Source organism: Cydia pomonella, chromosome 28 (assembly GCF_033807575.1).
Source record: "Cydia pomonella isolate Wapato2018A chromosome 28, ilCydPomo1, whole genome shotgun sequence".
In the NCBI taxonomy this organism is placed as follows: domain Eukaryota; kingdom Metazoa; phylum Arthropoda; class Insecta; order Lepidoptera; family Tortricidae; genus Cydia; species Cydia pomonella.
The window spans coordinates 32018-102385 of NC_084730.1; the positions used below are offsets into that span (position 1 = coordinate 32018).

Below are 70368 nucleotides of genomic sequence, written 5' to 3' on the forward strand. Positions count from 1 at the left end.
GAGTGACACTTAGTGCTCGTAAGGCCCGTCCTTAGATATTATTTAACTTATGTGCCTAATTTTCTGTAAAGATATTGTTTTAGGTATGTACATACCAACCTAATTTTGACATGTAAATTGTAAAATACTATGTTTTATGAATAAAAATCTGAATCTGAATCTGAAATATGTCAATTAAAAAACGATGAGTTTTTTCAGTGTCAGACAAGTCGTCACGGAGAGCCCTCTGCATATCCTTCCTGGTGATAACGCTGCTGGCCGTGGGCGGCGACTACGGCATCATGGCGTACGCGTCGGTGATCCTCCAGCATTCCGGCGTGACTTTCGCGCCGGAGGTGCAGGCGCTGTCCTTCCCCGCGCTCCTGACCTTAGGGTCCCTGCTGTCGGCTGTTACTATTGAGAAGCTCGGGAGGAAGGTAGATTTCAATAGAAGTGTAAAGAAACACGCGTCGGTGATCTTCCAGCATTCTGGTATGACCTTCGCGATGTCAATAATTAAAATGTATATAAAAAAATATTCAGATCAAAGATTTGAATCTTTTTTAAATTAATTTGTCAAATTCTCAACATGGGTTCTCACGGTTCCAAAGCGACCAATCCTTACATGTATTTTTATTTCCAGCCCCTCATAATGCTAGGCGCAGTGTTTACTGGTGTACCACTCGCCATAATGGGCACAGTGCTGGTGGTCCTGCAGAGCGGCGGGCACGTGCCCCCGTGGCTCCCCGTCGTCAGCATCGGCGTGTGTCTGTTCGCCAGCGGCCAGATGATGTCGCTGCCCTTCATCGTCGTCTCCGAGATCTTTAGCGTGCAAGTATGTTACTCTACATATGGCTACATTGCTCTATTTTATTCCTTCCCGTTGTTTATTGTCGGTCGTTCTGCCTGTACCTATATCTGTCTGTCTATCTGCCAATCTGATTGTCTGTCTGTCTGTGTCGTGACATCATGTGCTTCTGTTGAAGACTAGGTTCCTCCAAAAGCTTCTGTTCCTCGCCAAGCGCATTGCCTCAGTCAGTGAGGGAGGTTTCGTACCTTCAACTTTGTCTGTCAACGTTTTTGGTAATTTTAAATGGCTTTTTAGGAAACCGCCTCCCATCTGACCTTCCAATTCAGAGTCGAAACTTTGTCTTAAATATTCCGATCAGTCAAGTTATTTCACAACGAAAAAATTTTAAACATTAAAATTTCTTCTTAACTTCATAGAAACTTTTAGAGGAACGAGGTTGGGCGAGTAAAAGGTACCGTTGTCGGGTAGACTTAGACAGATTTATTCCTTATTGACTAAGTGTTAAATAAATAAATAACAAAAATAAAAATAAAATGCTGCCCGCCATAAAACTCAATGATACGACGTTGGTTTCTAATATATTGCTTGATTTGCCTATTTAAAAAATATTTCAAATTGTCTCTCAAAAAAAAAAAACGCCGCGCCGTTAAAAAAATCTGATTTGCACAGCAGAGCGCTGTTTTTTCTGTGCAATTAGTTTTTGTTGTGAAATTAGCTGTAGATTAGATGATTATTTTTAGCTGATCATTTAAATAGTACTCTTTCAAAAATATTTCAATAAAATACTTGTTTTCAGATGAGATCGAAAGTTCTCGGCTTAATCTCGACATACGGATGGTCGCTGGCCGGCTCGCAGACTCTCCTGTTCGCAATAATAACAGAACACTTGGGCATGCAAACTATATTCTTCGCATTTGCCGCTATCAATCTATTGGGCACCATCGTGTGCGCTATCATCATGCCAGAAACGAAAGGGAAGACACTTGAGCAGATCAACAAGGAATTAATAACCAGAAGAATATGCTAGAACTTAGAAAAATAGTGTCCGGCCGACACCGGAGTTTTGGCCGAAACCGAAGGTTCAGTTTTGCTCTAGTTTCGGCTGAAACCGAACCGTCGGCTGATACATGATTTTTATGGTTAAACCTGCAAGAACAGAAACTTTCGACTTGAAACTCCAGAAAATAGGTACAGAAAACACCGAAAATACATATCGCTCAAATAGGCAAGAGCGGTAGGGAAGCAGATAATTAAATTTAGATTATCGTTTTCCGCGGTAGTGTCGGCATGGCCGAAAAGTTAAGGCAGTTTTTGGCCGAAACCAAACCTTCATTCGAAAACATGATTTTTATGTCGAAACCTGCCGAAACTGAAACTTCGGTCGGACACTAGAAATAAATACATACATACGTATAATCACGCCTGTTTCCCGGAGGGGAAGGCAGAGACCACGGATTTCCACTTGCTACGATCCTGACATACATACAAAAAAGACTTATATATTCTTCACATTCGCCGTGGAAACCTGGCAGGAACCCACTGTCTGAGCTTTCATTATGCCACAAACTAATGGAAAGATACTTGAGCAGATAAATAAATAATTTGAGGGCAGAACAATGTGAAAGAAAATAAATTAAGGGTAAAGATGTCACACTTTTAAATAAATAATAATAATTAATAACTTTAGTTATTTACTTTAAATGATGTTTCATTAAATCAGTACACCTTATAAAACAAAGTCCCCGCCGCGTCTGTCTGCCTGTTTATCTGTATATTCACGATAAACTCAAAAACCGGTTCTGAGCCTTGCTTTACCGTTTTTTATTATAGTTAAGTTCTTTTTCTACTTCATGTATATTCGACAGTAATTTTGAAATCTTAATGATCGTAGTACGTTTTTTCTGCATACTTTTTATTTTGTTTTTTAAAGCCAAATTTCGTTTGATAGCATCTTCTGTATGTGCACAGGCTTCACACGAAGCCGCCTCAGGGGAGACAGTTGCCGGCGTGTGGGGCGCCGCGTTACACGCGCACGGCGCTCTGGGCTCGGTGCGAACGTGTATAGACCGAGGGTCTGACCACAACCTGTCGTCTACCGAGTCCCTATGTCTTGTGTAAACGCGCACCTCGTACTCGGTATCCGGGTACGGGAGGGCTAATCTAAAATGGCATTGAAAAGGAACCAAATGATTAATGCCCATTATGCAGCGCACAGACGACGTGTCCGCCTGTCGCCATACATCTGTGGTAGAATTCAGACGAAATTTTACTCTATATACACAAGTATCGCAAAAAATTCTAGTCCTTACAGACTTTGAATACGGATACCGAGCGCTATACAAATTGAGAACAGCATCGTATGAACTTGTGTTTATCACTCCTGGGGCCCAATTCCATTCTGGCTTTATAAGCGAATTAGTATTGTAATTAAATGTTTCATTATAACAATATGTTTCATAGCAAGTCGTAAGTAATAGTGTAATATTTTGATTCAAAGTAAACATTTTATGGCCTTTTGCATGAATATTTTTCCTACACGTCATATTTAGCTCACCTGGCAACCTTTCACAGAGCAGTGTCGCTCCTTTCGTGTCATCGTTATGATCTGTATAAAACAGGCTAAATGAGAACCTGTCAGTCGGATATCGCCACGTACATTCCAGTATATGCCACACATGTACAGGCCAGTCATCTATAACGCACCGGAAATGTTCAGACTGCGGGTAAAAGTCCATCGTAACCGTTAACTCATTCAACACGTCTTCTTCACCATCTACCGTATTTCCTTTACCCCGGCACCGATAAACTACCAGCTCTTCTACGTAGTCCGCCCGTGCCTCGTAAATCAACGTTGTACTATTGATGAAGCCAGTTTTGTAGCTCGTTATCTTCATCGTCAATCAGAGAGAAAGCAGTACTATCAGGGCCACTGCAGAGTACCTGATACTCCTCGTCGTGAGGCACGAAGTAGTAATGCAGCCCGCCGTAATGTAGTTGATGCTGAGCCCTTGGCGAGTAGACTGACATCGTGGGCAGGACCACAACAGTCGAGGAGTCTTTGCAGCCTGTTCCACTGTCAGTGCAGATGTATTTATATCTACCGAAGTCTGATTTGTATATCTTCAATTGGATGGTGGTCTTATTAATAGTGACTGCGTGTATTGTTCGGCCGTTTACTTTCATACTGATGTTGCTAATATCATCGCTGGAACAATGTATCACAAGTTTTTCTCCATATGTTGCCAAGTATTCTCCATATTGGTTTCGTGTATGGATGTTAGTGGTCATCTTCGGCGGTGGTTGGTCCCCCGCGCACGGGCGGGCTCGGGCCCCGCCGGCAGCCCCGGCAGGCGCCGCGCCCAGCACCAGCACTGAGAGCGCCACAATCGCGGCACCAGTAGCAGTCTTCATCGCGGACACATGGACACACGACCGAGCAGCTCAGAGTTGCAAGTAACCCAGCGGAACGAGGCCGAGTACAATGCAGTTATTGCATTTGTCGTTTTATATACTGGATATTTTTCAAGTTTCCTTATTATTTTCAACTCTGTCTGAGGCATTGGAGCAACTCGGAAGTTACTATAGGGCTAACTGCCTCCGGCCAAACCCAAGCAAAACTCAGACCTGTGCGTTTCACCTGCGCAACCATCACGCAAATAGACCCCTTCGCGTAGAGTGGGATGGAGCGACGCTTGAACATTGCCCCCACCCGCGATATCTGGGAATAACGCTGGATAGAGCGCTAACCTACAGGGCGCACTGTTCTAACACACGCATGAAAGTTAGTGCGCGAAACAACTTGCTGCGTAGGCTAACTTCAACAAGCTGGGGCGCCACCGCACACACCTTGCGTGCCACCGGACTAGCTCTGTGCTTTTCTGCTGGAGAGTTTGCCTGCCCAGTCTGGCATCGGTCCCCGCACGCCGGCCTCGTAACCGCCGCGCTCAATGACACCTGCCGCGCCATCTCAGGCTGCCTCAAGCCGACCCCGCTCAACAAGCTTTACCCATTAGCTGGAGTGGCTCCCCCTGATATACGCAGAGAGGTAGCCTGCGCTATTGAAAAGCACAAACAGGAGAACGACCAGCGGCACCCCCTGCATGGACACATCCCGCCACCTGCTCGGCTTAAAAGCCGCAGGAGTTTTATGCGGAGCACCAGCCCCCTGCAGGGTGAGCCGGCCGATGTGCGCCGCTTGCTGTGGCAGACCCGGTGCCCTCCACCAGACGTGTACGTGCAGGCTTTGGAGCAACTACCGCCTGGCTATAAAGAACCTTGGCCAATTTGGAAGTCCTTAAACAGGCTCAGGTCCCAAGTTGGTCGCTGCAAGCAAAATATGGCCAAATGGGGATTGCTCCGTAGCTCCTCGACTCAATGTACCTGCGACACAGCAACGCAAACCATGGCACATCTACTGGCGTGCCCCACATGCCCGCATCACTGCTCGGAGCTGGATCTGAGGGACGCGACAGCCAGGGCTGTCAACACCGCTGCCTATTGGGCTTCCATCGTATAAAAAAAAAAAAAAAAAAAAAAGGGAACCTCGACACGAAAAGAAAAGAAAGATTATTTTCAAGTTTACTTATCGTTTAGCCATTTGATTACCCGCTGTATAGCGCTCCCTGTCTCGCTCACATAAGCAACTATGTGCGATAATACACAGTAGTGCGGAGGATTCATAGATGGTAGGATCGCATAGATGTGCCATACCGCGTGGCGCGTGCGCCCGTGCGGTACAGGACATATGCAATGCGAAAAAATTAAAACCACGTTTTAACACGTTTTAACATTCCTAACAACATACCAAAAACAACCTACGTTATTTAGAAACGGTGGGCAACAAAAAACTTCTATGTCACTTAGGACTTTTTTATAAGTAGGCAGAAAGGAAAAGGGAGACTATGACAAGGACAAACAATAATATGTAGTGCTTTCTCTGCTACTCCTACTGAAAGATACGTAAGAGTATACCGTTCTGTCAGTTCCCCCCACCACTCATGCCTAATCCATACTAAAAAATACTTATAGGGACCGTGCGCGTTGGAGGGTCTGCCATCTTGAGGCCTGAATCGGGACCATAAATATGCACATGTACACGTCACGTGTTTTCTTGTGCATACTTGCATAGTAGGTTCTGCCATCTTGTGGGCTACATCGGAACAATAAACATCACATTTACGGCTCGCGCCAAAAATCTGACGGCTCCTGTGCTGCCTCCTACAGTTCACGCACGCTCCCTATTAGTTTCATGGGAGGTTTAGTTTATCTTACAACTCGATTATCAGCAGTATTGTACAAGTAAATTGCACATGCATCATATTTATTTTCACCTCAGCAGCTCGAACAAGCCTACTTTCGTCACTCCGGTGAGTGACGAAAGTACGACTTTCCTCACTCCAGGGAGTGAGACAAGCTTTCGTTATAATGATGATGACTTTCATTCATAAATGTAAACCGTTGGACCAAAAGATTCCTATAAAGTTCTTCTATCATAACTTGTTTTCCGATTTTTGATATCCTTTTTAATTAAGGCTGTAGAAAACTGTCAAAACCCTGCAACTACAGCATAAGCACACCAAAACATTACAACTCCAATTACTATGTTTTTTTTAGAGTCACGCTGATCTTCAGGTTCAGGCAAGATGCAGTTGCAGCGTTTTGCTTGCACTAAAACAGTTTTAAGCTACGCCGCAAGTACTAATTTAGTACCCAACGACACTTTCGAGAGGCCCACTATTTACCAGTTCGCCGGACGATATCGGCCTGTCAGCATTTGCGAATAACTGACAGGCCGATATCGTCCGGCGAACTGGTAATGAGTGGGCGCCTTTACAGACATACTCGTAACTGACCAACTTGGTTGTTTTAGATATCTCGTCGGTATTTGGTTCAAAATTCAAAAAAATATTCTGCAGGTAGGCCTCAAGGGTTCTTTTACAAGTCAATACAACATTAATAGTAACGTCATATAGTGACATGAAACATACATAACAACATTTATAAATACAACAGCCAATACCTGGGTAAACAATACATTATAATAATCTTAAAATAAATAATTACTACAATACAATATATATGGTTAAAAATATATTCAATCTGGAGATGCAAAGGGTCCCCAATGTCAGAGTACTAATACTAATAAGATTTGGAGGTGTAAAATATCCAAATGAAAATACTAAATAAATAAATCGCGTCTAGAGTGTTAAGCTAGCTAGGTTACATAAGATACAACTGTATTTCTAACTCAAAAATTCAAAATTCAAAATTCAAAAATTTATTCTGCAAGTAGGCCTCAAGGGCTCTTTTACAAGTCAATACAACATTTATAGTAACATCATATAGTGACATGAAAAATACATAACAACATTTATAAATACAACAGCCAATACCTGGGTAAACATTACATAATAATAATCTTAAAATAAATAATTAATACAATACAATAGAGATGTATAGTCTCTATAGTTAAAAACACATTAAATCTGGAGATGTAACTAGCTGTTTCCCGCGACTTCGTACGCGTGGATTTGTATTTTGGTGGTTATATATTCTACGTGAGCATAATATGTATGTTAGTTTTAAGGTACTTATTTATTTATGGGCCACTGAGTTGCCTGAAATAAAGATTTTCATTTCATTTTCACATTATGCAGCAAAAGACAGCAGTAGGGACGGTTAATCATTTGTTAATAATTATACAACGCATGAGATCTGCCTGTCACAACCTACGAAGTTTCAAGCCCCTAACTGCAAAAAATGTTGTCGATATATTCCCTCTCAACCCCCTTTCAAGTCCACTGTTTAAAAAACACTTCGCTCCCGATGCAATCTTTAAACCCTTTTTTCACCAATTTAGGAGATTAATAGATTAAACAATCTTGTAATGAAAGCCATTTTACCGTTAGGTAATAAATTTCTAAAAACGCTGAAATCACTTGTTTTCTATTATTGTGCCTTTTTACGACATTTCAAGTTCACTATTTTCCAATAATTTGGTTCCCGATGCAAACTTTCAACCATTTTTGCACCAACTTAGGGAATTAATATTAAAAACGGTGAAATCAGTTTTCGTCTATTTGAATATAATGCCCTTTTACCATGTTTCAAGTTCCTAGATTAAAAGAAAACTCGTACCACATATAAACTTCTATCCCCTATTTAACCCCTAAGGGTTGAATTCTTCAGTTGGTTCAGTCTTCAGTCTTAGACTCTTGGTTCAGTTTTACGAGGCCGTGCCCTACAGTTGCGATCATGGCCCACAAATACTCCCATCGGAAGATCAGCGCTGACCTTCGGGTCAGCATTTATTTATTTATTTAATCTTTATTGCACAAAAGAAAATCTTGTAGTACAAAAGGCGGACTTAATGCTATGAGGCATTCTCAACCAGTCAACCTTTAGGCAAAGCAGAGAGATTGTGGGCGGTGCTACTTTAACAACAACAACCAAATATAATACAATAACATACCATACATACATAATACATATACATACATACATACTTATAATCGGATCACTTTGTTTGGTATAATTATTGAAAGTCATAATGTAAATTATCATTAGTCATAACTCTGAAACCGTTATCTTTTCAGGAATTCCCTTAGGTTATCCTATAGATAGGTTAATAGGTTTGTTTTATAGCAATCCTGAAAAGTTACGCATTTCCGAGAAAAACAAAATTATGCAAAGAAAGCACGTAAAGATTTTTTAAATGCAAACTTATTTTGAGCATTTTTGATGCCATACGGAAATCCGTTAAAACAAAGAGAATTGTAAAAGTAAACTCTATAAATGTTAACTTTACAAGCTCTAACTCTATAAAGCTATCATCTTGGTTAAACAGTACAGCTTGGCCGTTTCTTTGCGGTGACATAGACATTGCTCGTGGTCAAGTTTTGTAACAGCAGTTAAGAGCCCTTAATCCTTGGAGCGTTCTCCGATTTCACGAAATAACGCTCGATAGATGGCGTTGGCGCTCGGTACGCGAGCGCCGGCAACGCGACGCGCGTTTCAATGCAGACTAGAATAATCTTGATAGTTTTCAATATAATTTCAAGCAACATTAATTTTAGTGTCATATGATATCATATGGGCACTCTTTATTTTATTGTATATGCACAGTAGTTTTTTTTTTATGTACACTACTAAGTGTACAGACTACAGAGTGTACTATAAGTACTATAACCCTTGCTCTTTATTCTGTCTCTTACACACCAATGGAAAATGAAGAAGTTAGTAAATGACTGCAGGTATAAATAAAGTATATTAGTGCGATAGAGAGACAGATAGTGTTTCGTTGTCGTATCGTAAACGATTGGCATGTTGGCCACACACTTGCTTGGTGCCTAGCCAAAATACCAATCGTTTGCGTATATTAGTGCGATAGAGAGAGAGTAGTGTTTCGTTGTCGTATCGTAAACGATTGGCATGTTGGCTACGCACCCAAGATACCTAGCCAAGAAGCCAATCGATTGCGCATATTAGTGCGATAGAGAGACGGATAGTGTTTCCTTGTCGTATCGTAAACGTTTGGCATGTTGGCTACGCACCCAGATGCCAATCGTTTGCGCACATTAGTGCTATAGAGTTTCAGTGTCATTTGAAATCACGTTAGGGTTTGTATTATTATTTTTGACCCAAATGAAGTCCATCCAGGTTCTTATGATGGAGTCAGGAGTTGGTCACCAGAACTCCTAATCTACTCATTATAATTCCATCGTGTTTGGGCTCAAAAGATTTGCCCTGACGAACACCATCGATCTAGATGAGGCCCAGGGTCTCATGACGGAGTCAGGAGTTGGTCACCAGAACTCCTAATCTACTCATCATAACTCCATCGAGTTTGGGCTCAATAGATTTACCCTGATGAGCATCATCAATCTAGATGAAGTCCAGGGTCTCATGATGGAGTCAGGAGTAGGTCACTAGAACTCCTAATCTACTCATTATAATTCCATCGTATATGGGCTCAATAGATTTGCCCTGACGAGTACCATCGATCTAGATGAAGTCCAGGGTCTCATGATGGAGTCAGGAGTTGGTCACCATAATTCCTAATCTACTCATCATAACTCCATCGTGTTTGGGCTCAATAGATTTGCCCTCACGAGCACCATCAATCTAGATGATGTTCAGGGTCTCATGATGGAGTCAGGAGTTGGTCACTAGAACTCCTAATCTACTCATTATAATTCCATCGTGTTTGGGCTCAAAAGATTTGCCCTGACGAGTACCATCGATCTAGATGAAGTCCAGGGTCTCATGATGGAGTCAGGAGTTGGTCACCATAATTCCTAATCTACTCATCATAACTCCATCGTGTTTGGGCTCAATAGATTTGCCCTCACGAGCACCATCAATCTAGATGATGTTCAGGGTCTCATGATGGAGTCAGGAGTTGGTCACTAGAACTCCTAATCTACTCATTATAATGCCATCGTGTTTCGGCTCAATAGATTTGCCCTCACGAGCACCATCAATCTAGATGATGTTCAGGGTCTCATGATGGAGTCAGGAGTTGGTCACTAGAACTCCTAATCAACTCATTATAATTCCATCGTGTTTGGGCTCAAAAGATTTGCCCTGACGAGTACCATCGATCTAGATGAAGTCCAGGGTCTCATGATGGAGTCAGGAGTTGATCACCAGAACTCGTAATCTATTTATCATAACTCCATCGTGTTTGGGCTCAATAGATTTACCCCGACAAGCACCATCAAATTACCATTATGATGAATAGATTAGGAGTTCTGGTGACCAACTCCTGAGTCCATCATGAGACCCTCGACTTAATCTAGATCGATGGTACTCGTCAGGGCAAATCTTTTGAGCCCAAACACGATGGAGTTATGATGAATAGACTAGGAGTTCTGGTGACCAACTCCTGAGTCCATCATGAGACCCTGGACCTGATCTAGATTGATGGTGCTCGTCAGGGAAACTCTATTGAGCCCAAACACGATTGAGTTATGATGAGTAGATTAGGAGTTCTGGTGACCAACTCCTGACTCCATCATGAGACCCTGGACCTCATCTAGATCGATGGTGCTCGTCAGGGCAAATCTTTTGAGCCCAAACACGTTGGAATTATAATGAGTAGATTAGGAGTTCTAGTGACCAACTCCTGACTCCATCATGAGACCCTGGACTTTATCTAGATTGATGATGCTCGTCAGGGCAAATCTATTGAGCCCAAACACGATGAGGTTATGATGAGTAGTTTAGGAGTTCTGGTGACCAACTCCTGACTCCATCATGAGACCCTGGACCTCATCTAGATCGATGGTGTTCATCAGGGAAAATCTATTGAGCCCAAACACGATGGAGTTATGATGAGTAGATTAGGAGTTCTGGTGACCAGCTCCTGACTCCATCATGAGACCCTGGACCTCATCTAGATTGATGGTGCTCGTCAGGGCAACTCTATTGAGCCCAAACACGATGGAGTTATGATGAGTAGATTAGGAGTTCTGGTGACCAGCTCCTGACTCCATCATGAGACCCTGGACCTCATCTAGATTGAAGGTGCTCGTCAGGGCAACTCTATTGAGCCCAAACACGATGGAGTTATGATGAGTAGAGTAAGAGTTCTGGTGACCAACTCCTGACTCCATCATGAGACCCTGGACCTCATCTAGATCGATGGTGTTCGTCAGGGCAAATCTTTTGAGCCCAAACACGATGGGATTATAAAAGATTAGGAGTTCTGGTGACCAACTCCTGACTCCATCATGAGAACTTGGACTTCATCCGGGTCAAAAATAATAATGCAAACCCTAACGTAATTTCAAGTGAAAATGCGTTTTTCAGAAAATCGCAGCCAAATAACACTAGACCTTACTCATAGTGTTGTGTTCCTGCCGGTGAGTAAGGTTGCCAGAGCTCAACGAGGGGTGGGAGGGGGTTAGGGTCGGCAACGCGCATGTAACTCCTCTGGAGTTGCAGGCGTACATATGCGGGCCATATGCTTGTTTGCCACCGACGTAGTATAAAAAAAAAGTAACACTGAAAATCCATCAATAAGCGAGTCTGTTGTTAGGCATACTGTAAAAAATGAACTTTTATTAAGATTTTCTAATCGCAGTATATAGCACTTCTCGGAACTCCGTAGCTGATTACGAACACAACGAATGCCTGACAATCGAGCACAGGTCCGTCCTAGCGCGCTCCGCGCGGACTGAGAGCGGGGCGTCGCTGCTGCGTGATTTATACGTGTTTTAAAAAAATATAAATTTACGGCAATGTAGGTCCCATAGATACGATTTTTTTTTTATAGGTTAACATAAAGTTACAGTTTGCTATAATATTATTTTTAAAGCAAAATATGCGTACAATTTGCGGAAATAAAATATAATAAAACCCTGTTTTCGCCAAAAAAATGAAGAAAACTCGGAAGGTGTTTTATCACTTTTTTCAAATGAATCTTCGATTGTTAATCATTCCAGCCCCTCGTACGAGATATGTTGAATCAAATTGTAGTCATTCATGTACCAAATGATTCTTGTTTATAGCAAAATTGAGAACCGAAACGCCACATCTCACTGCAAAATATGGAAAAGACTCCCAAAAAACCTCATTAAAAAAGAGGTTTATAAGAGAAAATGAAAATTTGAACTGTTGGAGCCCCTAGTTTAGGAAAGGATTATTTAAGTACGTTGTCAGTTTTTGAATAAATACTAATAGTTACGTCGTAATCTTGAATGAAAAAGGAAGCATTTTACAAAATACGCTCGTCTGTAGGAATAAGGCCTCTTAAACAGCCAAGCTGTACTGTTTAACCCAGAAGATAGCTTTATAGTGTTAGAGCTTTGTAAAGTTAGGATTTATAGAGTTAAAGGGTTAGGATTAACAGAGTAAAAGTCTGGATATTAAGAGATCTGATGACTTTTTAGTGTGAAAACTATATTAGGCGCATATTAGTCTTGGCAACACTTTACATGAAATGTTTTTGGTGGGATTTGTTATTTTCCTCAAGTGCCCACAAATATAATTAACGCAGAAACAAGTCGATAACTAACGAATATTTTGCCGATTAAATTAATTAAGTATAGTCGTTGTTTTGTTTCGAATTCAAATTTTCCTTCAGCAGCAGGAAAATAACAGCTGTATGATTATTTGACGAAAAGAGCGTACTCCCATCTTAAAGGCCGGCAACGCACTTACAACCCCTCTGGTGTTGCAGGTGTCCATGGGCGGTAATCGCTTACCATCAGGTGATCCATCTGCTCGATTGCCTCTTCTATCCTAAAAAATGATTTATATTGTTTTAGTAGGTATGTGTAAAACTAAGAATACAAGGGACGAATTAAAAATATAAAGAACTTACTGGCTGGTAAATAGTATTTATCGAGGTAATCCAATGGCTAGATATTTGTCAAGGTCGCTTACAGTATTAGTGAAACTTTAACTAATTAGGTACTATAATTTTACATCTAGCCCCTTCACCCATCGGGCTGCGTTTTCATCAGGGAGGAGCAAGTCCAGAGTATCTCCAGGGTATTTTCTCTTTGGACAGTCGTAGATGATATGGTGCATGGATTGCACTGGCTCTCCGCAATCACACATCCAATCCAATCCAATTTATGTCGATGCGTTAGAGTTGTCTTAACGTGTCAACCACAAAGGCTGTCACTCGGACGCCTATTATGTGAAAACAAGGTTCCGCGGAACACACACACACAGCGACACAGCGGATGTCATTCCAGATCTAGAGCAGAGCCCAAGTGGAAGTACCTCCACCTTACAGAAAATCGCAGCCAAATAACACTAGTGAGTAAGGTTGCCAGAGCTCCACGAGGGGCGGGAGGGGGTTAGGGTCGGCAACGCCCATGTAACTCATCTGGAGTTGCAGGCGTACATAGGCTACGGATACTGCTTACCATCAGGCGGGCTGTATGCTTGTTTGCCACCGACGTAGTATAAAAATAAAATAAAACCTCGGGGCGGTGGAAATAAAATAGTCACAGCTTGAACACTCAGTAACTTATTTATTATTTTTTATTACTTACATGGAAAACCAACAGCTTTAAACATTTCTATAACATACAATAGAAATACAGAGCCAATTACAGGTTCTCACTTATAATTATTGTTTGAGTTATGACGCAGTACTTACATATAACGAAGTGTAGGGTTTAAAAAGAGAGAGCGTACACCAGTGTTGGCCAAACTTAATTAGAATTGAAAATATTTTTATTTTTAAACGGTTTTATTTAGCTCACCCCGTTTGTTTTATTCTTGGGTCAAATTTAGTAATTCAAATTTCACCCTCTTCCTGTCAACCGATTAATCTGAAATTTTGTATACACTTTGGATTTAGGTGACAATACAATTATGTTTATTCATTATCATTATAAATTCAAGATGGCTGCCGCTTTAAAATGGCGGATAATTTATGTTTTATTAATCCCATTAATATGGGTATCTAATGAAAGGGCTCAACAAGCAGAATACAATATACTATAAAAAATTGAAATCCAAGATGGCGGCCGCTACAAAATGGCGGATAACGTAGGTTTTATCAATCCCATCAATATGGGTATCAAATGAAAGGGCTCAACAAGCAGAATACAATATACTATAAAAAATTGAAATCCAAGATGGCGGCCGCTACAAAATAGCGGATAACTTAGGTTTTATCAATCCCATCAATATGGGTATCAAATGAAAGTGCTCAACCAGTAGAATACAATGTACTATATAAAATTAAAATCCAAGATGGCGGCCTCTACAAAATGGCGGATAACTTAGGTTTTATCAATCCCATCAACATGGGTATCAAATGAAAGGTCTCAACAAGTAGAATACAATTTACTATGCAAAATTGAAATCTTAATTGCTATGCAAAATTGAAAAGATAACAATTTTTTATCAATCCCACCAATATGGGTATCAAATAAAAGGGCTTGACAAGAAGAATACAGTGAACTATACAACCTCAATATTTAAGATGGGCGCAGCCACTAAATGGCGTATAATAATAAGATTTAAATTTAGAAATTGAATCTGTAATTTAGGTATCTGATTAATCCAGCCTGAATCCACCACCCAAGTCAAGATTTTGTATCGTGTTGAGGACTGTGTGGCGTTAGGGTGGCTAAAAATGATACGACGTTAGCGGTACACCACCCAAGTTAAGGTGAAAGGTTAAAACGCGCCGAGAACTGTATGGCATTAGGGTGGATAAAAATGATATGTCGTTAGCGTTTTCCCCTCAAGACTCAGGCGCATCTTGTTGTACATAGCCTTGCCCCTTTATTGGACCTCTGGGGGGGTCGACCGTTTAAATGTCCATTACTCGTGGGAACAAACTGGTAAAAAAATATATAAAAAATACAAACACAAATAAAACAGAAACTGCAACACAACGTAAACGAAGGCTTCAAAAAGCGAAAGAAAAGTATAAAGCAAAACGAGCTAAAGAAAGTGAAGGTGATAGAAATAGTCGATTACAGAAACGACGGGAACAACTAGCGTCAAAAACACCTGAGCAATATGAGGCCAGGTTAAAAAAGCAACGTCAGCGATATACACAAATGACGGCGTCAGAAACGCCTGAAGAATATGAAGCCAGGTTAACAAAGCAACGGAAGCGATATACACAGATGGTAGCGTCAGAAACGCCTGAAGAATATGAAGTTAGATTAATACAAAGCCGTGAAAGACAAAGACAGCAGTTGGGTTCAGAAACGCCTGAACATCGCGATACGAGGTTAAATAAACAACGAGAGCGTACCCAGCAATGCAGAGCTAATAATCTGCAGGCATTCGAGAATGCTATTAACACAATTTGTATACATGTTTGTGATATTTGTACCAAACGTTGTTATCCTAATCAAGTTCGTACAGTTCGGTACAACGCTGCTGCATTAACATACTTACCTGTGGAGTTAACTTCGAAAATATCATTGTTATTATGTTCCCGCTGTCAAACACATGTTACTAGTAATAAAACAACAGCACCACCAAAAGCTTACTGGAATAATCTGGATCCAGGTTCTATACCAGACGTTATTCAAACATTGACACAGGCGGAACAACTGTGCAGAACTATTCCCTTTGTTAAAATCGTGAAATTTTGTGGCCTCTATGTCTATGGGCAGTACGGTTTTCGCGGACAGGCAGTTTTATTTGCCCAAGATATCTTTGAAGTCAGTGAAAGACTGCCTAGTATGCTACCAAGATCTGCAAGCCAGGTAGGCATTATTGTAGTAACCGAACGATTAGAAAATTTGAACATCACCAAGGAATTTTTTTTTTTTCATTTATTTAGAACACAAACAGTCACATATACAAATGGACACATATATTTCGAATTCACAATATGTCGTGAAAAAGTCAATAGTGCTTTAAGATGGTTAATCAGAAATAACCCGCTTTACAAAGATGTACGTATTGACGACAATGCCCAAATTAGTGACCAGGAGTTAGTACGACTTAGTGTGCCCAAATTGTCTGAAGATGAAGCGTCCGAAAGGAATGAAAATGAAATTCGAAATGCATTCATTCCAATTAATAATGTTGCAAGAATTATTCGAGCTTCATGGCATCAAGGTGACTACAACGTCTTTACTTCGCGAGTGCTATGTCGTTGGCGAACATTGTCCGAGCTGCAATCCTAAGCCCTAATCAATGGGACGTCAATATTCTGAATGCTAATATGTTAGCGGGTGACTCCTTATATTGCTGGATTCGTACCCAGCTTGATCCTACTGAACTGGATGAAACAGGATATTTAGAGATACGAAACTTTCATATCGTCAGGCAAAGTTTACAAATGTGTGAATGCCGATTTTCTATAGAATATGATGAAGACACTCTTTTATTCGGGAGTCTCCAAGATTCTGTAAATACCAATAATATCGGCATTACATTACATACAGCTTTAAATAGATTATTTGATAGTCATTCTTCAGGAATATTGACAGCGTCAAATAAATCTGTTAGCGTATTTCGCGGTGAAGACAAATACTATTTTGCTGACTCCCATTCTTGTGGCCCAAAAGGAAAACCAACACCAGAAAATGGCAAAGCCTGTGTTATAGAATGCGACAACTTACAAGAACTGTGCCGCATCTGTAAAAGATGCCTCGGATCCCGTAATATCGCGTACACCCTTACACGCGTAGACGTACATTTGAGGGAAAATATTATCACTCGTCAGAGTGTTCAAGTACAGCAACAGGAAGATGCCATCACTCATCAGGATGTACAAGTACAACAACCGCTTTCGAATCTGAGATCTGAAACTATACCTATACAAACATCTGTATTGTTGCCTATTGATAGCGTCCAACCTGATGTTGAAGATGAGCTAGAGGTATCTGAAAATGTAAACGAAATCAGAAGAAAGACGAATAATAATATTGTGAATGAAGCTTATGAGTTAAAAGCAGAAGAGTTCGCATGGTATCAGCTTTTCCCGTATGGTAAAAATGGTTTGAAAGAGTAAGATCTTTGCAGGGACTACGTATAGAGGAGTTGGACTGCAATAAACTAACGGGCAAGAAACCTTGCAATAATGAAGCACTAAATGAATTAAACAGAATGCGAAATAAAAACTAAAAACTAGAAAATAAAAATAGGTAAAAAACTTTTTAAGTTAAACGGTTTTATGTTAAACATACATTGCAATGTTTAAGATAAATGTACTAAAAACCAAAAAAATAATAAAATAGATACAGTCGTGGGAATTATAAACATATGCATAGACTAGACTAAAATAAAACCGTGGGGCACGTCAATTGTCTACAATCGTTGATTAAAATGTTTGTTTTGTAATGTTACACTATATTTTTTTATATTGTAATGTTAAAGGTATAACATATATATTATATTATAGGTATAATGTTAAAGGTATAACATCTAATCTGCAAAGATCTTACTCTACTAAGAGCCACGTAGGCTTGACCTTCTTCAAACAGTTTCGCACCTAAGTATACGATATAGTGTAACATTACAATATAAAAAAATATAGTGTAACATTACAAAACAAACATTTTAATCAACGATTGTAGACAATTGACGTGCCCCACGGTTTTATTTTAGTCTAGTCTATGCATATGTTTATAATTCCCACGACTGTATCTATTTTATTATTTTTTTGGTTTTTAGTACATTTATCTTAAACATTGCAATGTATGTTTAACATAAAACCGTTTAACTTAAAAAGTTTTTTACCTATTTTTATTATTTATTTCTTTTTTATTTTTACGGTTCAATTTGTAATTTTTTATTTATTTATTAATTTATTAGGTGAACAAACAGAGTAAAATGTACATAAGGTTCTATTAAAACTAACTTACACATAAAACATGCATTTTCCTCCACGACAGTCCTCACCGAGATACACAGTCCAGTTCAGTTTACACAAAAACATAAAATGGTTAATTTTCAATATTTTCGATTCCAATTAACGTTCGGCCACCACTGGCGACCATCGGCGAAGTCGATACCAAACAGAGAGAGAATAAAATGAGCAATAACATAGACTAAAAAGTCGTTAAACGTCATACACACAAAAAAAATTCAATTTTCCAGTCGCATTTCGGTGAAGCAAAACATCGTCAGGCAACCGGATTAATCCCAACAAGGACTAGTTTACCCTCTGGGTTGGAAGGTCTAATGGCAATCGCTTTCGTAAAAACTCGGAGTACGCCAAATCTTGGGATTCATTGTCAAGCGGACCCAGGCTCCCATGAGCCGTGGCAAAATGCCGGGACAAGGCGAGGAAGAAGAAGGGAATACAAGATTCAATTTTCTAACAACGCCACGTCATCTTCACCGAAGTGTAAAATCTGAAATTGAACTTTAGTCATAAGTATGCATGTAGATATATGTTGCTCTGTGGTCTGTGACGGATTAACCCGTCTCTGACGTGACGTTGGGCCTACGGTGCGGATATATCCGTCATTGGCGTCCAAAAGGTTAAGTCCTTTATGCCATTTTGACCTTTTTCTAAAAACGAAACCACGGAAATATTATATTGTTAACCATTTAGGTAAAAATATCGTTATTTATGGAATGGGGAGTTAATTACCATATCCATTTAAAGCCAAAATTTTAATTGCACATCGTGAAAAAAAAAACGAAAAACGTCCGTAAAAAGTACAATGCTCTAGAGCAGAAACGTATCATTTTCTGCAAACTTTTTAGAACAACGACCAACCTTCAAAGCTGATAAATGAGAAGATATTTGCAAGTTCTACGTATCGCTCATATACCTACTAGGTAATTGAATTTAATATTATATTTACGTACCTATATGACAATTAGGACGTGCCTTCAATGGATTTAGCTTAAATATCTTCCATTGATACTTCTACTACGAATTAAAAATCTTCACGACTACCGCGAGACAACCATAAGTTGACGCTAGCAATTCGTAAATGTGATCGCACTCCCTCTCGATCACACCAATCTATTAGTGCGAGCGAGATGGACTGCGATCGAGTTTACGCACTCGCTGGAGTAAACGTCAATTGTCAACTAAATATTAAGCTTAGAATAAATTTAGAAGTGGAAAAATTACTGTCTTGGGTGAGACTTGAATTGTGTGTGTGTGTGTGTGTGTGTGTGTGTGTGTGTGTGTGCGTGTGTGTGTGTGTGTGCGCGCGTGCGTGTGTGTATATACTGACTAATCTCAACCATAGAGAAATAAGTACCGAAGCTTAGAGTGCTCTCTCCATACATCAGAGGGCCTACCGTGGACAGCGAAGTTCGCAAATTGCGGGCATCTTTCTCTGTCACTCTAATTAAGCCTTAAGGTAAGAGAAAGATGCCCGCAATTTGCGAACTTCAGTGTTCGCGGTAGGCCCTCAGGTACTACCTTATAATTTGTAGGTAGGGAGGCATGGTAAAACAAAATTTTATAATCCGCTTAAATGTTAAGTTTAAATCTTTAATAATTTTTCGCAAAGCTCGCTTAATACGTAATAAATGGGTGTTTTCCTTGTATGGAGTGAGCAGAGCAGTCTAAGCTTGCTTATTTCTCTATGCTTAAAGTCTCCTGTCTACGCCCATTGGTACATTTATGAGGTTATTCAAAAACGTGGTGCAAGTCATAATTAGCTATTAATCGATTGCCTTAAACTGTCATTTTGACTTACATATTGGTAAGAAAGAGATACCTAAAACATAAATTGACTTAGGTAAACAGAACAGTGCAACGGCCGTCTCCCTTCCCCCACCTATCAGTGCCGTGGCGGCCACGGCAGCGAACATGGAACAAGCATTAGTACCTATGTCAAGTGTCACTTTACTTTCTCTCTACTCTCTCTATTATCGTGAAATGAAACAGAATGTCGATAAATTTGTATATTAGTATCATGTATTACATCAAATTATTATCTATCAGTCGCGGCGACCACGGCAGCAGCACGGCCAACACGCCGAGTGCTAAGATGTCGGCGCGGGCTCGGAGCCGGAGTGCGGCGCCGGCGTCCTGCAGCCGCGCCGTCAGCTGCACCACTCCTTCACCCATCTCAGTGGTCGCGGCGGGCACCCTACCCCCGTCGACCAGTGGTCGCGGCCGCCTCCTTCCCCCGTCGACCAGTGGTCGCGGCCGCCTCCTTCCCCCGGGATCAGTGTCCCGGCGGCCAGGCCAGCAGCACGGCGGCCACGTCGAGCGCCAGGATGTCGGCGCGGGCGCGCAGCGCGGCGCGCAGGGCCGGCGCCGTGCGGCCCAGCTCGCCGTGGCACCATTCCTTCACGTACGTGCCCGCGCTGGTTCGGATGCTCAGACGGAACAGGGACGGGTGATCTGCCACAAACGTTGCATTTCTTTTTGTGATGTGATGACTATTGATGTGGCCGACTAAACGGTGCTCGGGTGGCCGATAAGTCAGCCCGTTGGCTAGTCGGCCAAATGAATAAATAATAATAATAAAAACACTTTTCTCGACCAACACCTAGAGAGACTCTCGCTAGGTGGCTGGATCAAGGGTCAGATGCAGAAGGCAGTAATTTTGGACACGGCGCGTATAATACGTCGGTTCCTCTCTCTGCGGCCCTGACCACCGGCAGCTTGGGCCCTGCCCCGCTGCTGGCGGCACCCTAGGTTAGGTTTTTTATAATGTGTTTATATCTTTTGTATTGTTTTGTAAGTGTTTTTAAATTTTACTTTTATATCCCTATTATAAAAAATCCTAACCTAAGATATTAAATGAATAAAGAGTATAAAAACACTTTTATTTAGCTTTACCGCGCATATTTGTGCTTCAAATCTTAACGTAAATTTGAACTTCCTGGTGTCTGATTGAGCTGAAATTTGACACATCCGTATATCTGATGACAATGTAATAATATGCCAACATACAGCTGATCTGATGATGCAGTCCGAATGTAGTAAACGGGATTTCTCGATGGAAAAACACAAATATATCGAGTTTAGGATCAACAGTTTTCAAATTTCCATCTTTTTTTAATAGCAAAATAGGTTAGACAGACTAATGCACACGGATACATGGAATTCAAAATTCGTGATTCAAGATCTAGAACATATTAAATAAAATAATAAACAGGTCGTAAAAAAAAACACAAACGAGATTGCGAGAAAAAAACGATAAATTACATATTAATCACATGTTAATTGTTAAAACAGTAAAAGTCCTGCATCTGTCATACTGCCTGCGGGCGGCGGTGGAGCACGCGCAGCGGCGTCTTCTGTACGAGGCGGATACGGACGTCAGTGCCTTCCGTATTAGTGTATAGTATCAATACTGTGTGTATAGAGCAACACCGACCTGGCACGCTATGAGCTTGCAGCGCGAGGATAGCGCGCGTCCGCGCTAGCAGCGGGCGGCGGTGCAGCACGCGCAGCGGCGTCTTCTGTACGAGGCGGATACGGACGTCAGTGCCTTCCGTATTAGTGTATAGTATCAATACTGTGTGTATAGAGCAACACCGACCTGGCACGCTATGAGCTTGCAGCGCGAGGATAGCGCGCGTCCGCGCTAGCAGCGGGCGGCGGTGCAGCACGCGCAGCGGCGTCTTCTGTACGAGGCGGATACGGACGTCAGTGCCTTCCGTATTAGTGTATAGTATCAGTACTGTGTGTATAGAGCAACACCGACCTGGCACGCTATGAGTTTGCAGCGCGAGGATAGCGCGCGTCCGCGCTAGCAGCGGGCGGCGGTGCAGCACGCGCAGCGGCGTCTTCTGTACGAGGCGGATACGGACGTCAGTGCCTTCCGTATTAGTGTATAGTATCAATACTGTGTGTATAGAGCAACACCGACCTGGCACGCTATGAGCTTGCAGCGCGAGGATAGCGCGCGTCCGCGCTAGCAGCGGGCGGCGGTGCAGCACGCGCAGCGGCGTCTTCTGTACGAGGCGGATACGGACGTCAGTGCCTTCCGTATTAGTGTATAGTATCAATACTGTGTGTATAGAGCAACACCGACCTGGCACGCTATGAGCTTGCAGCGCGAGGATGGCGCGCGTCCGCGCTAGCAGCGGGCGGCGGTGCAGCACGCGCAGCGGCGTCTTCTGTACGAGGCGGATACGGACGTCAGTGCCTTCCGTATTAGTGTATAGTATCAGTACTGTGTGTATAGAGCAACACCGACCTGGCACGCTATGAGCTTGCAGCGCGAGGATAGCGCGCGTCCGCGCTAGCAGCGGGCGGCGGTGCAGCACGCGCAGCGGCGTCTTCTGTACGAGGCGGATACGGACGTCAGTGCCTTCCGTATTAGTGTCTAGTATCAATACTGTGTGTATAGAGCAACACCGACCTGGCACGCTATGAGCTTGCAGCGCGAGGATAGCGCGCGTCCGCGCTAGCAGCGGGCGGCGGTGCAGCACGCGCAGCGGCGTCTTCTGTACGAGGCGGATACGGACGTCAGTGCCTTCCGTATTAGTGTATAGTATCAATACTGTGTGTATAGAGCAACACCGACCTGGCACGCTATGAGCTTGCAGCGCGAGGATAGCGCGCGTCCGCGATAGCAGCGGGCGGCGGTGCAGCACGCGCAGCGGCGTCTTCTGTACGAGGCGGATACGGACGTCAGTGCCTTCCGTATTAGAGTAGTCTTCCGTATTAGAGAGTCAGCGTCGAATACTAGTCCCGAACGGTTGCTACGTGCGGCCTACCGTGTGACTCATTTGTTTACGTCGTGTTAAATCTTATCGCGTCACTTAATTATCGACCTAACTACATTGTAGCAGAGTTGTTTTTGGTCAGACACCCGTTTCTGTATATTCGAATTATCATAATGAACTGTGCTAAGTGCCGTCTTGTAGTCACGGATGGAGTAAATTGCAGTGTTTGTAAAGGGATTTTACATTATGGATGTGCTGGCATCGCTGAGACTACTTATCGCAAAATGACGAGCGATAAAAAAGCAAACTGGCGGTGTGTATCCTGCCGTGCTGGCAATAATCTCGCAACAGACGTCGTACCGGCCGAAACTCAACACCCGCAGGACCCTAGTTCAGCACCAGCTGCGTCTGGTGCCTCGTCAGCCGAGTTGCAGCAAGGTTTTGCCTCCATCCTGAAAGAGATCCATGACTTTCGCGACGAATTTCGTTTAATAAAAACCGACCTAGTGACTTGCAAGGATGGTATCCAAGAGATTAATACGAAGTTAAATGAGATGGAATCTCGAGTGTCTTTTGTAGAGGATAGTGTAAGCCAAATGAAGGAAAAAACCGAGCTCGTGGCTAAGTTACAATCCGACCTTAATACAGCGACAAAAATGATAACCACCCTCCAACAAGAATTTGATGCTCGAGAACAATACTCTAGGATTAATAATATTGAAATCTCTGGCTTGCCCTTCAAAAAAGGAGAAAATCTGAATAGCATCCTTCACGATATGTATACTGTAGTAGGGCTGACGTTTGAGGCTCATCATATCGACAGCATACAGCGAGTGCGACGTTTCCAGACTGCTGACGACAACGAAGGCGGTGACAACGACCGGGGGCGGTCGTCGAAAAATCGCGAACCGGCTGTTATCGTAAAGTTTACCAGGCGTATTTATAAGGACCAGCTACTATCAGCAGTCCGTGCGCGCAAGGGCATCACAACATCCTCTATTGGCCTTAACGGGCCGGCATTGAACCTGTATTTGGGCGATCATCTCACTCCGGCCAGCAAGATGCTGCTAAAACGTGCACGGGACCTCAAAAGGGATAATAAACTCGCGTATTTATGGATTAGAGACTGCAAGATCCTAGCTAGAAAAACTGAGACGTCTAAAGTAATGGTTATAAACAATAATTTCGATTTTAATAAAATAAAATGACTGTTCTACGTTTTAATCCTAAAATCTGTTAATATAAAAACTAGTTTAACTACACCTTATAACTCTTTCCTTGTTCGTGACACGAATATGTGTTTTATATCTATTGAAATTTTGCTTATAAGCACCGAACATATGCGTTTTAAATGTACCACCTGCACTGCCTATGAAAAAAAAGTTATTGTTTTGTTTTTGTCGCCCGTTTCACAAATAAAAGGTTACCCATACTTTTTGTTTAATTCACTACGTCTAACTTATATTACTCTCTGGTATTTAATGACAAAAAGAACGTATGTAAGTAATAATAGTCGTGTAATTTGTAACTTTCGTCACGAGTACTGCTAATATGATTGGTTACTACCAAAACGTACGCGGACTACGTACAAAAACGCAAAGTTTTTATTCACATGTGTCAATGTCTGACTATGGTTTTATTTGTGTGGCTGAAAGCTGGTTAAATTCTAACTTTTATGACGGGGAACTGTTTGATAATAGATACATCGTGTATCGCTGCGACAGATCTGTGGACTCGAGCGGCATGGCGCGTGGTGGAGGGGTAGCGGTAGCGGTGCGCCGCGAGCATCGGCCCGTTCGCCGGGACTGGCCTTGCCCATCGCTTGCCGCCTCCGAGTGTGTCTGGGTATCAATACCGTTATCGCAGCGCGGCACTCACACGTCTCTAAATATCTGTTGTGTTTACATCCCGCACGGGCCGCTGTATAAAGATACTTTAGAAAGCTTTTTCGATATTTGTAGTCAATTAATAATAGAAAATCCCAATGATGTTTTTCTCGTAACAGGTGACTTTAATATCTCAGACGCTCAGTGGGCTACATCTGACAGTTCTAAAATGGAACTAATTGGGGGTACTAATACTTTGCATGTACAGTTACTTAGCGAGTTTTTATCATATTCAGGTTTAAAACAGTACAATTGTTGCCTAAACTGTAATCAACGAATCCTGGATCTTATTTTTTGCAATAAAAACTGCACAATATCGGCAAGCGACGATCCTTTAACACTGGAAGATTTGCACCATAAGGCTCTTCAAATAGAACTTAATATTGTTTACACGATTCCTCTTAAACCAGCCCCTACCTTTGTATATCGTTTTTTCGATGCAAACTTCTATGAAATAAACCTCGAGTTATCTAAAATCGCCTGGTCAGAACGCTTTTCGGGCCGTACTTTGGACGATTGTGTTTCGATATTTTATAATATATTAAACAACTTAATTGATAGACATGTTCCTAGGGTCCCCCAACGGTTTTCTTGTTCCAAGCCCCCATGGTATACGAAACCGCTTAGAAGATTGCTGAATGAAAAAAAGAAATACCATAAGCTGTGGAAGACGTACGGTAACCCTTTAGACCATGACACTTATAAACTTTTAAAGAAAAGAATATCAAAATTGGAGCCCGAATGTTATAAAAATTATATTAGTTATACTGAAACTAAGATTAATGCTAACCCTAAATTCTTCTGGACTTATATAAAATCTACGTTTTCTAAAAGAGGTCTTCCACAGGTTATGCAATATAAGGGTGTGGCAGCTTCAAGTGGTACACAAATTTGTGATTTTTTCAATGAACACTTTCACTCAGTTTTTGAAAAACCAGCTAGTGGTTCCTTTGATATAAATAACCTCCCATTAACAAGTGACTCAATTTTAGACATTGATACAATTTACATAACCAAAGAATTAGTCTATAAATATCTTAAATCCATAAATGTAAATAAAGGGGCCGGTCCTGATTCTATACATCCTGTAATAATCAATAAATGCTCTCCTAATTTAGTAGAACCCGTTACATTACTTTTTAAAAAGTCCCTTACAGACGGATGCGTGCCCTCTTTGTGGAAACGTGCACTAGTCACTCCTATACCTAAAGGTGAAATTAGCCATGACATAGAAAAATATCGACCAATCTCAAAACTGTGTCAATTTGGCAAGATTTTGGAAAAAATTGTAACCGATCAGTTATCCACTGCTATACGGCGTCACATTATTGCAAACCAGCATGGTTTTATTAAGGGCCGGAGTGTTGAATCCAACCTTATATCCTACACGGAGATCTTATTGGACGCACTAGATAATAACTATCAAGTAGACGCTGTGTATACCGATTTTGCCAAGGCCTTCGATAAGGTTTGTCATGAACGCTTACTCTTGAAGCTTTGGCATATCGGTATACACGGCGACCTTCTCCGATGGATAAAATCTTACATAGAGAATCGTTCGCAGGCTGTGGCAGTGGGTGGATATACTTCTCAGTACAGGCCTATTACGTCTGGTGTTCCACAAGGGTCTCATTTGGGGCCTTTGTTGTTTGTCATATACATCAATGATATTTCTGCATGCATAAAAAATTCAAACTTACTGTTATATGCTGACGATGCAAAGATATTTAGAGTCATACGTAATGTGGACGACTGCAAAGCCTTACAAAAAGACTTGGATCTTTTTGAGACTTATTGTATTGATAATAAGTTGTCGATAAATCCAGACAAATGTTCCGTTATAAGTTTTAGCAGGAAAAGGAATAGTATTAATTTTGATTATAAACTTTGCGATAAAAAATTAGGTCGTGTTCGCCTGATTCGAGATCTCGGTGTCATAATGGACTCTAAACTCACTTTTATACCTCACATTGATGACATGTTAGGTAAAGCATTTAAGAAGTTAGGATTTATACTACGCGTAGGTAAACCATTTAAGAGACTTTTAACTTATAAGGTATTATTTAACAGTTATGTTCGTAGTCGTTTGGAATTTGCAAGTGCTGTGTGGAGCCCACTGTATAAAATACATAGTGATAGGATAGAAAGAGTTCAAAAAAAGTTTGCTAAGGCAATAGAATACAGAATTAGAAATAAATACTCAGATTACGCCACCGCAATGAGAGTACATAATATAACATCCCTTAGTTATCGCCGCGAACGTACCGATATCTTAACCCTTTATAAGATTATTAATAATATTATTGATGCTCCGTTTTTACTACATTCACTTTCCTTCAGAGTCCCTCGACGTTGTGAACGTGCTTGCAGGAAAAAACCCCTCTTTTACATCCCCCGTAGTCGGACTGCTTACGCAAGAAATAGTTTTGTTAGAAGGGCGTGCAGGTTGTACAACGAAAAATTTCTAAGCCTTGATATTTTCTGTGAGAAACTTAATAGATTTAAAACACTATCTATGCAGTGTAATAATTAATAACCCAAATGTTTAGATTGGCGCTTTAAAGAAATAATCTCAGTATTAGATGTTACTGCTTTTTATAATTTCTTTATTAATAGATAATAAATCCTTGAGATTTCAGGTTGTAAACAATACCATAAGGTTGTTATAATGCTCTTATGTTTTTATTCTCATAATTTTTCTTTTCTTTTGTTTGTTTTTTGTTTTTGCGCGCACAAATAGCTCTGTTTTACTATGTAGAAACTACTTAATTTAATAAGCATGATGTTAAAATATTTTCATTAAGGAAACTGTAAGTCTAGTTTTAAGAAAAGTTCCTGTGCTATATATAACTATAAAAGACTGTTTGTTTCTTAAATAAATAAATAAAAAATAAAAAAAATTAGTGTATAGTATCAGTACTGTGTGTATAGAGCAACACCGACCTGGCACGCTATGAGCTTGCAGCGCGAGGATAGCGCGCGTCCGCGCTAGCAGCGGGCGGCGGTGCAGCACGCGCAGCGGCGTCTTCTGTACGAGGCGGATACGGACGTCAGTGCCTTCCGTATTAGTGTATAGTATCAATACTGTGTGTATAGAGCAACACCGACCTGGCACGCTATGAGCTTGCAGCGCGAGGATAGCGCGCGTCCGCGCTAGCAGCGGGCGGCGGTGCAGCACGCGCAGCGGCGTCTTCTGTACGAGGCGGATACGGACGTCAGTGCCTTCCGTATTAGTGTATAGTATCAGTACTGTGTGTATAGAGCAACACCGACCTGGCACGCTATGAGCTTGCAGCGCGAGGATAGCGCGCGTCCGCGCTAGCAGCGGGCGGCGGTGCAGCACGCGCAGCGGCGTCTTCTGTACGAGGCGGATACGGACGTCAGTGCCTTCCGTATTAGTGTATAGTATCAGTACTGTGTGTATAGAGCAACACCGACCTGGCACGCTATGAGCTTGCAGCGCGAGGATAGCGCGCGTCCGCGCTAGCAGCGGGCGGCGGTGCAGCACGCGCAGCGGCGTCTTCTGTACGAGGCGGATACGGACGTCAGTGCCTTCCGTATTAGTGTATAGTATCAATACTGTGTGTATAGAGCAACACCGACCTGGCACGCTATGAGCTTGCAGCGCGAGGATAGCGCGCGTCCGCGCTAGCAGCGGGCGGCGGTGCAGCAAGCGCAGCGGCGTCTTCTGTACGAGGCGGATACGGACGTCAGTGCCTTCCGTATTAGTGTATAGTATCAATACTGTGTGTATAGAGCAACACCGACCTGGCACGCTATGAGCTTGCAGCGCGAGGATAGCGCGCGTCCGCGCTAGCAGCGGGCGGCGGTGCAGCACGCGCAGCGGCGTCTTCTGTACGAGGCGGATACGGACGTCAGTGCCTTCCGTATTAGTGTATAGTATCAATACTGTGTGTATAGAGCAACACCGACCTGGCACGCTATGAGCTTGCAGCGCGAGGATAGCGCGCGTCCGCGCTAGCAGCGGGCGGCGGTGCAGCACGCGCAGCGGCGTCTTCTGTACGAGGCGGATACGGACGTCAGTGCCTTCCGTATTAGTGTATAGTATCAGTACTGTGTGTATAGAGCAACACCGACCTGGCACGCTATGAGCTTGCAGCGCGAGGATAGCGCGCGTCCGCGCTAGCAGCGGGCGGCGGTGCAGCACGCGCAGCGGCGTCTTCTGTACGAGGCGGATACGGACGTCAGTGCCTTCCGTATTAGTGTATAGTATCAGTACTGTGTGTATAGAGCAACACCGACCTGGCACGCTATGAGCTTGCAGCGCGAGGATAGCGCGCGTCCGCGCTAGCAGCGGGCGGCGGTGCAGCACGCGCAGCGGCGTCTTCTGTACGAGGCGGATACGGACGTCAGTGCCTTCCGTATTAGTGTATAGTATCAATACTGTGTGTATAGAGCAACACCGACCTGGCACGCTATGAGCTTGCAGCGCGAGGATAGCGCGCGTCCGCGCTAGCAGCGGGCGGCGGTGCAGCACGCGCAGCGGCGTCTTCTGTACGAGGCGGATACGGACGTCAGTGCCTTCCGTATTAGTGTATAGTATCAATACTGTGTGTATAGAGCAACACCGACCTGGCACGCTATGAGCTTGCAGCGCGAGGATAGCGCGCGTCCGCGCTAGCAGCGGGCGGCGGTGCAGCACGCGCAGCCCGGCGTCTTCTGTACGAGGCGGATACGGACGTCAGTGCCTTCCGTATTAGTGTATAGTATCAGTACTGTGTGTATAGAGCAACACCGACCTGGCACGCTATGAGCTTGCAGCGCGAGGATAGCGCGCGTCCGCGCTAGCAGCGGGCGGCGGTGCAGCACGCGCAGCGGCGTCTTCTGTACGAGGCGGATACGGACGTCAGTGCCTTCCGTATTAGTGTATAGTATCAATACTGTGTGTATAGAGCAACACCGACCTGGCACGCTATGAGCTTGCAGCGCGAGGATAGCGCGCGTCCGCGCTAGCAGCGGGCGGCGGTGCAGCACGCGCAGCGGCGTCTTCTGTACGAGGCGGATACGGACGTCAGTGCCTTCCGTATTAGTGTATAGTATCAATACTGTGTGTATAGAGCAACACCGACCTGGCACGCTATGAGCTTGCAGCGCGAGGATAGCGCGCGTCCGCGCTAGCAGCGGGCGGCGGTGCAGCACGCGCAGCGGCGTCTTCTGTACGAGGCGGATACGGACGTCAGTGCCTTCCGTATTAGTGTATAGTATCAATACTGTGTGTATAGAGCAACACCGACCTGGCACGCTATGAGCTTGCAGCGCGAGGATAGCGCGCGTCCGCGCTAGCAGCGGGCGGCGGTGCAGCACGCGCAGCGGCGTCTTCTGTACGAGGCGGATACGGACGTCAGTGCCTTCCGTATTAGTGTATAGTATCAATACTGTGTGTATAGAGCAACACCGACCTGGCACGCTATGAGCTTGCAGCGCGAGGATAGCGCGCGTCCGCGCTAGCAGCGGGCGGCGGTGCAGCACGCGCAGCGGCGTCTTCTGTACGAGGCGGATACGGACGTCAGTGCCTTCCGTATTAGTGTATAGTATCAATACTGTGTGTATAGAGCAACCACCGACCTGGCACGCTATGAGCTTGCAGCGCGAGGATAGCGCGCGTCCGCGCTAGCAGCGGGCGGCGGTGCAGCACGCGCAGCGGCGTCTTCTGTACGAGGCGGATACGGACGTCAGTGCCTTCCGTATTAGTGTATAGTATCAATACTGTGTGTATAGAGCAACACCGACCCTGGCACGCTATGAAGCTTGCAGCGCGAGGATAGCGCGCGTCCGCGCTAGCAGCGGGCGGCGGTGCCAGCAACGCGCAGCGGCGTCTTCTGTACGAGGCGGATACGGACGGTCAGTGCCTTCCGTATTAGTGTATAGTATCAATACTGTTGTGTATAGAGCAACACCGACCTGGCACGCTATGAGCTTGCAGCGCGAGGATAGCGCGCGTCCCGCGCTAGCAGCGGGGCGGCGGTGCAGCACGCGCAGCCGGCGTCTTCTGTACGAGGCGGATACGGACGTCAGTGCCTTCCGTATTAGTGTATAGTATCAATACTGTGTGTATAGAGCAACACCGACCTGGCACGCTATGAGCTTGCAGCGCGAGGATAGCGCGCGTCCGCGCTAGCAGCGGGCGGCGGTGCAGCACGCGCAGCGGCGTCTTCTGTATCGAGGCGGATACGGACGTCAGTGCCTTCCGTATTAGTGTATAGTATCAATACTGTGTGTATAGAGCAACACCGACCTGGCACGCTATGAGCTTGCAGCGCGAGGATAGCGCGCGTCCGCGCTAGCAGCGGGCGGCGGTGCAGCACGCGCAGCGGCGTCTTCTGTACGAGGCGGATACGGACGTCAGTGCCTTCCGTATTAGTGTATAGTATCAATACTGTGTGTATAGAGCAACACCGACCTGGCACGCTATGAGCTTGCAGCGCGAGGATAGCGCGCGTCCGCGCTAGCAGCGGGCGGCGGTGCAGCACGCGCAGCGGCGTCTTCTGTACGAGGCGGATACGGACGTCAGTGCCTTCCGTATTAGTGTATAGTATCAATACTGTGTGTATAGAGCAACACCGACCTGGCACGCTATGAGCTTGCAGCGCGAGGATAGCGCGCGTCCGCGCTAGCAGCGGGCGGCGGTGCAGCACGCGCAGCGGCGTCTTCTGTACGAGGCGGATACGGACGTCAGTGCCTTCCGTATTAGTGTATAGTATCAATACTGTGTGTATAGAGCAACACCGACCTGGCACGCTATGAGCTTGCAGCGCGAGGATAGCGCGCGTCCGCGCTAGCAGCGGGCGGCGGTGCAGCACGCGCAGCGGCGTCTTCTGTACGAGGCGGATACGGACGTCAGTGCCTTCCGTATTAGTGTATAGTATCAATACTGTGTGTATAGAGCAACACCGACCTGGCACGCTATGAGCTTGCAGCGCGAGGATAGCGCGCGTCCGCGCTAGCAGCGGGCGGCGGTGCAGCACGCGCAGCGGCGTCTTCTGTACGAGGCGGATACGGACGTCAGTGCCTTCCGTATTAGTGTATAGTATCAGTACTGTGTGTATAGAGCAACACCGACCTGGCACGCTATGAGCTTGCAGCGCGAGGATAGCGCGCGTCCGCGCTAGCAGCGGGCGGCGGTGCAGCACGCGCAGCGGCGTCTTCTGTACGAGGCGGATACGGACGTCAGTGCCTTCCGTATTAGTGTATAGTATCAATACTGTGTGTATAGAGCAACACCGACCTGGCACGCTATGAGCTTGCAGCGCGAGGATAGCGCGCGTCCGCGCTAGCAGCGGGCGGCGGTGCAGCACGCGCAGCGGCGTTTCTGTACGAGGCGGATACGGACGTCAGTGCCTTCCTATTAGTGTATAGTATCAATACTGTGTGTATAGAGCAACACCGACCTGGCACGCTATGAGCTTGCAGCGCGAGGATAGCGCGCGTCCGCGCTAGCAGCGGGCGGCGGTGCAGCACGCGCAGCGGCGTCTTCTGTACGAGGCGGATACGGACGTCAGTGCCTTCCGTATTAGTGTATAGTATCAATACTGTGTGTATAGAGCAACACCCGACCTGGCACGCTATCATGAGCTTGCAGCGCTGAGGATAGGCGCGTCCGCGCTAGCAGCGGGCGGCCGTTGCAGCACGCGCAGCGGCGTCTTTTGTACGAGGCGGATACGGACGTCAGTGCATTCCGTATTAGTGTATAGTATCAATACTGTGTGTATAGAGCAACACCGACCTGGCACGCTATGAGCTTGCAGCGCGAGGATAGCGCGCGTCCGCGCTAGCAGCGGGCGCGGTGCAGCACGCGCAGCGGCGTCTTCTGTACGAGGCGGATACGGACGTCAGTGCCTTCCGTATTAGTGTATAGTATCAGTACGGTGTGTATAGAGCAACACCGACCTGGCACGCTATGAGCTTGCAGCGCGAGGATAGCGCGCGTCCGCGCTAGCAGCGGGCGGCGGTGCAGCACGCGCAGCGGCGTCTTCTGTACGAGGCGGATACGGACGTCAGTGCCTTCCGTATTAGTGTATAGTATCAATACTGTGTGTATAGAGCAACACCGACCTGGCACGCTATGAGCTTGCAGCGCGAGGATAGCGCGCGTCCGCGCTAGCAGCGGGCGGCGGTGCAGCACGCGCAGCGGCGTCTTCTGTACGAGGCGGATACGGACGTCAGTGCCTTCCGTATTAGTGTATAGTATCAATACTGTGTATAGAGCAACACCGACCTGGCACGCTATGAGTTGCAGCGCGAGGATAGCGCGCGTCGCGCTAGCAGCGGGCGGCGGTGCAGCACGCGCAGCGGCGTCTTCTGTACGAGGCGATACGGACGTCAGTGCCTTCCGTATTAGTGTATAGTATCAATACTGTGTGTATAGAGCAACACCGACCTGGCACGCTATGAGCTTGCAGCGCGAGGATAGCGCGCGTCCGCGCTAGCAGCGGGCGGCGGTGCAGCACGCGCAGCGGCGTCTTCTGTACGAGGCGGATACGGAGTCAGTGCCTTCCGTATTAGTGTATAGTATCAATACTGTGTGTATAGAGCAACACCGACCTGGCACGCTATGAGCTTGCAGCGCGAGGATAGCGCGCGTCCGCGCTAGCAGCGGGCGGCGGTGCAGCACGCGCAGCGGCGTCTTCTGTACGAGGCGGATACGGACGTCAGTGCCTTCCGTATTAGTGTATAGTATCAATACTGTGTGTATAGAGCAACACCGACCTGGCACGCTATGAGCTTGCAGCGCGAGGATAGCGCGCGTCCGCGCTAGCAGCGGGCGGCGGTGCAGCACGCGCAGCGGCGTCTTCTGTACGAGGCGGATACGGACGTCAGTGCCTTCCGTATTAGTGTATAGTATCAATACTGTGTGTATAGAGCAACACCGACCTGGCACGCTATGAGCTTGCAGCGCGAGGATAGCGCGCGTCCGCGCTAGCAGCGGGCGGCGGTGCAGCACGCGCAGCGGCGTCTTCTGTACGAGGCGGATACGGACGTCAGTGCCTTCCGTATTAGTGTATAGTATCAATACTGTGTGTATAGAGCAACACCGACCTGGCACGCTATGAGCTTGCAGCGCGAGGATAGCGCGCGTCCGCGCTAGCAGCGGGCGGCGGTGCAGCACGCGCAGCGGCGTCTTCTGTACGAGGCGGATACGGACGTCAGTGCCTTCCGTATTTAGTGTATAGTATCAATACTGTGTGTATAGAGCAACACCGACCTGGCACGCTATGAGCTTGCAGCGCGAGGATAGCGCGCGCCGCGCTAGCAGCGGGCGGCGGTGTGCAGCACGCGCAGCGGCGTCTTCTGTACGAGGCGGATACGGACGTCAGTGCCTTTCCGTATTAGTGTATAGTATCAATACTGTGTGTATAGAGCAAACACCGACCTGGCACGCTATGAGCTTGCAGCGCGAGGATAGCGCGCGTCCGCGCTAGCAGCGGCGGCGGTGCAGCACGCGCAGCGGCGTCTTCTGTACGAGGCGGATACGGACGTCAGTGCCTTCAGTATTAGTGTATAGTATCAATACTGTGTGTATAGAGCAACACCGACCTGGCACGCTATGAGCTTGCAGCGCGAGGATAGCGCGCGTCCGCGCTAGCAGCGGGCGGCGGTGCAGCACGCGCAGCGGCGTCTTCTGTACGAGGCGGATACGGACGTCAGTGCCTTCCGTATTAGTGTATAGTATCAATACTGTGTGTATAGAGCAACACCGACCTGGCACGCTATGAGCTTGCAGCGCGAGGATAGCGCGCGTCCGCGCTAGCAGCGGGCGGCGGTGCAGCACGCGCAGCGGCGTCTTCTGTACGAGGCGGATACGGACGTCAGTGCCTTCCGTATTAGTGTATAGTATCAATACTGTGTGTATAGAGCAACACCGACCTGGCACGCTATGAGCTTGCAGCGCGAGGATAGCGCGCGTCCGCGCTAGCAGCGGGCGGCGGTGCAGCACGCGCAGCGGCGTCTTCTGTACGAGGCGGATACGGACGTCAGTGCCTTCCGTATTAGTGTATAGTATCAGTACTGTGTGTATAGAGCCACACCGACCTGGCACGCTATGAGCTTGCAGCGCGAGGATAGCGCGCGTCCGCGCTAGCAGCGGGCGGCGGTGCAGCACGCGCAGCGGCGTCTTCTGTACGAGGCGGATACGGACGTCAGTGCCTTCCGTATTAGTGTATATTATCAATACTGTGTGTATAGAGCAAACACCGACCTGGCACGCTATGAGCTTGCAGCGCGAGGATAGCGCGCGTCCGCGCTAGCAGCGGGCGGCGGTGCAGCACGCGCAGCGTCGTCTTCTGTACGAGGCGGATACGGACGTCAGTGCCTTCCGTATTATTGTATAGTATCAATACTGTGTGTATAGAGCAACACCGACCTGGCACGCTATGAGCTTGCAGCGCGAGGATAGCGCGCGTCCGCGCTAGCAGCGGGCGGCGGTGCAGCACGCGCAGCGGCGTCTTCTGTACGAGGCGGATACGGACGTCAGTGCCGTCCGTATTAGTGTATAGTATCAAGTACTGTGTGTATAGAGCAACACCGACCTGGCACGCTATGAGCTTGCAGCGCGAGGATAAGCGCGCGTCCGCGCTAGCAGCGGGCGGCGGTTCAGCACGCGCAGCGGCGTCTTCTGTACGAGGCGGATACGGACGTCAGTGCCTTCCGTAGTAGTGTATAGTATCAGTACTGTGTGTATAGAGCAACACCGACCTGGCACGCTATGAGCTTGCAGCGCGAGGATACGCGGCGCGTTCCGCGCTAGCAGCGGGCGGCGGTGCAGCACGCGCAGCGGGTGCGGCCGTCTCTGTACGAGGCGGATACGGACGTCAGTGCCTTCCGTATTAGTGTATAGTATCAATACTGGTGTGTATAGAGCAACACCGACCTGGCACGCTATGAGCTTCTGCAGCGCGAGGGATAGCGCTGCGTCCCGCGCTTAGCAGCGGGCGGCGGTGCAGCACGCGCAGCGGCGTCTTCTGTACGAGGCGGATACGGACGTCAGTGCCTTCCGTATTAGTGTATAGTATCATATACTGTGTGTATAGAGCAACACCGACCTGGCACGCTATGAGCTTGCAGCGCGAGGATAGCGCGCGTCCCGCGCTAGCAGGCGGGCGGCGGTGCAGCACGCGCAGCGGCCGTCTTCTGTACGAGGCGGATACGGACGTCAGTGCCTTCCGTATTAGTGTATAGTATCAATACTGTGTGTATAGAGCAACACCGACCTGGCACGCTATGAGCTTGCAGCGCGAGGATAGCGCGCGTCCGCGCTAGCAGCGGGCGGCGGTGCAGCACGCGCAGCGGCGTCTTCTGTACGAGGCGGATACGGACGTCAGTGCCTTCCGTATTAGTGTATAGTATCAATACTGTGTGTATAGAGCAACACCGACCTGGCACGCTATGAGCTTGCAGCGCGAGGATAGCGCGCGTCCGCGCTAGCAGCGGGCGGCGGTGCAGCACGCGCAGCGGCGTCTTCTGTACGAGGCGGATACGGACGTCAGTGCCTTCCGTATTAGTGTATAGTATCAATACTGTGTGTATAGAGCAACACCGACCTGGCACGCTATGAGCTTGCAGCGCGAGGATAGCGCGCGTCCGCGCTAGCAGCGGGCGGCGGTGCAGCACGCGCAGCGGCGTCTTCTGTACGAGGCGGATACGGACGTCAGTGCCTTCCGTATTAGTGTATATTATCAATACTGTGTGTATAGAGCAACACCGACCTGGCACGCTATGAGCTTGCAGCGCGAGGATAGCGCGCGTCCGCGCTAGCAGCGGGCGGCGGTGCAGCACGCGCAGCGGCGTCTTCTGTACGAGGCGGATACGGACGTCAGTGCCTTCCGTATTAGTGTATAGTATCAATACTGTGTGTATAGAGCAAACACCGACCTGGCACGCTATGAGCTTGCAGCGCGAGGATAGCGCGCGTCCGCGCTAGCAGCGGGCGGCGGTGCAGCACGCGCAGCGGCGTCTTCTGTACGAGGCGGATACGGACGTCAGTGCCTTCCGTATTAGTGTATAGTATCAATACTGTGTGTGTATAGAGCAACACCGACCTGGCACGCTATGAGCTTGCAGCGCGAGGATAGCGCGCGTCCGCGCTAGCAGCGGGCGGCGGTGCAGCACGCGCAGCGGCGTCTTCTGTACGAGGCGGATACGGACGTCAGTGCCTTCCGTATTAGTGTATAGTATCAATACTGTGTGTATAGAGCAACACCGACCTGGCACGCTATGAGCTTGCAGCGCGAGGATAGCGCGCGTCCGCGCTAGCAGCGGGCGGCGGTGCAGCACGCGCAGCGGCGTCTTCTGTACGAGGCGGATACGGACGTCAGTGCCTTCCGTATTAGTGTATAGTATCAATACTGTGTGTATAGAGCAACACCGACCTGGCACGCTATGAGCTTGCAGCGCGAGGATAGCGCGCGTCCGCGCTAGCAGCGGGCGGCGGTGCAGCACGCGCAGCGGCGTCTTCTGTACGAGGCGGATACGGACGTCAGTGCCTTCCGTATTAGTGTATAGTATCAATACTGTGTGTATAGAGCAACACCGACCTGGCACGCTATGAGCTTGCAGCGCGAGGATAGCGCGCGTCCGCGCTAGCAGCGGGCGGCGGTGCAGCACGCGCAGCGGCGTCTTCTGTACGAGGCGGATACGGACGTCAGTGCCGGACGGCCCGTCCGTGGCGTCCGTGCCGTTCGTATTGTCGTCTGCGAACAAATAAAAGTACAATTCACTAAATATATAAATAGCCAAGATGTTAATTAGAATTATTTTTATTTTCTTCTTTGGCCGGCCAAAGGCGACCTTATATACTTATGCCAATATATCAGAAATTGTGCGAATTGGTTTTTGGGTATTAGCATCCAGTCTTGCCTTGAACAGTCAAGCTGCCGGTGGTCAGGGCCGCAGAGAGAGGAACCGGCGGACTATCCGCGCCGTGACCAAGATGACCGCCTTCTGCATCTGACCCTTGCTCCAACCACGCTTCGCTACGAGACCGTTCGCTGACACAACTATCGCAACAACGATTCAAATTTTATTAGTATTAGTATTCTGACATTGGGGACCTTTTACATCTCCAGATTTAATGTGTTTTTAACCATAGAGACTATACATCTCTATTGTATTGTATTAATTATTTATTTTAAGATTATTATAATGTAATGTTTACCCAGGTATTGGCTGTTGTATTTATAAATGTTGTTATGTATTTTTCATGTCACTATATGATGTTACTATAAATGTTGTATTGACTTGTAAAAGAGCCCTTGAGGCCTACTTGCAGAATACATTTTTGAATTTTGAATTTTGAATTTTGAATTTTGATTGTCGAGTCGACATCCCACATGGCGGTTATCTCAACCAAGTCTAGGTACTTAATGGATTTGTCCTTCTCGGAAAAGAAATGTATTATCATTATTGGAACAAAGTTAACAAGGGAACAAAGGGGGCTAGGCGAAAAAAACTAAGTTTTTCCGTCACGGCCCTCTTTTGGTTAAATTCTTTCTCGGGATTAAGTAGCCAAATATTACCGACTTACGAATATTCTATGGTGGCGCAGTTGGCAAACAGCCGCTCAGAAACAGGTGATAACAGCGACAATCCGGGTTCGATCCCCGGACGTGTATGGAGATAGTACTTATTATATTTTCTGCACTTGCATTTTATATTTTTAATTGACTAAGCGAGTGTGAAGTTCGAGCTAAGCGTATCAGTTTCAGCTTGTACGAAAATGTTTTCTTATGTTTAGTTGTTCTCCCTGCCTGTAAGTCTACAGTATGAGGTTCTTCAAAAAAGGAGTGTACAGATTTTTAAAGGGTCGGCAACGCGCATGTAACACCTCTGGAGTTGCAGACGTCCATAGGCTACGGTGACTGCTTACCATCAGGCGGGCCGTATGCTTGCTTGCCACCGTCGTGGTATAAAAAAAAAAAGTCGCATTTTTGAACTTCTTTGTGAATTTTTGTCGATAATTATTATTTTGTTGGTTAATTTTTTTTTTGTATTTGTTAATCAATAATATACTACGTTTATCAACTTTGTTCCAACTGAGTGTTCCAAGACACACACACTTTTATCATATGATAGACACATACCTCCGCCCCCTTCAGTGTTGGTGTAGCTGTTGATCCGAGCGATGTCGGCCGCCGTCACGACCACCGGCGCGTCGGGCGACGCCGGCTGAAAAACTTGTATCATTTCGGTGGTGTCTAACCTTTCTTACACTTTTGGGAGCAAATAAACTAGATGCCATGGGGTATTAATTATTACGGGTTTCATTAGATGTAAATCCAGTTGATCGTATGGGTCAAATTAACACAAATCAAAATATTTTCATAAAATAATTTGATTTGTTTCCCAGAAATGTGACATTGATGCATTGATGTAGGTAAGACAGATAGATAGAATACTCTTTTTGCCAATCTTTAGTGAAAAATATACAAGAAAAATAAACAATTGATTAAATAATAATTAATAATAATAATTGTTAAGTATAATATAATTAACTGGATTCACAATCAGCCGAAAAAAATGGTTCCAAAAAAGTAGTACTTGAATGGCTTGAGCATGAGTTTTGCTCCCAGTCTCGTTTCGGCCGTCGACAACGACAACTGTCAAACATGACTAAATATTCTGTGAAAAAATGCGCTTATAATAGCAAAACAAGGAAAAAGGATGGCTTATATTTGTTTCAGTGAGTTCTATTGATATTTTATCAGAACTAATGTGAATTCTTCATAATTGTACGGTATTTAATAATTGATTTTGTTGAACTTTTTAAAGATATAACTAATGTATTGAAAACATTCATGCACGTAATAGTACTTTATGTGACTGCTATGCTCGCTTTTAGACGCATTGTACCTGAGCCCATGGGCCTCGGCATACGTTTCACAAATACCTAACATTTTTATTAGACCCCCATCGAGGGGCTCAGCAGCACCATATTAATAGCTGACAGCTGGACACTTGCAACAGTTCGGTCTATGGAAGGTAGAGGCAAGGAACAGAAACTCCTTAGGCAGAACTGTTGCAAAAGTGTCCAGCTGTCAGCTATAGATAATAGTTCCAAATCTCTCCAGACTAGCGCTAGAATAGCTAAGAACCTAGGCGTTATTGACGGAGTGAAGTGCGCTGTCTATGATTAGATTTTTTTCTCAAGTATTCTAGGTAGGCGCCACCTATTTATGGTTCTTTATCGGACACTTTTTGGTATATGGAGATTTTGTTCCTTGCCTCTACCTTCCATAGTCAGTTTGCTCCATATATTTTGATATATTTCTTTCGCATTGGGCGTCCTCTTCTTTTAATAGGGACCGTGCGTTGGAGGGTCTGCCATCTTGTGGCCCGAATCGGAACCATAAACGTGTAGATTTACACGTCACGTGTTTTCTTGTGGATAGCAGGTTCTGCCATCTTGTGGGCTACATCGGAACAATAAACATCACATTTACGCCTCGCGCCAAAAATCTGACGGCTCCTGTGCTGCCTCCTACAGTTCATGCACGCTCCCTATACGTCAATGCATTGATGCATTCTTACCTCGTCGAAGTCGGAGTGTGTGAGTTTTATGCAAAGGGCCTCGTATTCCTTGCACTTGCTCTCCTCGCCCCTTTTCAGTTCCGATAAGTCATCTCTGAAACAAAGATTTTGCTAATTATAAAGCTTTCAAAATAAAATATACAACGTGTTACACCAGCCACTGAAAGTTGGGTGGGTACACGTTGTATAGGTCATACTGAGCAACCCTTACGATGAGAAAATTGACTCTACCATACAAAATATCAACATCAGCCAGCCAAAATGTATCAGAGTCAATTTTATTTTCGCGATTTCGGAGTTGGTCTCATAGTAAAAGTTGCTCAGTATGACCTATACAACGTGTACCCACCCCACTTTCAGTGGCTCGTGTAACACGTTGTATAAAAATATACTTTACAAAAATGTTATTATCCGTGCGAAGGTCTCCATTTCAGCTCGGCCAAAAATGCTAACACGCTCCAGTGTTGCCACATCTACCTACTTTTTGGTAGATCTACCTCTTTTACCTGCGTTCTACCTATCTACCTCCCTCGGCCTGAAATCTACCTATTTTTCAAAATAGTACAATTGTAAGCAATTCTCAATACATGTGACGGAACATTACCTAATTTCTACCGAATTTAGATTTGATTTAATGAAAACTTGCCAAAGAAACAGATTATACAAGCAGGTTTATTACCTAGAAACCATGGAAATCCTAACTTATATGTTTCAATTTCTTTAATGAACATGTGTACTAACGTCACAATATTAAAAACTCATAAATAATTCAAAAAAATTTAATCATAAAAATGTACTTCTATTGAGTGGTAGATCTACCTATTTTTCATTTTAAATTCCACCCATTTCTACCTATTTTTGCACCCTATTCTACCATTTCAGCAAAATTGTATGTGACAACACTGACACGCTCGCCAACTATTGAACTCGCGTGTCGGGTCTATGTTTGTACTCACTTGGTCACGTGCATCATATGTTTCACGACCGCCGACCCGCTATTGGGGATTTGTGAATCAGCTGTAGTGAACCCGCGTGTCGGGTCCATGTCTGTACTGAATCCGTAACCGCACTTATGATGGACGACCATTGACTCGCTAATCTAGATCTGCTCGCACGCTGCAGGGAACCCGCGTGTCGGGTCCATGTTTGTACTCAATTGGTAACGTGCACCATATGTTTGACGACCGCCGACCCGCTATAAGGGATCTGTGAGCCAGCTGTAGTGAACCCGCGTGTCGGGTCCATGTCTGAACTCAATCCGTAACCGCACTTATGTTTGACGACCATTGACCCGCTAATCTTGATCTGCTTACACGCTGCAGGGAACCCGCGTGTCGGGTCCATGTCTGTACTCAGTTGGTAAACTGCGACATATGTTTGACGACCACTGACCCGCTAGTTGAGATATGCTCGCACGCTGCAGGGAACCCGCGTGTCTGTACTCACTTGGTAACGTGCACCATATGTTTGACGACCACCGACCCGCTAGTCGAGATCTGCTCGCACGCGCGTACCAACTCTTCTTTAGTCAACTCGCGTCGCGGGTCCGAGATCTGAGGGTTTAGTCTTATATAAATATTCATATTCTCGTCTTATATAATATGATTAATATGTAACACAAATTATCACAAAATCCGGGAGTTAACGCATCAGCGGTCAAACCAGTTCCGGGGGGGGTGAGGACTGCGGGGTATGACGTCACGAGCGCGGCTCATACATACCTACTTAAATCATGTAAAACTCAAATTAAAATAAGTTTTTTTTATAGTGGTATAACGGTGGCAAACAAGCATACGGCCCCCCTGATGGTAAGCAGTCACCGTAGCCTATGGACGCCTGCAACACCAGAGGCATTACATGCGCGTTGCCGACCCGTAATCGTGAACAGGAGTTTTCTTGATGAGTCAACCCCTCAGCTGAGCTGTTCATCAATAACAGCTCCGACAATTGGCGACCGTGACAGGACATTGGTACAGTCCGGACTCGCCCATCGAGGGTTTCGTACTTTTAGTATTTTAGATAGATAGATAGATAGAATACTCTTTATTGGCACACCTCCGTAAAAAGATACAAGAAAAATAAACAATTGATTAAATTTAGAGGCAGACAACAGGCGGTCTTATCACTAAAAAGCGATCTCTTCCAGACAACCTTTGGGTAGCGGAAATAGAGAAGTTAATCGAAAAAGTAGGTGTTGCTATACCGTTATGAAGCCTACATTCACACACACAATTACAGTGAATAAACATACACATATAAGGAATACAAATAGTCATGCATAAACATACATATAAATATATATAAAATTAACCGAAACATAGCTAAATATGACAGCAGCATGTCAGCCACAGAGTAAGAATAACTATGTACTATATAAACACTAAGGGAGAGATAAATAATGTTCTTTGAGTGATTTTTTAAACACAACAAGAGATTGAGCGCGTCTAATGCCAAGGGGTAGGGAGTTCCAGAGTCGGACAGCTTGAAAAGTAAATGAAGTGTTGTACAATTTTGTAGAAGAAGATGGGACGGAGAGAAGCAGGCTGCGCGACAGCCTCACAGAATTTAGATAATGCTTTTGGTTGAGTGACCTGCTCTATATTTAAATATAGTTATGTAAAAATAATCTAAATGAGCTTAAAACAAGCGTTTTTTCGCAGTGAATTGCTATTATATTGCTTTTATTATGTTTCTTTATATTATTCGAATACATTTTCATAACGCAAAAAGGCATTTTTAATTTTAATATTTGATTTTAATTTTCGTTACATGCATCTCGCCAGTAGTCGGAGACGTACTAAACGCAATGAAGTGCGGAACAGTGTCGTAGCGTGCCTTGGCGGGGCCCCGTATAAACAATTGTTTGGGGGCCCTTAGGAAGGGTAAAGATTTGTCACAAAAACGCACGTTGGGGGCCCCGTGGCCTGAGGGCCCTGTATAATTGATACGGCAGATACGGCGGTAGCTACGCCCCTGGTGCGGAAACATTTTGTTACAGATGCCGACTCCAGACCTCAATGTTTTGAACAGTAGACAGCAATTTTCAACACTTTATAACATCCCGTTCTAAGGTAACATAACTAACATACGTTTTATGTACTAACAGATTTTTCTCTAATCGGCCAGGTCCACACCGAGCGAGCATACGCGCGAGGCAATTTCCTCGCGCTCCGCGCGCGCCATCTCTGCCGAGGCACGTCTACACTGGCCGTTTCGTGCGTGAGGAAATTGCCTCGCGCGTATGCTCGCTCAGTGTAGAAATGATAATAACAACTACATATTTCTTTACGTGTGCAATAAAGTTTAAATAAATAAATAAAATAAATATGTCATAATCATAACGTTCGTATTCGCATCCTGGGTATTTAGATTCGCATTCGCGAGTGCGAAGAGCACGGCATTGGTGTCACGCGTGCCGCAGTCACCCCAGCCCCCGGAGTCACCTCGAGCGCGAAGGGCCGGCCGGCGCCCAGGCAGCGCACGTCCACGTCCTCGCGGCCCGCCGACGTGAACTTCAGGCGGTGCTCCATCTCTTCCGGCGACAATCTGACACAGAAATATAAAATCGCGTGAGTGTCGTGGAACACTCGCTTGGAACGAAGTATCTGCACGCATGACGACCGGTTTGGCCTAGTGGGTAGTGACCCTGCCTACGAAGCTGATGGTCCCGGGTTCAAATCCTGGTAAGGGCATTTATTCGTGTGATGAGCATGGATATTTGTTCCTGAGTCATGGGTGTTTCTATGTATTTAAGTATTTATAAATATTTATATATTATATATATATATATCGTTGTCTAAGTACCCTCAACACAAGCCTTATTGAGCTTACTGTGGGACTTAGTCAATTTGTGTAATAAAGTCCTATAATATTTATTTATTTATTTATACACGTTCGGGGATCGAACCCCGATCGTCGCTGTTTCCACCTGTTTCTAAGCGGCCGTTTGCCAACTGCACCACTGACATACTTAAGTCGAGAAATTTGGCTACTTATTCTCGAGAAAGAATTGAAACAACACAACAAACAAGCGTACGGTCCAACTGATGGTAAGCAGTCCCCGTAGCCTATGGACGCCTCCATCTCCAGAGGAGTTACATGCCCATTGCCGATCCTAACACTCCGCACCTTCGTTGAACTCCTTCCTTACTCACCGGCAGGAACACAACACTATGAGTAGGGTCTAGTGTTATTTGGCTGCGGTTTCCTGTAAGGTGGAGGAACTTCCCCAGTTGGGCTCTGCTCTAGATCTGGAATGACATCCGCTGTGCTGTTCCCTACCACACAAAGCGAGATGACATTCACAATGCCCATACCTCTCTATTGGATGTAGTTTAAGGACATGCCCGGGTCACATTTGCTATTTGCTACTTACCGGACAAATGCTATGACAACAGTTTTAGTTTAGTTGGAGCGCATCGCCAACAAACTGTTTTACAGTTTGGCGAAACATTAATTATAGGTATATTGTATATTGTGATTTGTGAAATAAACTAGAAAAAAAACATACTTACTTGTACAAGTCGGCGATGGGCTGGAAGATGATTTCTTGCACCGATGACTCCATTATCCTCTGTCCCCGCACCAGCCACGGGGTCTGAGGTAGCTGCCGGGACAGCTTTATATATCTGCAGCAATTTATTATATTTATTGGCTGTTGCACAAAATACAACAATGTACAAACAAATGACTACCGGTCTGGCCTAGTGGGTAGTGACCCTGCCTATGAAGCAGTATGGTCCGGGGTTCGAATCCCGATTTATTTGTGTGATGAGCATGGATATTTATTCCTGAGTTATGAGTGTTTGTTATATGTATATTTAAGCATTTATACATCATATTTATTGTCGTGTAAGTACCCACAACACAAGCCTTCTTGAGCTTACTGTGGGGCTTAGTCTATTTGTTTTTTTGTAATTTTTATTGTTTGTAAAAATGGACATGTAAAAGTGCCCCTGTGGCCTATTTGCTGAATAAATGTTTGATGTGTAAGAATGTCCAATATATTTTTTTTTAAATGCCAGTCAACCATAGATCCAAACCATATCTTGTATAGTTTCGAACTACACCACAATATTCTAATTAAAAAAACCGGACAAGTGCGAGTCGGACTCGCCCGCCGAGACGTCACATCGACGGCGCACCACTTGTGCGATGTAAACGATGATGATGATATCTTACCGTCCCCCGATATAGAGCGGCGCCCTCGCGGCCGCGCAGGCGACCGCACGAGCCGCGGCGGCCGGCGCCCGCAGCCGCAGCTGCGGCAACGTCGCTTTTTCTAACACTTGCTCCGCACCGCGACGTGTCACATCGACGGCGGGCCGCTTGTGCGGGGCGAAGGAGGAGGGCGATATGCTTTTAAGGACTTCTAGTTCCTGGCAAATAATTTAAAAATAGTATGAATTGTTATTTTTTTATTTAAGATTCAAGTCAAGCAGAAGGAGTTGAACATAGAGTTCTGGTTAATCCGATTATAACTAGCTGAAAATTGTTGAGCATTACACTTTTCGTTCGTCGCGACATCTATTGTCAAGTAGCAGTACTGAATACTGATAAATCCGCTACCTGAAGCTAGATGTCGACTACGAAAATATTAAGCATTTTGGTAAGAAAAGTGATGTATGGATACTATACATAGAAAACATCCATGAGTCAGGAACAAATATCTGTGCTCATCACACAAATAAATGCCCTTACTGGAATTCGAACCCAGGACCATCGGCTTCATAGGCAGGGTCACTACCCACTAGGCCAGACCGGTCGTCAAGTTCTATGCTTACTTATTTCTCTAATCTCTATGCTTCAGTGACGTCACACAATATAAAGTGAAGTCAAGTATATTTACCTGGACATCGTCAGGATATTCGTAGTGCAAGGTAAGTAACAGCGGACACACGGCCCCCGAGTCCAAAGCCAGGCCTAAATGGCTCGCCAGGCGGGTGCCGAAGGACCATTTCCAGGCTTCCTTCAGTGACGTCACACGATCTGAACATAAAGCGAAGTTTTTAAATAAAGTAAAATAAGAATAAATCAATAGTAATTAAATAGGCGGGTCCACACAAAACGAGTCGCCTCGCGAGGAAATTGCCGCGCGATGCAGCTCGGACGGTGTAAACGTGCCTCGGCCGCATTACCTCGGGCGAGGTACGTCTACACCGACCGAGCTGCTTCGCGCGGCAATTTCCTCGCGAGGCGGTTTGTGCTGTGTGCACCAGCCAAATTCTACCCGCGATTTCGTCTTCCTTGGATTATGATGATGAGGCTGATATTGTAAAACCGAAAGTATGTCTTTTTGTCTGTCTGTCTGTTACGTCTTTACGCTTAAACCGCTGAACCAATTTAGATGAAAATTGGCATGGAGATAATTTGAGGACCGAGAAAGGACATAGGGTAGTTTTATCAATCATCATATCAGACATAGTTGCGGGCAGAAACTAGTACACAAATAGGCGGGTCCACAAAGAGCGGACATACGCGCGAGGCAATGTCCTCGCGCGCAAAACGGCCAGTGTAGACGTGCCTTGGCATTTTTGTGCGCGAGGAAATTGCCTCGCGTGTATGCTCGCTCTGTGTAGACCCGCTTAATAAACAAAGATACTTGTTCACCGGTCAATCAAGAAATCGCTCACCGGAAGATCAGAGGACAACACGGCCAGGGTCGCGTTCACGTGGAGGCCGCACGGGAGCGGGCGACGAGCTGCGGGCAGTCGGGCTGAGGAGTCGGAGGGGCGCGGAGCGAGGCACAGGACCGGCGCGGGTGGCGATGCCTCACGATGGCCTCCTGTACCAATGGGGTACTATAGGGCAACACACACTTGCTCACCTGTGTCATACTCTGGGAACTTGTCTTTGATGGCAAGCTGCATGTACTTCTCCCGTACGATGGTGGCGATGGGCGCCGACAGCGCGCAGGCGAACGTCGTGCAGTCGTACCTGCGAATTAATAGTTATAAATAAAAACCAGCCACGTGTTAATGTCAGGCCACGCCAGGGTTCCATACCTTCATATATTATAAGCCAAGCCATACCCTTGCCATACCAGCAAAAAAGATTCTTCTGGGCACTTACGTTCTTTCAATAAACACAGTTTTTTCTTTAATCTCATTAATGAGTCAACTGATCATGTCCAAAATACTTTTCGTGGAAAGTATTTATTAAACTATTAAGCTTTATCCTCTTGTTTTTTTTTTCATAATTTTTTATAGGCCTGGTTAAAAAGTTAGAGGGAGGGGACATATTACTTTCTACTTTTGAAGCGATTATTTTCAAAAAGCATTCACTTCATCAACCTATCAAAACCTCTTTAGAAACAACTTTTGTAAGGTATAGACTATTAAAATAAATAGATTGTCCCATAACTAATTTAATTCAAGGTTGAGTTTTACTACTTAGTTTACTATGAAAAATAACAGACTCTTTTTTATCCAGCATCTCCTTGGCCATGCGGCAGCTGTCATCCCATGTGCCCTGCTGCAGCAGCCCGAGACAGCTCACACACACTGCACCTCGCTGCCGCTTAGCTTCAGGCTCTGAATCTGCACCGTCAGCCTCACCGTTGGTCCCGTTGTTGTCTGTGACCTTGTCTTCAGTGGGAGTTTGGTCTTGTTCATCTTGATACTGGAATATGTATGGTTATAATGTGGATTGAGATGCAGAAGTTCACTTATGGTGAGCTTACTGAGGGACTAATGAACTGTATAATACAGGACACTGTGTGACATAGGCTCAACAGCTAAATAGCTGCTCGCCTATAATTACATAAAAATAAAAATAATAATGTTTCAAAGAGTGAAACTTTTTTTAGCTTAGATTTGTTTAAAGAAAGACGGGACTTGTAAAGATTGTATGTGTGTGAAGAGACTCCTGTCCCTAAATGGATCCCCAAATTTTGGAACATCGTCAAATTAACAAGATGAAAATTAGGTCATGTCAAAAAACAGATGAAATCTGACCACCCAATGTAATAATTGGTCTGTATTCTTTAATTTACTAATGAAACTTTTTTTTTCTTTTTCTTCTTCTGGCTTTTACTCCCTGCCAATTTGCACAGGGTGAATTCGCCAATGTCTGTGTTGACTTTCACACGAGAGGAGAATGTTCGGTAATATTTTGAGCTTGTGGAAAACTTTTATTTATTTATTTATGAATGCACTGGCAGCTTATAGCTGATGCGTGTACATCAATGTCCTGCACTTTGTCCATTTATAAAATGTTTGTCGAATCTGTTTTTTAAAGAGTTTTGGTGAACAAAAAACATAGTGAGGAAACCAAACAATTCTTATTAGGACTAGTTCCCATTTTGGTTAACCTGACCAGACCAGTCGTTTTGTGAAAATCTGTGCCTGTGTTAATTCTTGGGATTAGGTTGTCATAAGCTGACCCGAGCTTCTTTATGGATGCAAGCGGTTGTTTAAAGTCAGTTAAGATTATTAGGATATTGGATTAGATTTTGACTAAGACCTTGAAAAATTAGCTAAACTTGAGACATACATACAAAAAACCATAATCGGAACAGTAAATACAGTAAAAATTATAAAAAGGATGAACGCCGATACCTTCTCTGCAGACTCTTTCACGTTTTCGTATACTCGCGGGTGATGCAGCCCCAAGTACCGCAGGGCACATGCGTCGCAGCATCCCTCGTCTTTACACAGCTTGAATATTGCCTTTTCGTTCATAATTTCACAAATAAACCTTCAAACTTTTACTGTGAACATGTGCTATGTGAAGTGTAATAGCTTGGTACAAGCAAATATGAAAATATTTAAATTTGCCAAGTAAGTTCTAGCTTAACTATTTTAACATAAGGTTCTTTTTTGGAGCTAATTAGAACACGGACGTAGATGTAGTTCATGACAGTTGCGTTTCAGTTTTCACCAACAATTTTATATTTTGGAATTCCTGTTTCTAGAAGTAGAATTACAGCACAGGCATAAACATATGTAGATTGTCTTTATTTTTATCTCATTACTTAAATTATCATGGTAATTATGAATAAATAAAAACCTCATGATTCCATTTTTATTTTTAATATATTAGAATACGCCTGGTAGGTTTCTGTGTAATGGAATGTTATCGTTGTTATGTTACCAGTTTCAAAAATAAATCAGCTGATTATTTTTAATTTTTGTTAATCGTTATTTATTTTGCTAAGAGTTTGCTTTGAATAAGTGTTGGTTAACACAAAACAAAACTCCTTGAATTTGAAAAATGTACTTGATCATTATTACTGGTTGTCTAATTTATTTTTCAGGAGGCCTTTTTAAACTTTCAGTTTGACAGCGATCAGTATTGCCATGTGTCTCCGCCGATGCTGTGTCAAGTCCGCAATATTTATGTAATTCAAAATAAAAATTCTATGTTGCAAAAATAAATACACGGCCAGTTTAATCGTTCATAAGTAATAAATCATTCAAAAACTCCATCATGGGAACAGTACACGCAAAGGTAGCGTATTTTCGTATAAGTCGATACATACGATAATTGCGAGGTTATTCAGAAATAAAATTACAAATTGTGTTCTAAAACATGTTTTATTTGCTAAAACAATACAAGTAACCGTTATTGTTAGTTAAAAGTACATTTTCAAATGAGAATCGTGTGCTCTCGACGTATTGTCCTTATCAGTTATTGACTAACCCATAGTCAGTGTAGTTATTTATATATATGATGCTGAAATTATATGTTGTTTACAGATATATAACTCTTTCTGGCAAATAAGAGTGCTACATACACAGTTGACTAAATAAAACATCAGTACATCTCTTCTGGATAAGTCTTAAAGTTTGCATGTCAGAAGTGTGTGTGCCTCCTCATGAGGCATGCATCTGTCAAATCACTACTGCCAATATTACTACTATTACTGCCAGATTATAATTGTATTTGTATGCATTTAAGTATGTTATGTAAATAAAGTGATTGTTTGATTGAAACCAACTTATGAACATTTTGGTTGGCACCAATGAGTATGATAAATATCATGTTTATATACACCAACAAATAAGTAGTATCATATAGTATACCTAACCCATGAATCTTATATTTTGAATTCTTTTCGTACACAAATGAGAGTTATCTGAAAAGAACGCAAGTCTCTACAAAGGATTTGGGACTCTTAATTAGTTGAACTTCAACTTCAAGAACTTGAGTTTCAACCTAATTAACCTCGTGCCCAATGTACTGTTACGTCTGAAAATATCGATATGAAAAAGTCCCAAAAATATGAATACACAATCTTATTGCCCATATATTAAGGTGTATAAATATTTTGAGACATGACCGTACACTAGGATGTACACTCCCAGTTTGATGGAATGACTACCTTCATTAAAAACAAACAAAGTAGCATTTCATTGGCTCATAAAATATTTGAACAAATGAAAATAGATCTAATTAAAAATACAACTAGACTCAAACTTCCTTAGCTATTTTTGTATGGTGGGTGGCACCAAGTTATAAAAGTCTGAAAAACCAACTAGAGTTTTAACCAACACTAGTCTGGTTAACTAAATATCTGTTACAGGCGGAGCACGGGCAGGGTGACAATGAGGTCCTGGGCAGCAACCTGTTTGATTTCGGAGTTGAGGAGCCTATTGAGATGGAGGAGCCCATCATCCAGCGGCCCAGCATCAAGCTCGGCGGTGTGCGGGTAAGAGTCACCACAGACAACATATTATAAATGGGAATGAGGAAATTAATTAATTCTTTAATTTTTAGGGTTCCATACCTCAAAAAAAAGGAACCCTTATAGGATCACTTTGTCTCTCAAAAAATCAGAAATCAGAAATCATTGCATTTATTCGTGATAAAGACCCTTTATCTCGGATACGCGTGGATGTATCGAGTTGAAATTAAAACCATATCCTCAGGTCTACAGGCCCTTAAAGCTGAGAAAAAATTAAACTTCTAAGTTAACGTCAAAAATAGATACAGGTGTTTATGCCGCAAACAACGTATATTTCGTTTCGACACTCAAGGGAATCAATAGGGTACTTGCCGTTGAGCTAGAACTATGAAATTTGGCAAGTAATATTGTCTTACAGTATTGGGAAAAATCTGAAAATTAAAAAATTAAGTAAATTATGACGGTACCATCGGTGGGCGACTCCAACTCGCACTTGTCCGGCTTTACTTTACAGGCATATTCTTTAGATTATTTTTTTATAGGCACGAGTTGACCGGGTCCATGTAGACGGTCTGAGCCGGACCAAGGATGACGTGATCCGGGGAGCTGTGGACGACTTGTTCCATGCCACGGATTTCGAGGACGTCATACTGCGAGCACATAAGGTACAACTCAGCAAGCTTCGTTACCTAAACACGGTATTCGGCTGAAAAGCTCTATTATATCACGATTGTATAAAATACTATTTCGTTATAAACGAATTTTCTACAATTTTAAATAAACGTTTTCATTGAATGGACCCTGGAAAACCACCGAATCCTGCACAGTACGAGCAGTCTTTGACATTTCAATATCATTCAGGTGCGTCGCGCTCTGGACGCCATGGGGTGCTTCCGCGACATCGCCGTGCTCATCGACGTGTCGTCCGGGCCCGGCGCCACGCCGAGGGACTCGAGGTGACTCAAATCACAACAAAAACATTTCATGTCAAATTCACAGCCAGAGTATATTTTAACGTCAAACCAAAATTGGCCACGTCAGACCAGAGTATATTTTAACGTCAAACCAAAATTGGCCACGTTATACCAGAGTATATTTTAACGTCAAACCAAAATTGGCCACGTTAGACCAGAGTATATTTTAACGTCAAACCAAAATTGGCCACGTTAGACCAGAGTATATTTTAACGTCAAACCAAAATTGGTCACGTCAGACCGAAGTATATTTTAACGTCAAACCAAAATTGGCCACGTTAGACCAGAGTATATTTTAACGTCAAACCAAAATTGGTCACGTCAGACCGAAGTATATTTTAACGTCAAACCAAAATTGGCCACGTTAGACCAGAGTATATTTTAACGTTAAACCAAAATTGGCCACGTCAGACCAGAGTATATTTTAACGTCAAACCAAAATTGGCCACGTTATACCAGAGTATATTTTAACGTCAAACCAAAATTGGCCACGTTAGACCAGAGTATATTTTAACGTCAAACCAAAATTGCCCACGTTAGACCAGAGTATATTTTAACGTCAAACCAAAATTGGTCACGTCAGACCGAAGTATATTTTAACGTCAAACCAAAATTGGCCACGTTAGACCAGAGTATATTTTAACGTCAAACCAAAATTGGCCACGTCAGACCAGAGTATATTTTAACGTCAAACGAAAACTGGCCACGTTAGACCAGAGTATATTTTAACGTCAAACCAAAATTGGCCACGTCAGACCAGAGTATATTTTAATGTCAAACCAAAATTGGCCACGTTGGACCAGAGTATATTTTAACGTCAAACGAAAACTGGCCACGTTAGACCAGAGTATATTTTAACGTCAAACCAAAATTGGCCACGTCAGACCAGAGTATATTTTAATGTCAAACCAAAATTGGCCACGTTGGACCAGAGTATATTTTAACGTCAAACGAAAATTGGCCACGTTAGACCAGAGTATATTTTAACGTCAAACCAAAATTTGACTACGTTAAACCAGAGTATATTTTTAACTTCAAACCAAAATTGGCCACTTCAGAGTGGAGTATAGTAATATGATTCTTGTTTCAGGTGACGTTCCAGGTGAAGGAGCTGTCCCGCGTCGTGGGCGGCGTCAACACTACCGTGTCCGAGAACGAGGGCAACCTCGTGCTGGGTCCGTCTGTCCCGTTATAACTAACTAACTAACTATACAAGTCTGATTAGAGCTCAATAAGTTTCTGGCAAAAATTACAGTTTTGGTACAAGCTTTTATCGCTGACTTTTCCTACCACAGGCAACTAATACTCAACTCATCGAAGCAATTAAAACCCCAAACACAATTAGGTTGCGTTGTTTTATCACAAAGTTCCTATGGCTACCTTCTGTCTCCATCCCGATTACCGATTTAGCAGAAACGTTACATGCATATGAAAGTTGCGTGACAATGCAATATTATGGTACAGTCGATCTAATGATGGACTGTGTTACATTATAAAAAAACGCAATCTAGTTGTGTTCGGGTTTGTTAGAATTGTCATGAGTTATTAGTTACCTGTTGAAATAAAAGTACAGTCAGCGATAAAAGCTTGTATCAAAAGTTAATTTTTGTCAAAAATCTTTTTTTAAGTAAAAAATATACGTAAAGGTTTCGTTAATTAACTATCTAATTAATTAACCAAATTAATTTATATTGCAGGAGTAAAGATGCCGAACGTGCTCGGCCGCGGCGAGCGCATACAATCCGAGTACTCTCTAGGATACCGGAGCTCTTCCAATTTCAGTATCACCGCGACCAAACCTTACCCGCACAAACCCAAGACGCCATTGCTGTCAGCGCAGGTAAAGATAAGATAACTTAAGATCCAAGAGTACTCTCTAGGATACCGCGGCTCTTCCAACTTCAGTATCACCGCGACCAAACCTTACCCGCACAAGCCCAAGACACCACTGCTGTCAGCGCAGGTAAAGATAAGATAACATAAGATCCAAGAGTACTCTTTAGGATACCGCGGCTCTTCTGACTTCAGTATCACTGCGACCAAACCTTACCCGCATAAGCCCAAAATGCCACTACTGTCACCGCAGGTAAATATAAGATAACATAAGATCCAAGAGTACTCTTTAGGATACCGCGGCTCTTCTGACTTCAGTATCACTGCGACCAAACCTTACCCGCACAAGCCCAAGACACCACTGCTGTCAGCGCAGGTAAAGATAAGATAACATAAGATCCAAGAGTACTCTTTAGGATACCGCGGCTCTTCTGACTTCAGTATCACTGCGACCAAACCTTACCCGCATAAGCCCAAAATGCCACTGCTGTCACCGCAGGTAAATATAAGATAACATAAGATCCAAGAGTATTCTCTAGGATACGGCGGCTCTTCTGACTTTAACATAAATACGACTAAACCTTACCCACACAAGAGGACCCCACTGCTGTCAGTGCAGGTAAATCATCATCATCTAGCATTGTCGGAGTATTGTCTAGGATACCGCGGCTTTGCCAAATAAGGTTAAAAATACTTCCTACTACTTATATGAAATACAAAAGCCGACCTAATACATATTACTACATGCATCAACAGGATGAAGAACATTATTCAAGGTTATGGTTTGTTCTAGGTGTACCAGCAAAATTCTGAGTACCCGTGGTCGGGGTACAGACTGCTCGACCGCGGCTTGTTGCTCGGGGTAGCCTTCAACACTTCTCCCTCGGTGAGTTAATTATGATGACGTGATGACGGGATACGGGATTTTTGCGAGATCAGAGTTGAAATCATTGTTGGCCCTTAACCATATCTGAAAATCTATACTATTAAATTAAATAAGCCTTTAATCCACATATGAATCACTTGTAAATACAAATATTAAGTTGTCTTATTATAAAATGTCTCTTAGTGTGGTGTGCCTGCCGGCATAGGCCTCTTCCAACTCTTTCCAGTGCTGTCTGTCTAAAGCAACTCTGGTCCAGCGGGGTCCTAGAGTAAACTGGATGTCATCTTCCCATCTGGTTATTTGTTGACCTTTTTTGCGCTTGCAACCGAATGGGTACCAGTGGGTCACTTATCTATACTATACATTCCAATCTAAAATACTTCAAGCCCCATCACTCCTTTATTGAATATTTTATGAAAGTTAACAGGTATAGAATTGAAAGTGGGTTTTAAAATCTAACCTTTAAAATATGAATGATCCTTTTAGTCCCAATAAGGTAAAAAACCCTTTTCACCTTAGCAGCTCGAACAAGCCTACTTTCGTCACTCCACGAGAGTGCGACTTTCACTCCAGGGAGTGACGAAAGTACGACTTTCCTCACTCCAGGGAGTGAGACAAAGTAGCTTTTTAATTTAGTGAAGGCCATGAATACAGGAATAAAAACTATTTGATGTTGATTTTTTTTAACCTTTAATATGTTCTCACTACCGAGGTGAAAAATTGTATGAGTCACACGAGAGCAAAGTTATTTTAAATCTCGTGTTTTTGAGTCCCTCGCAAGAAATACTAACCTTCCTCTCTTGTTGCATAAATAACTATTTACAAACAAACAGACCGTTTATTGATAAATATCCCCGGAAATAAACATTGATAAATACCTAAACTTTATATTGCCACCTTCGCTAACAGCCAACTATTTTATTTGATTTTATTTTAACAACAAAATTACACAGCATTACAGTATGTATACTAATGCACTGCGAAATTTAGGACAAAAAGTATACAAATGCATACACATCAGGTACAGAATACAATCTGGGACTAGGTAGGTTAATATTATTTTAAGTTATATATCCGTACACAAATAGAAGGGTATTGATCATTAAATTGTGTTATACATGAAAAATAGAATTACAAAACTATGTAAAGTTTAATTTTATACCGTGACAGACGAAGCACCAGCTCCAGTGGGAGGGCTTGGTCCGCGACACGTCGGTCCTCAGCAAAACCACCAGCTTCAAGATTAGGGAGAGCAGCGGTGAGCATATGTATATGATACTTATTATACTTATTATTTATACGAGTAACCGTACGAAAAAATACGTGTCCAATGAAAATCTAGTCCAAGCTTATTGAGCACGCTCGTGGATGTCATTTGTTCTGTTTTGTATATTGCTCAAACTCATTATAGTACCCTAAATTGTTGTATAATGAACTCATTATAATACCCTAAAGTGTTGTATAATGAACTCATTATAATACCCTAAAGCAGGGGTTCCCAATCTTTTTCAACATGCGGCGCAGTTACAAGTTTAGTATTTTGCAACGGCGCCCTTTGTAAATTTAAATTCACGGTCGAAAAAGAGTGACACGACGCTATATTATTTACCGATGCGAGCGCTCAAATAGGTACCCGCGAATATTTGTGGTTTCGGATAATGATAAGAACTCACGGCGCCCCTCTTTACTTTCTACGGCGCACCAGGGCGCCGCGGCGCACACTTTGGGAACCCCTGCCCTAAAGTGTTGTATAATAAACTCATTATAATACCCTAAAGTGTTGTATAATGAACTTATTATAGTTTAATTATTTATTTAAAGTGTAATCAGGCAACAAGGCCCATATTACAAATACCTTACAAGCTAACATATACAGTGAAACTTGGTTAAGTGGGACCTGGATAAGTGAGAAACCTCCATAGCTGGGACTCATGGTGCGGTCCCGACACTTTAGCAGAAGCACTGAATTACCTCTGTTAGTGAGACAAAATAAACCTCTATAAATGAGATTAGTATTCTGGATTTTAGAGTCACATTTACCTCTATATTTGAGGCAAAGTGTATTTGCCTCTTTTACTGACAATGAGACTATATTTGCAAAGAATACCTTTTTTACTTAACTTTTTTTTTATGTTATAGGAATTTACCTATGAATTTGCGATAACATCAATCTATGACCTCTTTAACTAGGATTTTATTCCAGATCAGTCCTCGCATTTTTGCTAATTCTTACTTTTACCCACAAATTCCGCATTTGGTTAATTGTGTCTAAACTTTTTTAAGTTTTATTTAAGTACTTAGTTTGAGTAGTTAAAACTATAGAAATGAAAGCTAAAATCTTGATAAGTGACATGAAATACCATTTTTTTTTACAATTTATTAAAATTAAAATGGTGAGACGCAATGAAGCCTGTATCAATTAAACCAAGAAATATTACTTTGCTAATCCGCGAGAAAATAACGTGTTAGTCAATCAGCGCTAACCCGTTATACTTACTTGCGTATTTTTACATGCAATTAATGTTCCCACCCTAAAAATAAATACGCAAATAAATATAACAACCCACCACCAAAAGTACAAAACTCAGGAAATGATGCCGGAGATGTTGACGGTCTGACACCCGACAACTGAATGAGCTGTGTAGAATGGTCGGCCATATTTATACCTTGACTTTCCTTCTCATTCTTCTCCTTTCTTCTTTATTTCCTGCTACCTAAAGGTTGTCTGGAAGAGATCGCTTTTTAGCGATAAGACCGCCCTGTTGTTACCTGGTTCAATTTTCCTTTAAAATTCATTTGTAGTTTTACATGTATGTAAAATGTATAATTGCTGGTGCAATAAAGAATATTTACTTACTTACTTACTTACTTGACCAGTCGCCCTACTGTGCAAGTGTGAGTGAGATGGAAAAAATCGTAATAACGGCGATGACGCAACATTCAACTGTTCGTTAAGAATCATCCCCCTATTGTTGTACCTAATTATTTCCAACTGTTCCAGAACAGTTGTGTTTGTTCTATAAATTTGATTTTGTTGATATAAATATGTCAGTGACTTATGTTTATAAGCAGGTCCTCAAATGAAGTCGGTGATCCGCCACATCGTGTCGGTGGACCACCGCGACGAGCCCATCTTCCCCACGCGAGGGGCCTGGGTCCAGTTCTCGAGCGAGGTGGCCGGGCTGGGCGGCGGCGTCGCGCACCTCAAGAGCGAGCTGAAGGCGCAGACCAACCATGAGCTCGCCGAGAACGTGGTGACTTGTCTAATAATCTTTCTAAAATGTGTGGGGTGTCAACTATCGGTGAAGTGTTAACTACTGGCATAGAGAAATAAGAAGTAATAGAGTGCTCACTCCATACATCAGTTTTGGTACCAAAATGCTTATTATTTCCGCTACACCTACTAGCATCGAGTAGCGGAACTCTCAGTACTGCTACTCGATAATAGATATCGCGGCAAACAAAAAGTCTAATGCTCAACGATTTTCAGCTAATATTATAACCAGAGAAAGCGTAGGAGTTGAAAATAGAGTTCCGGTGAGCACTGTATTACTTATTATTTCTCTATGCTATTGGTGGATTGTCAACCATTGGTGAGTGTCAACTGTCAACCATTGAGGTGTCAACCATTGGAGGGCCGTCAACTATTGGTAGATATCAACATTGATGTGCTTGTTTTTGTTTGTATGTAAATCTCATGTTGACGTGTAAAAGTGCCCTTGTGGCCTATTTGCTGAATAAATGTTGAAGTTGAAGTAACAACCATTGGTGGGGTACCGACAATGGGCAGTCAATCCTACATATTGTCAGTGGACTGCCGAGAGCCCATCTTTCTTACCTGAGGGGCCTAGGTTCAGTTCTCGAGTGAAGTAGCCGAGTTGGGAGTCGGAGTCGCGCATCTGAAGAGCGAACTTAAAGCTCAAACCAATCATGACCTCGCCGAGAAAGTGGTGGGTTGTCTAATAATGTCAGCCCAATGATTGGCACTGTAAAAAACCAGTCGTGGGCAACTATTTTTATAAAAAGATCAACACTGTTGCCTGCCAATAAGGATGATGGTGCCAACCATTGGGGATGCCGACAACAGGCTTCCTAGATCTAATTCAAAATTGTTACCCAGGTGTTGCAAGTGACCGGCGCTGCAGGCGTCCTCCATGATGTCTTCGGGACAGAGATACCTGATCACTTCTTCCTCGGAGGACCCACAACTCTTCGAGGGTTCAGGTCCAGAGGAGCCGGACCCCACACCGATGCTCATGCTTTAGGCGGCCGGGTGAGTAGACAGACAAATATTTAGACAGGCAGACAGATACACAGAAATACATCAGGCAGACATATGGATTACCAGACAGACAGGTAAATAGCGGACAGGCAACATCTGTGACGGATAAAAAGGCTGACAGAAAGACAGTAAGATAAAGTGGCAGAAAGACAAAGATACAGACAGACAGAGAAAACTTGACAGAAAAAGATACAGATAAAAAGATACAAATAGGTTGAAAGACAGTGAGACACATAGAGACAGAGAAAGAGAGAGACGATACTGGTCTTGTTGAGGAACCACCACCACAGGTAGGTGGTTGGTGTTTATTTTTTTCTGCTTTCTAATTCGCTTATCTCCCTCGGCCTGGTAATGGTGGTAATGGTTGAATCTCTTTCGTAATATTTTACTAGAACTTTACTGTGTTTAGATGTACTGGGCCAGCGGCGTGCATCTGTACACCCCTCTGCCCTTCCGTCCCGGGCGAAGCGGCCTCGGAGAACTCTTCAGGTCCCATGTGTTCGTCACCGGCGGCTGTCTCGCTTCCCCAGGTCAGTAGACATATATTCCGTCCCCCTCAATCTTTATGCGCAATGCTCGAAGAAACCGATACCGGACCCTCGGAACTCTCCGTTCGACGTCAGATTTATACCTACGCGTCGCGCACCTTAGAAGGTGCAAAGGCCAGGAGGCTGCCACACGCGGTCACCGGCGGTAGCAGCGCTCGCTTTCATTTCATGAAACGTTAGAAAAGCTGTACCGATTTTTATTATTGATAGGCATGGACTCCAAAACTGTCGGGGGACAGGGGCGCAGGCGTCCCGCATAATGACGGCATCTATACGCAGGCAGAAGCTGATGGGATTTAAAAATAAGATTTATCTTCAGTTTTTTTACATCAAAGGAAAAACGCACCGATTGCGGCAAGAAGTAAAAAAACGCATGCTTCTGATAAGCTTCCGTATCACAGTCGAACGCCAAGAACACCTAGAGTCGTCGTTCCTAAAGCTGCTTCGAAAGGTTGCAAGTTCGAGTCTTTCCGGAAGCAATAAATTTTTCCATTTAATAAAAAAATGTAGCCCGCTCGGTAAAAATGAGTAGTTGGTCGTGTTTTGTTGACAGAGGAGTCCGGAGCATCACCGTGGGACGCGTTGTCGGCCGTGCGCGTGTCGTGCGGCGCCGGCGTGGCCTTGAGGCTCGGCCGCGTGGCGCGCCTCGAGCTCAACTACTGCGCGCCCCTGCTGGCGCGCGCCGGCGACGTCACGCAGCCGGGGATCAGCTTCGGCGTGGGCGCTGACTTCCTGTAGACATGTGAGTGCACACACACACACACACACACCGTGGGACGCGTGTCGTGCGGCGCCGGCGTGGCCTTGAGGCTCGGCCGCGTGGCGCGCCTCGAGCTCAACTACTGCGCGCCCCTGCTGGCGCGCGCCGGCGACGTCACGCAGCCGGGGATCAGCTTCGGCGTGGGCGCTGACTTCCTGTAGACATGTGAGTGCACACACACACACACACACACCGTGGGACGCGTGTCGTGCGGCGCCGGCGTGGCCTTGAGGCTCGGCCGCGTGGCGCGCCTCGAGCTCAACTACTGCGCGCCCCTGCTGGCGCGCGCCGGCGACGTCACGCAGCCGGGGATCAGCTTCGGCGTGGGCGCTGACTTCCTGTAGACATGTGAGTGCACACACACACACACACACACCGTGGGACGCGTGTCGTGCGGCGCCGGCGTGGCCTTGAGGCTCGGCCGCGTGTAGGGTTTGCAATATCCGCCCAGTTTTTTAATATTCGGATAATTGAATACTTCAATATTTATTATCCGAATATTCGGATATTTGAATAAATTCGGATAATTTTGGTATTTTATAAAATAAAACAAAATTAGCGTATTTAAAGCTGTGTAATGCATAAAATCAACAAGTCAAGTAACAAACAACCTGAAAAATATTGTCATTGTCATTATCGCACCACGTAATTTGTAATTTTCATAATAAAAATTAACACTGAGAAAATGTTTTAATAATTGGAAATTGGAAACTAGGAAACTTAGCTCAATATAATTACATACTAATAAATCACATACAATTTAGAGATAAAACTAATCAACTTTAAGTATAACAATTGTAAATCAATGTTTGTTTTTTTAACATTCTTGTATAATCTGAGATCGTTATATTCTTTAATAATATCATAAATCACATCATATATCAATATTTACATATAAGATTTGTCCTATAGTTTTTTCTTTTCGCTGTCAAATAATATAAAAAAGTATGCATCTCAGTGTCTTAACTTAACTTAATTAAAAATAAATGAGATTAAGTAACGAGTTTAAACAAAAAATCAACTTTTAAAAAACGAGTGTAAAACTAGATTTATTTCTAGATTTAAATAAATTTCAATGTTATATTATATTAATGGTAACACACATAATATGTAAGTAGGGTAAATAGCTAGTAACTGGCACTAAAAATAATTATATTTACTTATAGGTACATGGTTTAAATAAATAATCAACTAAATATACAAAATAACGATTGGTTTAGTAACATTAATAACAATACAAATTACACAAGTAATCAATTAAGTATTATTTTTTAATCAGAGATCATAGTTGCATTTTTGGTAGTGATTACATCGATAAAATATAGATTTTACTATCACATTATTTTTGAGCCTGGTAGTGTGATCTGAGAAAACTCAAAGCATCTATAGAGTCTTCCTTCATTTTAGACCTTAAGTGATTACATAAATAACCAGCTGCGGAAAAAACTCTTTCCGCTTCAACACTTGTCGGTGGTATTGTACGCAGTGAATTGTACGCACGTTCGAGACTATCTGATCTTTGGCCACCACTGTCATATAAGGCCATTTCCACGTTTATTTTAGTGTTTAAATCTAAATCACTTGTTTCTTGAGAACTTGTGGAAGCACCTGCGGACAATGCTCGGTTTATTTCAGCTTGTAGCTGATCCTTTATTGTATAATTCGATGGCATCGTAGTAGAACCTGTACTGGTACCAGGAATAGGCTCAGTTTCGGTATTGTCAGGCTCAGGACTCTGTAATTCTGTAATCTCTTGATGTTGTGTTTGGCGACTGTTTAATTTTATTATAATTTCTTTTACGCGGTCGTTCATCGGGTTTTCAAAAGGATATTCGCCTAAACCTTCTCTGTAAAAATTTGTGGGATTATGTAAGTACTTAAGTGTGCCACTTACGTCTGATAGTCTCCGCTCAGCGATCCTTTCCTTTAGTGCCTTTACTAGTTTCATCGAAAGCTGATTATGATTTTCGGATAGTTTTTGAATCATGAACTTCATTGCAATTTCAGCCGTTAATAAATTAGCATCTCTCTGGCATATTGACTCAACCGTGGTTTTAATCATATTAAGCGAATCTGCAATCTCATTCAGTTGCTGAAACTCGTCTTCAGAAAAAGTTATTTGAGACTTTATATCAATCAGTGATTTAAGTATTGATTGTTTTAATAAGATAAACCTTGTTACCATATCCGCAAGGCTACTCCACCTTGTTTTACAGTCCAGAATCAAATGCACATTCTTTTTTTCATCTTCGGCATTCCTATAAAGAATATCTGATTTCGTCGGAGATTTTTTAAAAAGTTTAACAACGGACCTCACCTTGTTTATAAGAGTTTTATAATTATCAACCAGTTGCATTGGTGATGGCCTTGTTTGCTCAATACACAGGCCTTCTTCTTCTTCTATTTCTATACTGTATTCACGGTCAAAGTCGCTATCACCTTCTGAATCGTCGATTGTCGTTGAAGCTTCTACGTCAGAGCCGGAATAAGTTTCTGCTGCTGGGGTTGCAGTGGTATTTTTTTTGTATAACACGTCGAAAATTGCCAGCTGAATACCGTGTGCCAAACATAGTTGGTGAAAACCAGTAGTACGTCGTCCCAGTGCACACATAACCTTAGCCCCATCAGATATTATGCATACTATGTCACTGAGCTGCAAATCGAAATCGTTTAACTGCTTCTCAAGCATATTATACAAGTTTTCAGCAGTTCCTTTGTTTTTGATTTGTAACAATCCAAGGTTTTTGTAACCTTCGGATGGCAGTTTTGGAGAATGTAAGTTCAAGTTCATGTACCTGGTATTTTGTGACGATGAAGTCCACTCATCCAAGCTTACTGAAAAGCTGCTGCCTTCTATCTTCATCTTATTGAGTTGCTGTTTCAAAGCCAGTTTTAATTCGGCACTTTGTGATACTATAATTCGTTTTATAGTGTGGGGCGACTTTGGCAAACTATATCCACTTTTTAAGAAAAGTTTTCTTATAGTAATGGACGTGCAAATAACGTTAAACGAAAGCCCATCCAAAGCTGCTAATTTGGATACGTGTACTTCCATGCAGTCTTCAGTTTTGAAGAAATGGGTTAATTTTGTTTTTTTCTTAGGTGGTTCTGCAGCTTCACTTTCACTTGTTTCGCCTGTGCTGATAGTCCTTTGAGATTGAGACGTGGTCGACGTGGAAGCGGTAGCATTTTCAGAGCTTTTTTTCAGATTAACTCCGTGTAGTTTTAAATGATTATGGAGCGGTGTTGTTGATCGTGAATTTTTCAATATCTTAGCACACATCTTGCACTTTGCTTTGAGTCCATCCACGCTTCTTAAAAAATGTTTCCAAGCTGAGTTATCACTTTCATTAGGAAGTTTATACTCCGTAAACTCGCTGGTTTTATCCATTGTTTTGTTGTATAATATTTATTTTGGCTGTCCATTTAATTCAAGGATGTCGATCTGAAATAAAAACGTTGATTTATTACTTAATTTAATCTTAAAGAAACCGTGTTGTACCTAAGTTGGCTGAGAGAATGTGTATCATACATACATTTAACATGCATTTATTATTTTATTGATTATTTACTTCATTACTTGTATTTACATTGCATAAATTTACGAGAATATTTTAACATTAGCCTACAGATAAATAATGTCTAAAAAATAGCAACACACACACACACACCGTGGGACGCGTGTCGTGCGGCGCCGGCGTGGCGCTGCGGCTCGGCCGCGTGGCGCGCCTCGAGCTCAACTACTGCGCGCCCCTGCTGGCGCGCGCCGGCGACGTCACGCAGCCGGGGATCAGCTTCGGCGTGGGCGCTGACTTCCTGTAGACATGTGAGTGCACACACACACACACACACACCGTGGGACGCGTGTCGTGCGGCGCCGGCGTGGCGCTGCGGCTCGGCCGCGTGGCGCGCCTCGAGCTCAACTACTGCGCGCCCCTGCTGGCGCGCGCCGGCGACGTCACGCAGCCGGGGATCAGCTTCGGCGTGGGCGCTGACTTCCTGTAGACATGTGAGTGCACACACACACACACACACACCGTGGGACGCGTGTCGTGCGGCGCCGGCGTGGCGCTGCGGCTCGGCCGCGTGGCGCGCCTCGAGCTCAACTACTGCGCGCCCCTGCTGGCGCGCGCCGGCGACGTCACGCAGCCGGGGATCAGCTTCGGCGTGGGCGCTGACTTCCTGTAGACATGTGAGTGCACACACACACACACACACACCGTGGGACGCGTGTCGTGCGGCGCCGGCGTGGCGCTGCGGCTCGGCCGCGTGGCGCGCCTCGAGCTCAACTACTGCGCGCCCCTGCTGGCGCGCGCCGGCGACGTCACGCAGCCGGGGATCAGCTTCGGCGTGGGCGCTGACTTCCTGTAGACATGTGAGTGCACACACACACACACACACACCGTGGGACGCGTGTCGTGCGGCGCCGGCGTGGCGCTGCGGCTCGGCCGCGTGGCGCGCCTCGAGCTCAACTACTGCGCGCCCCTGCTGGCGCGCGCCGGCGACGTCACGCAGCCGGGGATCAGCTTCGGCGTGGGCGCTGACTTCCTGTAGACATGTGAGTGCACACACACACACACACACCGTGGGACGCGTGTCGTGCGGCGCCGGCGTGGCGCTGCGGCTCGGCCGCGTGGCGCGCCTCGAGCTCAACTACTGCGCGCCCCTGCTGGCGCGCGCCGGCGACGTCACGCAGCCGGGGATCAGCTTCGGCGTGGGCGCTGACTTCCTGTAGACATGTGAGTGCACCCACACACACACACACACACACCGTGGGACGCGTGTCGTGCGGCGCCGGCGTGGCGCTGAGGCTCGGCCGCGTGGCGCGCCTCGAGCTCAACTACTGCGCGCCCCTGCTGGCGCGCGCCGGCGACGTCACGCAGCCGGGGATCAGCTTCGGCGTGGGCGCTGACTTCCTGTAGACATGTGAGTGCACACACACACACACACACACACACACCGTGGGACGCGTGTCGTGCGGCGCCGGCGTGGCGCTGCGGCTCGGCCGCGTGGCGCGCCTCGAGCTCAACTACTGCGCGCCCCTGCTGGCGCGCGCCGGCGACGTCACGCAGCCGGGGATCAGCTTCGGCGTGGGCGCTGACTTCCTGTAGACATGTGAGTGAACACACACACACACACACACACACCGTGGGACGCGTGTCGTGCGGCGCCGGCGTGGCGCTGAGGCTCGGCCGCGTGGCGCGCCTCGAGCTCAACTACTGCGCGCCCCTGCTGGCGCGCGCCGGCGACGTCACGCAGCCGGGGATCAGCTTCGGCGTGGGCGCTGACTTCCTGTAGACATGTGAGTGCACACACACCCACACACACACCGTGGGACGCGTGTCGTGCGGCGCCGGCGTGGCGCTGCGGCTCGGCCGCGTGGCGCGCCTCGAGCTCAACTACTGCGCGCCCCTGCTGGCGCGCGCCGGCGACGTCACGCAGCCGGGGATCAGCTTCGGCGTGGGCGCTGACTTCCTGTAGACATGTGAGTGCACACACACACACACACACACCGTGGGACGCGTGTCGTGCGGCGCCGGCGTGGCCTTGAGGCTCGGCCGCGTGGCGCGCCTCGAGCTCAACTACTGCGCGCCCCTGCTGGCGCGCGCCGGCGACGTCACGCAGCCGGGGATCAGCTTCGGCGTGGGCGCTGACTTCCTGTAGACATGTGAGTGCACACACACACACACACACACCGTGGGACGCGTGTCGTGCGGCGCCGGCGTGGCGCTGCGGCTCGGCCGCGTGGCGCGCCTCGAGCTCAACTACTGCGCGCCCCTGCTGGCGCGCGCCGGCGACGTCACGCAGCCGGGGATCAGCTTCGGCGTGGGCGCTGACTTCCTGTAGACATGTGAGTGCACACACACACACACACACACACCGTGGGACGCGTGTCGTGCGGCGCCGGCGTGGCGCTGCGGCTCGGCCGCGTGGCGCGCCTCGAGCTCAACTACTGCGCGCCCCTGCTGGCGCGCGCCGGCGACGTCACGCAGCCGGGGATCAGCTTCGGCGTGGGCGCTGACTTCCTGTAGACATGTGAGTGCACACACACACACACACACACACACACCGTGGGACGCGTGTCGTGCGGCGCCGGCGTGGCGCTGCGGCTCGGCCGCGTGGCGCGCCTCGAGCTCAACTACTGCGCGCCCCTGCTGGCGCGCGCCGGCGACGTCACGCAGCCGGGGATCAGCTTCGGCGTGGGCGCTGACTTCCTGTAGACATGTGAGTGCACACACACACACACACACACAACGTGGGACGCGTGTCGTGCGGCGCCGGCGTGGCGCTGCGGCTCGGCCGCGTGGCGCGCCTCGAGCTCAACTACTGCGCGCCCCTGCTGGCGCGCGCCGGCGACGTCACGCAGCCGGGGATCAGCTTCGGCGTGGGCGCTGACTTCCTGTAGACATGTGAGTGCACACACACACACACACACACACACACACACACACACCGTGGGACGCGTGTCGTGCGGCGCTGGCGTGGCGCTGCGGCTCGGCCGCGTGGCGCGCCTCGAGCTCAACTACTGCGCGCCCCTGCTGGCGCGCGCCGGCGACGTCACGCAGCCGGGGATCAGCTTCGGCGTGGGCGCTGACTTCCTGTAGACATGTGAGTGCACACACACACACACACACACACACACACCGTGGGACGCGTGTCGTGCGGCGCCGGCGTGGCGCTGCGGCTCGGCCGCGTGGCGCGCCTCGAGCTCAACTACTGCGCGCCCCTGCTGGCGCGCGCCGGCGACGTCACGCAGCCGGGGATCAGCTTCGGCGTGGGCGCTGACTTCCTGTAGACATGTGAGTGCACACACACACACACACACACACACACCGTGGGACGCGTGTCGTGCGGCGCCGGCGTGGCGCTGCGGCTCGGCCGCGTGGCGCGCCTCGAGCTCAACTACTGCGCGCCCCTGCTGGCGCGCGCCGGCGACGTCACGCAGCCGGGGATCAGCTTCGGCGTGGGCGCTGACTTCCTGTAGACATGTGAGTGCACACACACACACACACACACACACACCGTGGGACGCGTGTCGTGCGGCGCCGGCGGTGGCGCTGCGGCTCGGCCGCGTGGCGCGCCTCGAGCTCAACTACTGCGCGCCCCTGCTGGCGCGCTCCGGCGACGTCACGCAGCCGGGGATCAGCTTCGGCGTGGGCGCTGACTTCCTGTAGACATGTGAGTGCACACACACACACACACACACACCGTGGGACGCGTGTCGTGCGGCGCCGGCGTGGCGCTGCGGCTCGGCCGCGTGGCGCGCCTCGAGCTCAACTACTGCGCGCCCCTGCTGGCGCGCGCCGGCGACGTCACGCAGCCGGGGATCAGCTTCGGCGTGGGCGCTGACTTCCTGTAGACATGGGAGTGCACACACACACACACACACACACCGTGGGACGCGTGTCGTGCGGCGCCGGCGTGGCGCTGCGGCTCGGCCGCGTGGCGCGCCTCGAGCTCAACTACTGCGCGCCCCTGCTGGCGCGCGCCGGCGACGTCACGCAGCCGGGGATCAGCTTCGGCGTGGGCGCTGACTTCCTGTAGACATGTGAGTGCACACACACACACACACACACCGTGGGACGCGTGTCGTGCGGCGCCGGCGTGGCGCTTGAGGCTCGGCCGCGTGGCGCGCCTCGAGCTCAACTACTGCGCGCCCCTGCTGGCGCGCGCCGGCGACGTCACGCAGCCGGGGATCAGCTTCGGCGTGGGCGCTGACTTCCTGTAGACATGTGAGTGCACACACACACACACACACACACACCGTGGGACGCGTGTCGTGCGGCGCCGGCGTGGCGCTGCGGCTCGGCCGCGTGGCGCGCCTCGAGCTCAACTACTGCGCGCCCATGCTGGCGCGCGCCGGCGACGTCACGCAGCCGGGGATCAGCTGCGGCGTGGGCGCTGACTTCCTGGAGACATGTGAGTGCACACACACACACACACACACAACGTGGGACGCGTGTCGTGCGGCGCCGGCGTGGCGCTGCGGCTCGGCCGCGTGGCGCGCCTCGAGCTCAACTACTGCGCGCCCCTGCTGGCGCGCGCCGGCGACGTCACGCAGCCGGGGATCAGCTTCGGCGTGGGCGCTGACTTCCTGTAGACATGTGAGTGCACACACACACACACACACACCGTGGGACGCGTGTCGTGCGGCGCCGGCGTGGCGCTGCGGCTCGGCCGCGTGGCGCGCCTCGAGCTCAACTACTGCGCGCCCCTGCTGGCGCGCGCCGGCGACGTCACGCAGCCGGGGATCAGCTTCGGCGTGGGCGCTGACTTCCTGTAGACATGTGAGTGCACACACACACACACACACACACCGTGGGACGCGTGTCGTGCGGCGCCGGCGTGGCGCTGCGGCTCGGCCGCGTGGCGCGCCTCGAGCTCAACTACTGCGCGCCCCTGCTGGCGCGCGCCGGCGACGTCACGCAGCCGGGGATCAGCTTCGGCGTGGGCGCTGACTTCCTGTAGACATGTGAGTGCACACACACACACACACACACCGTGGGACGCGTGTCGTGCGGCGCCGGCGTGGCGCTGCGGCTCGGCCGCGTGGCGCGCCTCGAGCTCAACTACTGCGCGCCCCTGCTGGCGCGCGCCGGCGACGTCACGCAGCCGGGGATCAGCTTCGGCGTGGGCGCTGACTTCCTGTAGACATGTGAGTGCACACACACACACACACACACCGTGGGACGCGTGTCGTGCGGCGCCGGCGTGGCGCTGCGGCTCGGCCGCGTGGCGCGCCTCGAGCTCAACTACTGCGCGCCCCTGCTGGCGCGCGCCGGCGACGTCACGCAGCCGGGGATCAGCTTCGGCGTGGGCGCTGACTTTCTGTAGACATGTGAGTGCACACACACACACACACACACACCGTGGGACGCGTGTCGTGCGGCGCCGGCGTGGCGCTGCGGCTCGGCCGCGTGGCGCGCCTCGAGCTCAACTACTGCGCGCCCCTGCTGGCGCGCGCCGGCGACGTCACGCAGCCGGGGATCAGCTTCGGCGTGGGCGCTGACTTCCTGTAGACATGTGAGTGCACACACACACACACACACACACACCGTGGGACGCGTGTCGTGCGGCGCCGGCGTGGCGCTGCGGCTCGGCCGCGTGGCGCGCCTCGAGCTCAACTACTGCGCGCCCCTGCTGGCGCGCGCCGGCGACGTCACGCAGCCGGGGATCAGCTTCGGCGTGGGCGCTGACTTCCTGTAGACATGTGAGTGCACACACACACACACACACACACACACACACACACACACAGTGGGACGCGTGTCGGGCGGCGCCGGCGTGGCGCTGCGGCTCGGCCGCGTGGCGCGCCTCGAGCTCAACTACTGCGCGCCCCTGCTGGCGCGCGCCGGCGACGTCACGCAGCCGGGGATCAGCTTCGGCGTGGGCGCTGACTTCCTGTAGACATGTGAGTGCACACACACACACACACACACACACACACACACACAGACACCGTGGGACGCGTGTCGTGCGGCGCCGGCGTGGCGCTGCGGCTCGGCGCGCGTGGCGCGCCTCGAGCTCAACTACTGCGCGCCCCTGCTGGCGCGCGCCGGCGACGTCACGCAGCCGGGATCAGCTTCGGCGTGGGCGCTGACTTCCTGTAGACATGTGAGTGCACACACACAACACACACACACCGTGGGACGCGTGTCGTGCGGCGCCGGCGTGGCGCTGCGGCTCGGCCGCGTGGCGCGCCTCGAGCTCAACTACTGCGCGCCCCTGCTGGCGCGCGCCGGCGACGTCACGCAGCCGGGGATCAGCTTCGGCGTGGGCGCTGACTTCCTGTAGACATGTGAGTGAACACACACACACACACACACCGTGGGACGCGTGTCGTGCGGCGCCGGCGTGGCGCTGCGGCTCGGCCGCGTGGCGCGCCTCGAGCTCAACTACTGCGCGCCCCTGCTGGCGCGCGCCGGCGACGTCACGCAGCCGGGGATCAGCTTCGGCGTGGGCGCTGACTTCCTGTAGACATGTGAGTGCACACACACACACACACACACCGTGGGAACGCGTGTCGTGCGGCGCCGGCGTGGCGCTGCGGCTCGGCCGCGTGGCGCGCCTCGAGCTCAACTACTGCGCGCCCCTGCTGGCGCGCGCCGGCGACGTCACGCAGCCGGGGATCAGCTTCGGCGTGGGCGCTGACTTCCTGTAGACATGTGAGTGCACACACACACACACACACACACAC

At 46.3% G+C, this 70368-nt stretch overlaps 3 protein-coding genes across 5 annotated transcripts in view; 2 read left to right on the forward strand and 1 right to left on the reverse strand.

Moving 5' to 3' along the window:
* LOC133532857 (facilitated trehalose transporter Tret1-like) overlaps positions 1–2491 on the forward strand; it is a 9547-nt gene extending 7056 nt beyond the window's left edge. For all 3 annotated transcript variants that reach the window (XM_061871707.1, XM_061871708.1, XM_061871706.1), the window contains exons 7-9: positions 199–416; positions 623–814; positions 1587–2491. In XM_061871707.1, the coding sequence (XP_061727691.1) occupies positions 199–416; positions 623–814; positions 1587–1817 (641 nt within the window). In that variant the 3' untranslated portion in view covers positions 1818–2491. The remainder of the gene's footprint in view (positions 1–198; positions 417–622; positions 815–1586) is intronic.
* A 17823-nt stretch (positions 2492–20314) lies between these two features.
* On the reverse strand, positions 20315–49093 carry LOC133532918 (tRNA pseudouridine synthase Pus10). Its single transcript, XM_061871779.1, has 12 exons — positions 48819–49093; positions 47678–47880; positions 47087–47196; positions 46109–46248; positions 45442–45638; positions 44775–44888; positions 43704–43806; positions 41707–41813; positions 40261–40354; positions 38820–38898; positions 22690–22803; positions 20315–20552 (listed from the first exon to the last, which is right to left on the reverse strand). The coding sequence occupies exons 1-12, from the start codon at positions 48939–48941 to the stop codon at positions 20374–20376; spliced, it is 1563 nt and encodes a 520-aa protein (XP_061727763.1). The 5' UTR covers positions 48942–49093; the 3' UTR covers positions 20315–20373.
* A 265-nt stretch (positions 49094–49358) lies between these two features.
* LOC133533005 (sorting and assembly machinery component 50 homolog A) lies at positions 49359–60542 on the forward strand. The gene is given in 13 exon segments (XM_061871912.1): positions 49359–49710; positions 50786–50911; positions 51430–51552; positions 51749–51830; positions 51833–51843; positions 52952–53036; positions 53559–53701; positions 54488–54580; positions 55751–55838; positions 57653–57834; positions 58701–58853; positions 59272–59392; positions 59964–60542. Coding segments are annotated over 13 exon segments (1413 nt in total). The 5' UTR covers positions 49359–49689; the 3' UTR covers positions 60149–60542.
* Positions 60543–70368: the final 9826 nt, after the last annotated feature.

Bases quoted from the DNA above. Each gene is read 5' to 3' on its own strand.
- LOC133532918 (XM_061871779.1), bottom strand. From the start codon at position 48,941: ATGAACGAAAAGGCAATATTCAAGCTGTGTAAAGACGAGGGATGCTGC. The intron at 46,249-47,086 runs GTGAGCAAGTGT...CTTTATGTTCAG, and splicing joins GTTCCCAGAGTATGACACAG to ATCGTGTGACGTCACTGAAG. The intron at 43,807-44,774 runs GTAAGTATGTTT...TTTCTGTGTCAG, and splicing joins CCCATCGCCGACTTGTACAA to ATTGTCGCCGGAAGAGATGG.